The sequence below is a fragment of the Nicotiana sylvestris genome, chromosome 11 (genome assembly GCF_000393655.2).
Source record: "Nicotiana sylvestris chromosome 11, ASM39365v2, whole genome shotgun sequence".
NCBI classification, from domain to species: Eukaryota; Viridiplantae; Streptophyta; class Magnoliopsida; order Solanales; family Solanaceae; genus Nicotiana; species Nicotiana sylvestris.
Genome location: NC_091067.1, coordinates 43,895,559 through 43,967,647, shown reverse-complemented (window position 1 = coordinate 43,967,647; position 72,089 = coordinate 43,895,559). Strand labels below are relative to the sequence as shown.

At 39.3% G+C, this 72,089-nt stretch overlaps 2 protein-coding genes across 3 annotated transcripts; one reads left to right on the top strand and one right to left on the bottom strand.

Moving 5' to 3' along the window:
- The first annotated feature begins 25,767 nt into the window (after positions 1-25,767).
- Positions 25,768-33,015, top strand: LOC104214788 (auxin response factor 19-like). Its single transcript, XM_009764507.2, has 13 exons — positions 25,768-26,371; positions 26,885-26,997; positions 28,159-28,257; positions 28,359-28,415; positions 28,546-28,701; positions 28,786-28,870; positions 28,969-29,059; positions 29,267-29,431; positions 29,534-29,732; positions 29,819-29,960; positions 30,054-31,858; positions 31,944-32,134; positions 32,393-33,015. The coding sequence occupies exons 1-13, from the start codon at positions 26,308-26,310 to the stop codon at positions 32,523-32,525; spliced, it is 3,300 nt and encodes a 1,099-aa protein (XP_009762809.1). The 5' UTR covers positions 25,768-26,307; the 3' UTR covers positions 32,526-33,015.
- A 162-nt stretch (positions 33,016-33,177) lies between these two features.
- On the bottom strand, positions 33,178-64,754 carry LOC104219377 (L-arabinokinase-like). Of its 2 annotated transcripts, XM_070162626.1 has the most exons (29): positions 64,309-64,754; positions 62,865-62,972; positions 62,238-62,306; positions 62,033-62,116; positions 60,490-60,566; positions 59,379-59,445; positions 58,273-58,330; positions 58,003-58,070; positions 57,867-57,929; positions 57,392-57,445; positions 57,185-57,287; positions 56,990-57,099; positions 56,785-56,904; positions 52,368-52,424; positions 51,716-51,888; positions 46,423-46,585; positions 45,818-45,901; positions 45,323-45,442; positions 41,274-41,404; positions 41,114-41,195; positions 40,448-40,535; positions 35,710-35,753; positions 35,508-35,603; positions 35,346-35,422; positions 34,648-34,866; positions 34,399-34,564; positions 34,167-34,238; positions 33,849-34,052; positions 33,178-33,677 (listed from the first exon to the last, which is right to left on the bottom strand). In XM_070162626.1, the coding sequence occupies exons 1-29, from the start codon at positions 64,390-64,392 to the stop codon at positions 33,570-33,572; spliced, it is 2,949 nt and encodes a 982-aa protein (XP_070018727.1). In that variant the 5' UTR covers positions 64,393-64,754; the 3' UTR covers positions 33,178-33,569. The 2 variants fall into 2 exon arrangements, with proteins under 2 accessions (XP_070018727.1, XP_070018728.1); XM_070162627.1 differs by lacking the exon at positions 64,309-64,754 and having other exon boundaries at positions 62,238-62,555; positions 62,865-62,939.
- Positions 64,755-72,089: the final 7,335 nt, after the last annotated feature.

Here is a 72,089-nt window from a genome sequence, read left to right as displayed (position 1 = left end):
CGATGTTGGTTTTGGTGTGGGATTGAAGGAAGGCTAAAAAAATGAAAACAACTTGGAGGGTGATGTGCTACAACTTTTGGAATCAAACCTTTGTTGGAACTTAAAACATAACTTCTGCCCCAGTTTTCTTGCTTGGGGAATTTATTTATTTTTTACTTTTATGTTGTGCTACGTGCATTACGCACGCTGTGTCTATTATGCATACTATGTACATTATGCATCCTATATTTATTATGATGCATACTATGACCGAGCCGTGAGGCGCCTACGTATCCTCTTTGAGGAATCAGGTCAAACGTAGTTCCCACGGTTTTGTATTTCTTTATGATTTCATCTTCTTTTTCTTCTTCTTTTTCTTTTTTTTTTTTTTTTTTTTTTTCATGTCCTTTCCATTAGTGATTCCAAAAGAGGGGTATGAAAGGATTACTTAAGGCTCAAAGGGGGAAGCAAGGGTTAAACAGTGTTTGGATAGAAGAAAGAATTGCCTCCGTCATCTCATTATCCATCAAATGCCAAATACAAACAAATAAACCAAAAATTGCCATAATTAGAGAAATTACGCATAATATCTCTTGACTGCATCTGAATTGATAGCCATGTCGACACATCTACCTTCGATATCTGTCAAACACAGAGCGCCGTTGGACAATACTCTGGTCACGATATAAGGCCCTTGCCAATTTGGGGCGAATTTGCCTTTTGCTTCGACCTGATGTGGGAGGATCTTCTTCAACACCTGCTGCCCTACCTCAAACTTCCTGGGGCGCACCTTCTTGTTATATGCTCTTGCCATTCTCTTCTGATACAGTTGACCATGGCACACTGCTGCCAATCTTTTCTCATCTATCAGGCTCAACTGTTCCAATCGAGCTTTTACCCATTCATCATCATCAATCCCGGCTTCAGCGACAATTCGGAGGGATGGAATTTCGACCTCCGCTGGTATCACGGCCTCAGTTCCATACACCAACAAATAAGGAGTTGTGCCTATGGAGGTCCGGACGGTAGTGCGGTACCCTAACAAAGCAAAGGGTAATTTCTCGTGCCATTGTCTGGACCCTTCCACCATTTTTCGTAGTATCTTCTTGATATTCTTATTGGCTGCTTCGACTGCTCCATTCGCCTTGGGACGATATGGGGTGGAATTGCGGTGTGTAATCTTGAATTGTTGGCACACCTCTCTCATCAGGCTGCTATTAAGATTCGCACCGTTATCCGTAATGATCACTTTTGGGATCCCAAATCTGCAGATGATATGGGAGTGAACAAAGTCCACCACTGCTTTCTTAGTTACTGATTTGAAAGTTTTAGCCTCAACCCATTTGGTGAAGTAATCAATGGTCACTAGAATGAACCTGTGACCGTTGGACGCTGCTGGCTCGATAGGCCCAATGACATCCATGCCCCAGGCCACAAACGGCCAAGGTGCTGACATTGTATGTAACTCTGTTGGCGGAGAATGAATCAAATCTCCGTGTATCTGGCACTGATGGCATTTCCTCACGAAAGTGATACAGTCGTGTTCCATGGTTAGCCAATAACACCCTGTTCGAAGGATCTTTCTTGCCAACACATATCCGCTCATGTGTGGCCCACAAACTCCCGCATGTACCTCTTCCATGACCGTCATTGCTTGACTGGCATCTACGCATCTCAACAATCCCAAATCCGGGGTTCTTTTGTACAATACTCCTCCACTGAGGAAGAAACCATTCGACAAACGCCGAAGGGCTCTTTTTTGGTCTCCCGAGGCATGTTCTGGATATATCCCCATTCTGAGGTATTCCTTGATATCATGAAACCAGGGTTCGCCATCTGCTTCTTCTTCTACGGTATTGCAGTAGGCGTGCTGATCACGGACTTGGATATGCAGAGGATCAACATACATCTTGTCAGGGTGGTGCAACATTGATGCTAAGGTGGCTAAGGCATCTGCAACCTCATTGTGAACTCTCGGGATGTGTTTGAACTTCACCGATCGAAATTGCTTGCTCAGATCATGCAAGCATTGTCGGTATGGTATGAGCTTTAGATCTCGTGTTTCCCATTCACCCTGAATTTGATGTACCAAGAGGTCCGAGTCTCCCAAGACCAAGACGTCTTGGACATCCATGTCAGCAGCCAAGCGCAGACCCAGAATGCAAGCCTCATATTCGGCCATATTGTTAGTGCAATAGAAGCGCAGTTGGGCCGTAACAGGATAATGCCGTCCTGTTTCAGAAATGAGTACTGCCCCTATTCCAACCCCTTTTGCATTTGCCGCTCCATCAAAGAAAAGCTTCCAACCCGGTTCCTCGGGTAATTCCAACTCATTTGTATGCATCACCTCTTCGTCAGGAAAATACGTTCTTAAAGGCTCGTATTTTTCGTCAACGGGATTCTCTGCCAAATGGTCTGCCAGTGCCTGGGCTTTCATGGCCGTCCTTGTTACGTAGATGATATCAAACTCTGTGAGCAGAATTTGCCACTTTGCCAACCTTCCCGTGGGCATAGGTTTCTGAAAGATATACTTCAATGGGTCCAAGCGGGATATGAGATAAGTAGTATATGAGGACAGGTAGTGCTTCAACTTCTGAGCTACCCAAGTCAGGGCGCAGCATGTTTTCTCGAGTTGAGTGTACTTGACCTCATGCACTGTGAATTTCTTGCTAAGATAGTAGATGGCCTGCTCCTTCCTTCCTGTGTCATCATGTTGCCCCAGTACACAACCAAATGAATTTTCCAAGACTGTCAGGTAAAGGATTAGGGGTTTCCCGGGCTTAGGTGGGACCAACACGGGTGGATTAGACAGATACCCTTTGATTTGGTCGAAAGCCTCTTGACACTCTGTCGTCCAACCTTCTGCAGCATCCTTTCTCAGTAGCCGAAATATGGGCTCACAAGTTGCTGTGAGTTGAGCGATGAACCTGCTGATGTAATTGAGTCTACCCAGCAAACTCATTACCTCTGTTTTGTTCCTTGGCGGTGGCAAATCTCGGATGGATTCAATTTTGGACGGGTCTAACTCAATCCCCCGTCGACTGACGATGAATCCTAGCAACTTTCCTGATGGAACCCCGAATGCGCATTTGGCCGGGTTAAGCTTGATATCATACCTCCGGAGTCTTTGGAAAAATCTCCTTAGGTCTGCCACATGGTCCTCCTGACGCCAAGATTTGATGATCACATCATCGACGTACACCTCTATTTCTTTGTGTATCATGTCATGAAACACAGCAGTCATTGCTCGCATGTACGTTGCCCCAGCGTTCTTTAAACCGAACGGCATTACCCGATAGCAGTAGGTTCCCCATGGCGTAATAAATGCTGTCTTCTCAGCATCCTCTTCGTCCATTAGGATCTGATGATATCCCGCATAGCAATCCACAAAGGATCCGATCTCGCGCCCAGCGCAGTTATCGATCAAGATATGAATGTTGGGTAACGGGAAATTGTCCTTGGGACTCGCTTTGTTGAGGTTGCGGTAGTCGACGCACACCCTGATTTTTCCGTCCTTCTTTGGGACTGGTACCACATTGGCCAGCCACTCGGGATACCGAGTGACCCGAATGACCTTCGATTGCAACTGCTTAATCACTTCTTCTTTGATCTTTACACTCATTTCTGTTTTAAATTTCCTTAGTTTTTGCTTGACCGGAGGGTATGCCGGGTCAGTGGGCAATTTGTGAACCACTAAATTGGTGCTCAATCCAGGCATATCATCATATGACCATGCAAAAACATCTTTGAATTCCCTGAGAGTTTTGATCAATTCTGCTTTGACATTTGGCTCAATGTGGATGCTAATTTTGGTCTCTTGGATGATATCAGCGTCTCCTAGGTTCACAGCCTCAGTGTCATTTAGGTTAGGCTTGGGTTTCTCTTCAAATTGGCACAGTTCTCGATTTATTTCTTCGAAGGCTTCTCCTTCGTCACATTCGGATTCATTATCACAAACGACCTCTTGCATTGTTGAGTCAGATTCAGATTGATTTATTAGACTAGGTCGAAGATCCGCTGTGCATGCCATGTCATTAGGACCAGTAAAAAGAGAACTGTTCAGAAAGAAAAAGAACAAAACCAGAAATTAAAATGGGACAAAAGAAAAGAACTTTATTAAATTTGCAGGATAAAAAGGGTTCACACTTTTACAAAACGAAAGTAAAATTGGGATTACACCCTTGGATAATCCGATCAAACAAACAAACAAACAAAACATTAATCAAAGCCTACTACCAAGACTCCCCTCGGACAGGAAGAGGAGTAACCGTCCAATTGTTGGTCTTGGCCTCAGGCCCCACAAATTGTATCTCTGCTCTGCTGGAACCCTCTCCAGCTTCCACCATACTGACATCCGCAAATAGCCTTTCAAAACTCTGATTGAGGTCTTCATTTATTCCGATCAATGGTCCTCGAATCTTTGGGATTGCTGACCCCTTGGCACTAGCTTTAACAAAAGACCTCGAGAGGCGTGGTACTGGTTTAGGCAGAAACCAGACCCTCTTCTTCATTTTTCGCGCTTGCTTCCTGTCTGCTGGGGTTGGTTTGAACCCCAACCCGAAAGTTTCCAGATTCTTAGGAAGGGAGACAGGTTGGACTATCCCTTGAAGTTCAACTCCCAGGCCTTTTCCCGGCACAAACCCATTACCCAGCATCTCCGATACCATCATGACTGTTGCGGCAGCTACCCTAGGGTGCGGGATGATTTCTCCTTCAGAGATTTTGTTGGCCGACCCTGTATCGAGAATCTGGTAGACCCAAGGACCCTTGTCATCAGTGGTCTCTATGAAAGGCACAATGGTTCCGCCCATGGTGCATGTTGTATCCTCGCCGTGCAACACGACCTCTTGTCTTTCCCACTCGAACTTCACTGTCTGATGTAGGGTGGAAGGCACCGCTTTAGCTGCGTGAATCCAGGGTCGTCCTAACAGCAAGTTGTAAGATACCGTGGCGTCCAATACCTGGAATTCCATGGTAAACAGGACCGGGCCAATGGTTAGTTCAAGTACAACATCCCCCACAGTGGCTGTTCCGTTTCCGTCAAACCCTCGGACACAGATGCTATTCTCCCGGATTCTTCCACGGTCAATCTTTAACTGGTCCAGGGTGGACAATGGACAAATATTGGCGCTTGAGCCGTTATCCACCAATACTCGGGTTACCACCGAGTCTTCACATTTGACAGCTAAGTATAGAGCTTTGTTGTGCTCCGTACCTTCCACCGGCAGGTCATCATCTGAGAATGTCACTCTGTTCACCTCGAAAATCTTGCTAGCAATGGTTTCCAGGTGGTTTACAGAAATCTCACTGGGTACATGAGCCTCGTTCAATATCTTTAACAGGGCTCGGCGATGTTCCTCGGAATGGAGGAGTAATGACAATAGTGAGATCTGGGCAGGTGTTTTTCTCAGCTGCTCAACCACAGAATAGTCTTGCACTTTCATCTTCCTCAGGAAGTCTTCGGCCTCTTCTTCTGACACTGGCTTCTTGGTTGCCACTGGGTTGGTTTTCCTTAACTCCATCGGAGCAAAACATCGACCTGATCGAGTCAGCCCTTGCGCTTCACAACTGACTTCTTCCACCTGTTTTCCTTGGTACGTTACCACTGCTTTTTCATATTTCCAGGGGACAGCCCTGCTGTCAAGCATTGGCAGTTGGACCACCGGCTTTATGGTTACCCGTTCTCTACATACCCCTTCAACACGACCGCCGGTGTGGGCAGGATCCCTGGTACTACCAACTTGCTTGGCTCGGGTTTGCTTGCTATGACGGACGGGTTCTCCCCCCATATTACTACCGGCCTGACACCTTCTCTCTGCGACTGTACATTTGTTCCTCCCCCGGTTAAGACTTCTTTTGGGGCAGCTTGGATCATCATCACTGTTTGTGAGGGTTTTCTTAATTCACCTTCCTCGCACACCAACTCAATCATGTGAGCTTCGTGGTGCGCTGGCAGCGGGTTTTGGTTGATGTTAGGAGCCTCCGGTGTCTGGACCTCGATCTTATTGGTGTCAATAAGATCCTGTATGGCGTGCCTTAACTTCCAACACTTTTCGGTATCGTGCCCGAGCATCCCTGAACAGTATTCACAACTGATTGAACGATCCAAATTCTGAGGCGGGGGATTTGGTTCCCGAGTATGGACGGGACTAACCAAACCCAATTGCCGCAGCTTGTGGAACACAGCGGTGTAGGTTTCTCCCAGTTCGGTGAAGGTTCTTTGCTTCCGCAACCTGTCATTTCTGGCATCTGGATTTCCCCGGAAACCTGCCCCTGAAGGATTTCTATATGCCCTTGGTGGAGGGTAAGTGTTTTGTGGTGGTGCATATATGTTCTGGGGAGCCGGTGCGCGCCATTGCGGGCGAACCGGAGGCTGAGTGTATACCTGGGCTTGGTGTACGGAACAATGTGGTTCTCGAGGTGGATAGAAATTTTGTGGTGGGTTGTATGGGTAGTTTGACCTGTGAGGCCTGGGTTGGTTGTAGTGCGGCCTGCCAGCCCTGGACCAACTGCCTGCCTCGATCGTGGCAACCTCTTCTTTCTTTCTTCTTAGCGCACCTCCCGTGCCGCTTTGAATAGCCTGGGTTGTGGCCTTAAGTGCCGAATAGTTTAAGATCTTGTCCGACCTCAAACCTTCTTCTATCATGACCCCTATTTTGACCACCTCGTTGAAAGATTTTCCAACCGTTGTCACCAAGTGACCAAAGTAGGTTGGATCCAATGTCTGCAAAAAGTAGTCTACCATCTCTCCCTCTCTCATGGGAGGATCGACCCTAGCTGCTTGTTCTCTCCAGCGGAACCCGAACTCGCGAAAACTTTCCCCGGGTTTCTTCCCAGTTCTCAATAACGTGAGACGGTCAGGGACTATCTCTAGATTGTACTGGAAATGACCTGCAAAAGCCTGTGCCAGATCATCCCACGTGTACCACCTGCTGAAATCCTGCCTGGTATACCATTCCAGCGCAGATCCGCTCAGACTTTGGCCGAAGTAAGCTATCAAAAGCTCATCCTTGCCTCCTGCCCCTCTCATTTTGCTACAGAACCCCCGCAAATGTGCCATGGGATCACCGTGCCCTTCATATAAATCAAACTTGGGCATCTTGAACCCAGCCGGGAGTTGGACATCTGGGAAAGGGCACAGATCTTTGTATGCCACGCTGACTTGATTGCCCAGCCCGTGCAAGTTTCTGAAGGATTGCTCCAGGCTTTTGAACTTTCTTAACACTTCATCCTGTTCTGGGGCCTTAACAGGCTTCTCAACCTCTGCCGGTACTTCCAAATGGGGATTGTAAACCTGTGGTTCCGGTGCGTGGAATGTAGGCTCAGGGGGATAGTACTGTGTATCGTGAGCCTGAAACAATGGCTCACTGGTCGTTCGCTGCAAAGGGGCTGATGCAGGTCCCACAAAAATGGGAATATTGGATGTTGGGAGAGGTTGGTGGGGTGGTGGAGCTTGGGAATCATGAGGGCTTCTCTCTTGATGATAGAGGGGGTTTGGGCGGCTTGTGGAAGGGCCAGAGTGAGGGTACTCCGGTACGTGTCCCAGTGTCTCAGGGCTCTTTTGCGTTTTGGCCAGGGCTAGCTGCATGGCATGCATCTCCAGTCCCATCCTCTCAATCTTTTCCATTGCCTCTTTTAGCAACTGGCTCATCGGCCTTTCTTCCTCATTACTATTCTCAGAAGTGGTCATGCTTGTTGCTACCGGTCCTTTGGATCTGGTTTGGTATGAATGTGTTGCCAGAATTCTTTAACAACTAACTGTCTGGTATCAGACAACAACAAACTTTGTTAGTGTTAGAGCTTAACAGATTTGATCATAACACATAGAGGATGCAATGCACCTAGGCAATTAATCGTTTCTACATGCCTTGCCTCAAACAACATACGTCATCCCGGTTTGCTCATTCATCCATTTTTAAAGTACTTTGGGAAACCCTGTGTTTTATTTTGTATTTTTATTTTTATTTATTAAAAGCGGTCGAATCTTATGGGGATTGCCTACGTATCACGTTCCCGCGTGAATCAGACCAGGCGTAGTTCTGCCTTAAAGTAAAGAAACACAAAATTCTTGTGAAATCGTTAAATTCATTCTCAAAATTTTGCTATTACAAATTACTTCAAGCAAGGAATAGCAATAGTACAGGACTCCACAGTTCTTAAGCCGTTTTGACTAAAAGAAAAGAAAACAACATATGGAAAAACAACAAAACCAAATAAACAAAACTCAACCAAAGATTAATTTTCCAACTTAGGGGCCCGCGAGGCATCATTCGGCCTTTCCGCGGCCCTTGGTGTGAGGTCTCTCTGCAGACCTTTCAACTCATTCATGATTCGGTGGACGCAACCCATGATGGAAACAATGAGGGTCTTCCGGGGCATTTGCTCGCATGCCAGGCATCTCACGTAGATGTAATGCCCAATCTCGTCGATCCTTCCTCGAATGTTGTCCCTTTCTGCGAACAAATGCCTTATCTGTCGGTTCTTCAATCCCAGTGTTTGCGCGTTGTTGGCAAGCTGATCCTGGAATATCTCCATTTGTCGTTCCATTCTGTTCATTGCATCGTAACATTGCCTTCTGTCGGCTTGGGCATTTCGTGTTTGCTTGAGGATCCTTTCTCGAAGAGAGGCATTCGTTTCCTTTAAGGTCCCGATGCTCAATTCATACTCCCTTATGACTTGTTGCAGGTGCTGCCTCCGAGCCATCGCACCGTTTGCCCACTTGGTTCGCAATTTTGCCGTGCTGGCCCTGGCTTTTTCCAAATCTTTCTGGCATTTCGCAACCTGATCCTTTAACCCTGCTATCAATCTTTTATCTGCCCGGCTTCTCAGCTGGCTATTAGCCTCTTTTTTCATTCTCCGGATCTGAGCTTTGAGGACCTCGCCTTCTCTGATTAACTTGTTCCTTTCTCCCTCGTGGGCGGCAGACTGTAATTGGCACTCAAACCTCATATCCTGAACTTGTTGCTTCAGTTTGCCTGCTTTGACGAGATATTCCTGCTCTTTGGCCAACCAGCCCCACTGTTCTTGTGAAGATTTGACAAATTCTTGCAGGTGAGGTCTTTTGGTCGGTCTTCCAGATGATGTCTCCCCTTTGTACCAGGCCTGATACCCGGGCGAAACTTCCCCTTTTGCCTGATTCATTACACAAGTATTTGCTTCTAAGTATTGACATTGGCTCCAAATTTGACGAACCCTTGCTTCAGGAAACTGGCCGTCGGGACTGATCTCGATTACCTGGATGCTCAGATCCTCGTTTTTCGGCACTATCTGATACCTCCCAAGTTGCCTTAAAACCCGATGTGGTGCGTATGGTTGAATGCTCTTAAGTCCCATTAAAAGGAAATGGGGCCTAGCTGCTGGCATGTATATGACTTCGTCGATCGATAACCATCCTAGCGCCCATTGTATTTGACTGGCGTTGAGGGTATGGAAATATGAGGTCCATGCTGTGACTCCTTCTGGCAGGTAGGTTTCATTAACTCTGGTATAGAACTCCTCTATGCAGGTCTTTCCTGCGGATCCATGGCTCAGAAACGGGGCTCGGTGACATAGGTGTTCGGTCATCCACATTTGCAACAACAAATTGCAACCCTCGAAAAAGCTTCCTCCGGCTTTGCAAGAAGTGAGTGCCCGGAATATATCAGCTACTATCATGGGCGCCAACGTACTATCACTCTGTGTGAGCAACGTACTGACGACCCCTGCTATCTTTATGTCAATATTCCCATCTTTTCTTGGGAATACTAGTAGTCCTAAGAAAGTTATCATGAAAGCAATTCGTCTATGTTCTTCCCACTTCTGGCGATTACCTTTGCTGCACAACTGGTTTTCTGGCTTGTCGAATCCTCCTATGTGACCATATCTTTGATATATGAAACTCATGCTGCAAAAACCTTTTGCCAAGTCAGGGTTATGAATTGTTCTGACTATCTTTAAGGAGTCCAGGAACCGGTGTACTGCCACAGCTCTCGGAGCAATCAGATATTTGTGCCTCAAAGGAGTCTCAGCGCTGCCGATATACCCTGCTATTTCTTCTAAAGTTGGGGTAAGTTCGAAATCTGAGAAGCGGAAGACATTGTGCGCAGGATCCCAGTGGGGGACTAGTGCCCTTATGATATCTCCTCGTGGCCTGATATCCAACAAACTCGTGAGGCCTTTCAGATACTTCTTGATTTCGTCATGCCCCTCTTTGCCCAAATCATTCCACCAGAGCCGCAATTGGAGGGGAATTTTATTCATGATTGAAAATGGTTCATTCGGAATCGTGCTCATTCTGCACATTTATTAATAAGATTTTAACAAACGACACTTATCCTGCTAAAAGCAAAAACATATGCGATTTTTTGAATTTTGAATTTTCATGTATATATATATAAAACTTTCTAAAGAAGTCAATATATATTATTTTTATTGTTTATTTGTTTATTTATTTATTTATTTATTATTTTTTTTCGAAAAACTGGGAGCCTGAAAGGACTTTTCTAGACTTATAACAAGATAAATACTTTTACCATAAGTAAAGATATATACATTTGGAAATAAAGCAAAACTTTCGAATTTTTCATATATATATATACATATATTTGTAACAAATGATAAAAGTAAAGACAACACAAGACTTTTTTTTTTTTTTTTTTATTATTATAAAAAAACAATTTTAAAAATAAGATTTTTTTTGATTTTTATGATAAGACAACTCTATATTTCCATTGAAATAATTTTATTATGAAAGATAGAACAACGACTTTTCAAAATTTTGGCCGAGTTTTGACAGTATTTGTTTTTTTTTTTTTTTTTTTTTTTTTCAAAATCAATTCCCAACCGTTATTTCCCCCTTTTTTTTTTTTTTTTTTTCACAATATTCCAAATATCAAAACACCGGTCAGCATGCGGGTATGAGACAGATAAATGCACGGAGAACAGTGGGATGCACCAGAATGGTCTTTTCATATCAGGTTGCTAGTCCTAGACGGACCCAACCCCTGTGTTGAGTCCCCTAAGTCATATGCAACGTGATGCAAATAAGCGTTCCTACTAGGGATCCGGCATGAAGTCACGTTATTCTATGTTCAAAACCTGGGTCGGTGTTCTAGACAGTGTACCCGAGCGGACAACTCGAGTTGAGGAAGGAGCTCCTTTCCGGGAACCAAAAGGCCAGCCGGCTTAGAAACTTTCCGAACCTCTTTTATTTGGGGTATGACACTAACAGAATAGGGAGTCTCAACCAGTAAGCACATCCCCGGAGGTAAGAAGAGAAAGGTTTCGGCACAGTTTATATACAGTTCAAATAATATCAAAGCGGTAAAAGCAGCATTTAGCACATTAGGCTCAAAACATGTAATAATCAGATAATAAATAAAGCCAAATAATAACAATTATTTTAAGCTCGAATTCTTAACCCTGAACCAGTGGTTCTGGGTCATATCCCCAGCAGAGTCGCCAGAGCTGTCACACCTCCTTTTTCCGCGCCGCATGGGCGCAAAGGAGTTTTTTCCAAGTAAAGGACAATCGAAACGGGATTGGTTTAATTATTTCAGAGTCGCCACTTGGGAGATTTAGGGTGTCCCAAGTCACCAATTTTAATCCCGAGTCGAGGAAAAGAATGACTCCATATTACAGTCTGCGTACCAGAAATCCGGATAAGGAATTCTGTTAACCCGGGAGAAGGTGTTAGGCATTCCCGAGTTCCGTGGTTCTAGCACGGTCGCTCAACTGTTATATTCGGCTTGATTATCTGATTTCATACAAGTGTGAACTTATGTGCAAAATTTAACTTTTAACCGCTTTTATCATTTACTGTTTTTATCAAGAATTGCAACGTTGTGAAAATGTATCTCGAACCACGTCACAATCAATGTACCCGTGGTCGTCGACACACTTTGACTCCGTTGAGATTTGGATTTGGGTCACATCAATGTGCACCCGAGTTTAAGGAAATTAAATTATTAAAGGCGCGCCTAAAGCGACTAGCGTATTTATTTTGGGTAGGACCGTGGAATTTTACTAAACGGTCCATCCCGAAGTCTAAACAATTTTTAAAGCAAATATTTACTGAGGGCCCCGCAATTTGTATTTTTTATTTGGCGAGGCTCATCTCATTCCTTTTTTTTTTTTTTTTTGAAATGAATTTGCAACATCATGGACACGCACCTCGAACCACGTCACAATCAATGTACCCGTGATTAGAGACACATTTCGAATCCGTCGAGATTTGGATTTGGGTCACATAAATGTGCACCCAAGTTTAGGAAGGTAAGGTTTATTAAAGCGTGTCCTAAGAGACTAACGTGTTGTTATTTTAGGAGGGTTGTGAGATTTGCTAAACAACCCGTCCGGGAAACTAAATGCTTCAATGATTTACATTTAACAAGGGCCCCGCATCTGCGTGTTTTGTTTATTTTCATCGAGGCTCATCTCGTTCTTATTTTAAAAGGACATCCTATAGCAACTACGTTTCTTGTCGTGTTCGTCTCTATCAATTGAAAACGGTAGACAGTCCTAATTAATTACATGATTGCGAGTTTATCTATAACAGAATTCCGAGTGCTTGCGCAAAATCAGAAAACATGGCCATGCACGTGGGCAGCTAATCGGTCATTATGGGCCCAAACCCAGCCAACATAGTATCGGCTGGGCCTGGGCCGCTGCCTTTCTGATGAAAGCCTGCTGGGTTCGTTTGATTCGGGCTCGACCTTCGTGAGGTTGAGAAGTGCAGACTTGCGCTGTTTATTTTAAAGCAATGGTTCGCCAATTATAAGGAGGCAATTTATCAAAAGGAAATGAAGTTAACTAACATGGACGGTTTTATGCATTTAAAGACATGTTAAACGCAATTAGATAAAGCCTAGGTACAACCTATTGCACTGGGAATACTTTTATCTATCAACCCATATATACAAACTAACATTCTATCACCACACATTGATATCTACTAGGCATGCAGGCTAGCTTCAGTATCTAGACAAGAAAGTAAGCTATTATACATTACATGAAGTTTAATATAACAGTCTATGTATGAAATAAACATCTTCAGCTCTTCTCTTTTATATTCATGCTCAACTTTCAAGTTACATTGACACTATTAATCGTGTACCTGGTATAGCAAAGAAAAAGAAGAAGGAGAATGGTCAGCTGAGTAGTATGCAGCAAATACAGCAACAGCAGATAAACACCAACAACACAGCAACAACAACCAGCCACAATGATGGAGCTCACAAGTGGTCGAGCAACAAACAAACAGTCCCAGAGGCAGAATGATGAACCAACACTACTTCCCAGAACAAAGAGGAACAACCAATAGTCGAGTACCAAACCAATGAACCCAGAAAAGAAAGATGAAACAACAGCAAACAGAGTATTCAATGCAGCAACACTACCAATTCAATAACCAGAAACAGCTCAACCAATGCAAACCAAGAACTTGGCCAAGACAGCTTGACCAATATGCACTCTTATACAACTTTCAGGCAGTGTTTGGTTGCAGTGTTTATTGGAAACTAACTTATGTTTTTTCAGTTTTCTTTGAACTCACCAGACCTCTCTTTAGACTACAAATTTTTCAGCCCTTTGTTTTTCCCTCTCTGAAAGCTAAAAGTCCAGCCTAAGACCCTTAAACTTCAGCCCCTGTTTTAGTTATCAAATGGCCTATTTATAGGCCAAATGCACCATTACAGCTGGGCTGCCCTGCCTGCCAATTGGCAGAATGCCCATACTCTTTAAGCCCATGCTCAGCATGCTTGGTGTCAGCTCCCTTTATTCCCCACGCCTGGTTTTGTTTAATCCAGAATTATGGGCTCATTTGTTTATTCATTTTGAGCCCCCATACCCTTGTGTCTTGTTCCCCCATTGGTATTAGTTTAATCCTAAGTTAGTACCCTTTTTGTCAGCTCACTTAAACTAATTACTTCTGTTCTTTTTAAACACCCCAGAATACCCCCGTTAACCTTGATTATTACTGCCCCTGCCTATTGCAGCATTAGGGCATTTTTGCACTGATGAAAACTCGAACTCAGGACTGCCTAGACTGAACCCTTTTAGTCATTTTTATAATGCCAACAGACCATTTCAAACATTACTAGGTCATCCAGCCAGTGTCCGAGTTTAATTAGTTATGTGAAACTCCTAGCTCCTTCGATCCATTAGTTATAGAAAACTAATCGACGACATTTATCGAGTCGACTACACTAATTATAGCAGGTAATAATCGATCGCTCACATAAACAATACGTTTAGGGACCTAAAGGGCATCAGACAATTCTGTGTTAAATAACTGGGAACCTATATAAATTTATTCATTTGACGACCAATCTAATCGACCAGGTTCATCACAGAGTACATTCAGAATACTAACAGAAGACAAACGACCAAATAAAAGGTCTTTACAGAGATGAAAAAAATCTGGATGAAAAATAGCAAAAATAACAAACAAAACACAAAGAGATATGCTGACAACTTATTTGGAAATAAAACAAAAGAACGGAAAACTTACCAAAATGTTTAAACCAAACAGAACCAAATCAAACTCGACTTCGAACTTTTGAGGCCGAACAAACTTTAACCAGGGTGTTCTCACATGAGAACACCTTGGTTAAGGTCTATTAGACCTCAAACCTATGTCAAAACTGGCCGGGTTCCCAGGTGCATGTGTTTCAAAAGTCTGGATTTCCAGATCTGGATTTTTGGGAGTTGTGGGTAGATTCGGACCAAACCAAGTTTGGTTTGGTCACTAGGAAGGTCAGGAGAGTGTCTAGCATGAAGATGGGGTGGTTTGGCATAGGTCCAGGTTCGACTCAAATCTTCAAACGAAGATTCGAGACGAACGGAAGTGATTCGAGGCTTGTGGTTAGTGGATTCGTGTTCAGGATGGTCGGGTGCATCGGGGGTGTTATTTTGGTGGTCATCGGAACTGTGGTTGCCAGGCTTATGGTGGGAAACCTAGGCTGCTAGGGTTTGAGAGGAAAGGGAGCCTGGGGAAGATGGTGAATAGTGGCCGAGGGGGGGGTGTGGCTTGGGGCGTGGGGTAAGGGGGTTAGGTTTATATATGTATTGAGGGTTTAGATCCTGGCCATTGGATCAATTGAGATCAAGGGCCAGGATCTAACCATTGAGGAGGGACGACGTCGTTCGGGAGATGATAGTGGGTTATGACCGGGTAGGGGATTGGATCGGGTCATGTTGACGGGTTTAGAGGAAGGCCTGGATCCGTTGGATCAATGGGAATGAACGGCCCAGATTAACTTGCCTGAAACGACGTCGTTTCGACTTAGCAGGGGCTGTATTGGACCGTTTGATTGCCATGAATCAACGGCTCAGATTGAGGCGCTGATACGACGTCGTTTGGGACGTGTCCGGGCAGCCTGTGTTTGGACTGGATCTGTGTCCTGGTCTTGGGCCTATTTTGTTTCATTTCTTGGCCCAAACCGATTTTCCCTACTCTTTTGCTTTTGTTTTCTTTCTTATTATTTTTTCTTTTCTTTTAAACAAAATAAAAATAACAAATAATAAGGTAACGGAATTAAACAACAATGCAACATTTTAACACAATTATCACAAAAATATTTACGTAGGTTAGCTAAAAGCCTAGGGCGAACGGTGCACATATATATTTTTTGAATTTTCTTTTACTGACCGAATTATGGTTTAACCATCCTAATACATATATTTTGTATTTTGTTTGTTAATGATTAAATGCAAAAAAAAGAATGGACAGATCCACAAGTGACTAACAACACATGAAAACTCGAACAATTGTACAACGAAGCCATTTGTCACTATTTTTATTTTCTTTTGGAGCGAATGTCCGTAAAGCAAAAATCACGTGCTTACATTAACTATCACCACCCACCACCACCATCCTCAATCATAATCGCCACCACTACCAATCACTACTAGCTACTAGCATGAACTACCACCATCAACTAAAGCTACCACCAACCACCGCCTTTAGTCGACATTTACCCATTACCTACCACCACCACCAACTATCATATTTTTAAAAAACTGTATATTTTATTGATATATTAGAGTAGTTAGTATTTCATTTGAATTTTATGTTTATTAATTTTCAAATAAAGATAAATTTTATACATTCAGATGTTAAAAATCAAACAGTCTTAATTATTTGGTATTCATATCTTAATACACATCTTAATATATTCAGATGTGTATTCAGATTCAGATGCCTTAATCTTAATACACATCTTGATATTCAGATGTGTATTCAGATTTAGACGTCTTAATATTAAAAAAACAAATGAGGCATAAGTCTGAAGTGAAAAATTACACTTTAGATGCCTTTAAGGCCAAAAGGCTTGAAGTGCAACAAAAGTTTTCCTACACTTGAGGCCAAATAAATCTAAAGTGAAAATTGCACTTCAGATGCATTTAAGGCCAAATAGGTCTGAAGTGCAACCAATGGTTTCATGCACTGGCCAATACGTGTGAAGTAAAAAATTGCACTTCATATGCACTTAAGGCTAAAAGGTTTGAAGTGCAACAAACGTTTTCCTACACTTAAGGCCAATAAGTGTGAAGAAAAAAATTACATTTCAGATGCACTTAAGGCCAAAAGGTTTGACGTGCAACTAACGATTTCATGCACTTAAGGCCAAATAAACCTCAATTGCAAATTGCCCAGAACAGATATTTGTTCTTCGAATTCTAATAATCCATTATACGATTTAATATCTAAATCTACTTCAAATTAGCTCAAATTTAAAACATAACCTCCAAATATCGTCAAGAACAAACCTCAATCATCAATTTGTCAAAACAACAACAAATCTAACGAACCCATTTTCAATTAAGAAAATGAAAAAGAAGAATGTAACGACCCGATCGATTGTTTTGAGCCCTAGCATGTCGTTCGGTGGTTTGAGACCATAAGTAGATTCACTTCAGGTATTATAACTTGTGCGCGTGGTCGAAATTGAAATTCGGGAAGTTCATAGTTGATTTGGAAAGAAAATTCTCATTTCGGAATCATTAAGTTCGCAGAATTGACTAAGGTTGGATTTTTGAATAAACGACCTTGGAATCGGGATTTGAAGGTTCCATCAGGTTTGTATGATGATTTTGGACTTGGTAATATGTCCGGATCGGATTTGGGATGACCGGGAGCGTTTCGACGCCTATTGTGGAAAGTTGGCATTTTGGAAGAATTTCACAAATTTGGATTGAAGTTCATTTCAATGTTATCGATGTCTGTTTGGGATTCCGAGGCTGGGAATAGCCTTGTGTGGTGATTCTGGTATTAGGAGCGCGTCCGAATGTGGATATGGAGGTCCGTAGGTCATTTCAGAGTCATTTGGCGAAAGTTAGAAATTTGAAGGTTTGTGAGAAATTTGACCGGGAGTGTTTTGATATTGGGGTCGGATTCTAATTTCTAAAGTTGGAGTAGGTCCGCAATGTTGAATATGACTTGTGTGCAAAATTTGAGGTCCATCAGATGTGATTTGATTGGTCTCGGCATTGAATATAAAAGTTTGAAGTTCTAAAATTTATTAAGATTGAATTGGGTTGCGATTTGTGATTTCGATGTTGTTTGATGTGAATTGGAGACTCGACTAAGTTTGTAATGTGTTTTGGGGCGTGTTGGTATAATCGATTGAGGTCCTGAGGGCCTTGGGTGGATTCCGGATTGTAAGCGGATCGAGTTGGACTTGGAAGAAGTGCTGAAGCAACTGCCTTCTGGTGTAACCGCACCTGCGAGGTTTTGGTCGCAGAAGCGGCAAGGAGAGGCGCATATGCAATTTTTTTTGGGCAGTGTTGAGACCGCAGTTACGGTTATCTCGCCGAAGAAGCAAGTGTGGAAGGGAAAACGCAGAAGCGGAAGCGGGAACTTGGGGGCATCTTCGCAGAAGAGAAATATTGACGCACCTGCGGAACCGCAAAGGCGGTCAAGTGACTGTAAGTGCGAGAAGTTGCTGGGCAGAAGGGTTCTTTCAGAACGGGGATTTGGCCCATTTTCTTCCATTCTCTCTTGGTTGGGCGATTTTTGGAGAGCTTCAAGTGGGGGTTCTCATCATCTATGCCAAGGTAAGTTATTCATATCCATTGTAAGTTAAATACATGATTTTTATATGGATTCAAGCATGAAAATTTGTAGAAGTGAGAATTTTTGCTAGAAAACCTAAAAATTTGGTATTTTTGGAATTTGACCACGAATTTGAGCATGGAATGAGAATAAATTATATATTTGAGTTCGTAATGTTATGGGTAATGATTATCTTCGAATTTTTTTGGAATCCGGGCACGTGGGCCCGAGAGTGATTTTATCGACTTTTCGAGCAGAGTTAGATATTGTTATGAATTGATTTGTTATGAGTATTAGAGTATATTTTTATTTGTTTGCGTTGGCTAGTTTTGGAGAGATGGGCATCAGTTTGAGGTGTTAGAGCGGCGTTGCAGCCGATTATAGAACTTCGTAGCGAAGTAAGTCTCTTGTCTAACCCTGTGAGGGGGAAATTACCCCTAGATATTGTAATTGAAGTGTGCTACATGTTGTGGGGGCTACGTACGCGCGAGGTGACGATAACCCGTACGTAGCTACATTCATGTTATTGTCCGGGTCGACTTAGGCTCACATCATGCTACATGTCACGACCTGGATTTTTCACCCCTCGAGAGTCGTGATGGCGCCTACTAATGAAAGCTTGGCAAGCCAATTGTTCAAATTACTTAACATTTTCCATATATTTTAATCCTTTAATAATGGTTAACAAACATCGTATAAACAACAGAATTAAATAAGCGGAAGAGACGAAATGTAACAGTTTAATATTAATACCGATACAATTCCATAAACTAAAAAACTACCCAGATCTGGTGTTACAATTTACAGACTGTCTAAGAGTACTACGAATAAGGATCCGAAAGATAAATACAAGTTGTTTCAGAAATACATAGAAGAAACAAGATAGAAAGATAGGAGGAGACGCCAGGGCCTGCGGACGCCTGCAGGACTATCTTGGGTCGCCTGAATGGATTGAAGATAACACCCTTACTGTGGTCCAAAAGTTGCAGCACCGAGATCTGCACACAGTGCAGTGTGTAGTATCAGCACAACCGACCCCATGTACTGGTAAGTGTCTAGCCTAACCTCGGTGAAGTAGTGACGAGGCTAGGACCAGACTACCAAATAAACCTGTGCAGTTATATCATATACAGTGGAAAAATAAAAGCAGATATCTACAGTTAAAGATGGGAGAGGGAAAACATGTTGCGGGGAGTATCAGATAACAACAGAATACCAAAGAGGAATGTAAAGAAACCAAAATTCAATTGCTAACAAGAATAAGAAGAATAAACACAGTATTCACTTTCATCTCTTTCTTGTTGCAGGCGTGCAACCTGATCCCATTTCAAATATTACCGTGGCGGCATACACCCGATCCCATTTCATATATCTTGTTGCAGGCTGCAACTCGATCCCATTTCATATATCTCGTTGCAGGCGTGCAAACCGATCCCATTTCAAATATTTCCGTGGCGGCGTGCCACCCTCTCCCATTTCATATATCTTGTTGCAGGCGTGAAACCCGGTCCCATTTCAAATATCTCCGTGGCGGCGTGCCACCCGCTCCCATTTCATATATCTTGTTGCAGGCATACAACCCGATCCCATTTATAAATCAACATCAATCACAAAAGAATCCCGACAAGGGAACAAAAGTATAACAACATCCCGGCAAGGGAGACAATATCGTAAACATTAAGATCCCGGCAAGAGAGACAATGTCATAACAATAACATCCCGGCAAGGGAGACAATATCATAAACAGTAACATCCCGGCAAGGGAACCAACAATGATAATCAACACATTAAGCATGAATAAATCTCAATGGAGTCACAACAATTACAACACTAGACCCACGTGCATGCTTGACACCGACGTATAGATACTCGTCACTATGCCTATACATCTTACTCCACAATTAACACATAGCAAATAAGACACAACTCCTAATCCCTCAAGCTAAGATTAGACCAAACACTTACCTCGATGCCACGAACGCAATTCAAGCCTCAACTACCGCTTTACCTCTCGTTTCCACCACCAATTCGCTTGTATCTAAACACAAGTTACTTAACTATATCAATAATTGCTAAATGAATCAATTCTAATGCATGAAAATAGGTTTTATAAAGTTTTTCCCAAAAAGTCAAAATCGACCCCGGGCCCACATGGTCAAAACTCGAGGTTCGAACCAAAATCCGATTACCCATTCACTCACGAACCCAAATATATAATTTGTTTTGAAATCGGACCTCAAATAGAGGTCCAAATCCCTAAAATTTAAAAAACTTAAGTTCTACCCAAAACACTCAATTTCCCTTATGAAAACCCTTGATTTTGAGTTGAAATCATGTAAAAAGATGTTAAAGATTAAAGAAAACGAGTTAGAAATGACTTACATTCGATTTGGAAGATCAATTGTCTTTGAAAAATCACCCAAAGGTGTTTTAGGTTTGAAAGAGTTTGAAAAATGAGAACTTTTCGGCTAAGTTATGATTTTGTAGGTTGGAGATGTCGCAATTGCAAACCCCTTCAGGGACTGCTATCTTTGCAAATGCGAAAAATATGTCGCATTTGCGACCATGAAGCAATCCGGTCACCTTCGCATTTGCGAGGGACCTGTAGTATTTGCGAAAGAGGGGGCTTCGCAATTCCCACCAATGTTTCGCATTTGCAAAGCCTAGGTCGCCATTACCAAGCCTGAGAACTTCACAATTGCAAAGCTTGATCTCGCAATTGCGAGATCAGAGGCCTGGGCAAAAATACCAGATAACAACACTTGATCCTAAGTCCAATTTCACTATGTGGCCTATCCAAAACTCACCCGAGCCCTTTGGGCTTCAAACCAAACATGCACACTAACCTAAAAATATCATACGGACTTGCTCGTGCAATCAAATCATTAAAATAACATCAACAACTATGAAGTAAACCCCAAATTCATGAAATCATTCAAGAATTCCAAAATTTCCAATTTCTCAACTTTAAGTCCGTTTTATACCAAACCAATTCCGATCTTTACCAAATTTTACAGATTCAACCTGATTATTATTTCAAACTTGTACCGGGCTCTGAAATCATAATACGGTACCATCAATTTCAAACATCTTTCACTTCCAAAAACTCTTATATATTCTAGAAAATAATTTTTTTAAAAAATTCATTTCCCGGGCTTGGGACCTCAGAATTCTATTTCGGGCATATGCCTAAGTTCTAAATTTTATTACAGACCCTACGAGACCGTCGGATCATGGGTCCGGGTCCGTTTACCAAGAATATTGACTAAAGTCAACTTAAATTTAATTTAAAAGCAAAATTTATTATTTTTACAGATTTTCACATAATGACTTTCCGGATACACACCCAGACTGTGCACGCAAATCAAGGTGAGATAAAAAGGAAATTTTTAAGGCCTCGAAACACCGAATTTATTTCTAAAACAAGTGATGACCCAAAAGGTCATCACACTACAGCTATACTATTTGAGCAGTCTCTTGCCTATTAAATTCCTCTGTTTTACGTTACTACTTGAGACAAGACTTACTATTGTAGAGACTTCATGAGTTCATGATTAGTCACTGAATAATTGTACCCCTCTTATGAAATTATATATATGTTTCATTGAAAGGTTTTGTTAAAGATATTACAACTCACACGTCTATTCGTGAGTGGGTCAAGGACCCTTAAAGCTTCTTATTTTAATGGGATTAGGCCGTTCGCCTCGGCAGAATTTTGTACCATACTCTCATGGGAGCGGGTTGTTCGCCTCGGCAGTATAATAGATGAATCTATGGTTCGTGCCTTTCGACCCTCGACAGTGAACAAATTATGATGGGATCGGGCCGTACGCCTTGGCATTTCTATAAAATATTGTCGTATAAATCGTGCGTAATATTTGGCAAAAAGACAGTGTATCGGTGAGCCTTCTTCTTGATTTGAATTATAACGACCTATTTAGTGAGGTCCATTATGTGTGTGTATGTCTCTCTCTCTCTCTCTCTATATATATATATATATATATATATATATATACCGGTTGAGGAAGAATTTGCTAGTTGAGAGCTTGAGTTCATTGTAAAGAGGGGAATTGTACCACATATTTTATACTAGTTTATTTTATTTATTTACTTTGCCTTACATTTATTTACCTCTTTACTGTACCTGATATTATTGGACCATTAGTAAGTGTCGATGTCGACCCCTCGTCACTACTACTCCGGGGTTAGGCTAGATACTTACTGGGTACACACTGATTTACGTGCTCATACTACACTTGCTGCACATTTTTGTGCAGGTGCTTTTATATCTGGTGGTTCTTTCGGCGCGGATGATGCAGAGACTTACCGTGAGTTGCATTTCATGTTACGATCAATAGCCAGTAGAGTCTCCTTCTGAGCCATGTATATTTTTTCTGTCTAATTTGTATTTTCGGATAGATGCTGTATTTTATTTTATCTTCCTAATTGAGGTTCATGCACTTGTGACACCAGGTTTTGGGGGTACTTGTGAGTTGTTCAGTATTGTAGTTGGGAAAATATTATCAATTATCCGATAATTTTATTTCTTATTATTTAATTAAAGAAAAATTATGATTTCAAAAATACTAAAATGAGCAATCAAGTTAATCAATTATTGTGGCTTGCCTGACGACAATGTTAGGTGTCATCTCGACCTTTAATCGATTTTGGATCATGACAAAGAAACCTAAACAATAGTAAAAAATAAAGCCCCACAGCAGCTCACCACTGTAAACCATCATAAATTACCTTAAAATATGTTTACAAACACCATATGAAATCACTGTTACCCAAAGAAGAAGAAGAAGAAGAAAGAGGAAGAAAAAGTCTGAAATTTTTTAAACAGCGGGTACAAGTTAAAAAAAATAATTTAAAAGTAGGTATAGATTAAATGGGGACGACCAAATAGGGTGCTCCATGCAATTTTTATCTGAATTTGGTATACTAATTGGATGTAGTTTTATTATTTTTGAAAAAAAAAACTTCGTTTTAAATATTTTTTAGCAAATCTAACTTATCCAAACAAAATTACTTCAACATAGATATACTTGAAAGTGACAAATCCAAAGAAGTCATAAAAAGTAGTATATGCAAAGTTGAAGCGTAGATAGTACTCTGCATTAACTTTCATTTTCCCATTACAAGAGCAAAAGTAGCATCTCAATAAGAAGAGGACCACATTAACTAATGTTACAACCCTTTTATACAAAACCGGCAAATATCCTATCATAATTTCATTAAAAAGGTTTAAATATGCCTATGAACTACGCAAAATTGCTCGGATTTGCTCGTCGTTAATACTTTGGTACAAACATGTCCCCGTCGTCCATTATTTACTCTAAATATGCCCTTATTTTAAATGGCCACATAAGAAAGGAATATTTGGTACCAAATGCATACTTTGAGGGCATATGTGACCCACTAAAATGTCTAAAATTTTATGTTATTGAGTTATCTTATTTGGTTCATGACTATATAATAAAAGTTTGTAATAATAAACTTCCCTTCAAATCTAATGCTTTCCTTATGTAAATCTTAAGTATGAAAAATGAACAGCAAAATATAGAAAAACCTAAACCATTTTGTTGGAGTAGAATCCTACCATTGCTCTACATCGCCTTCGAGTGTATGGACTTATATTACAATTGTTGCATTGACTTTGCTCAAAATTGTTAGACTAAAAAAAAAGTGGGGCAATTTATTATGGCTATATTCAATGGAGAATTAAATAATTCGTATCTACAGTCATATTTTTTTTTCCTGTCATTATTAATCCCATGTTGTAGCTCAAATTATATCTTAGTGAATTTTTTTAAGCATATATGTCATAAATAGCACAAATTAATAATTGAACGAGTACTTTGTAATAACTGCTATGAGTTGCTACATAAAGGATCTTAAATAGCAAAAGCTGCAATGGACAAGTCAGAGTAACCAAATAAACTTAGTGATCGCTTTGTTACGGGATTAAGATATTAATTTCGGTATTCAATTTAAGATTGTATTATCCTTTTTTAGTTATTAGAAGTAATTGATATCGATATAAATTTTATATCCGAATTTTAATATTATCTATTTCATATAAGATGTAGGATTATAATTCCGTAATAACTTTGTTTCGAATCAAACCAAGCCCTTAATATACTTAACATGTCAATTGTCTCCGAAAACTGTTGCCTATCAAATGAACATCAATACAGATAATCTATAAAGTCAAAGAATGAAATTTAAATTCTTTTTATACAGAAAATTGCCAATAAATTTGTAAAAGAAATGAACTCCACATTTTTTATCTTGTGAGTTTGTGACATATCATTCTCTGATTTTCTTCTACTCAATAGTCATTGTCGTCATTAATGAGGGCAATAAGGTTAAAAAGATAGCAGTGATAGTGATGGTCTACAGTCCATGAAGGGTCAATCGCAGAAGAATTGCAATTCCCAAATTTATTCTCCTCTTTTTCACAATGTTAGTTTATGGGGTAAAATTGAGAGTTGAAGACTAATGCAATTAAGTAATTATTGCAGCCACCAACAATCTATTTCTTACATTATAGTAACCATTGACACTACTTTGAAGGCATAATATATTTTGGAGCAATATTTATTGGGATTTACGTTTGTAGTTTTTTGTAATATTAATATATTTTTCGGTCCTAATTTATATGACATTATTTGATTTAGTATGATTTTTTTTTTGAAACCAGTTGTCTAAATCAAGCCATATATATTTATGTGTATTATATATAAATAATCTCATTACGGGTCAGTTGGTTGGGAAACAAGTTATCCAAGATTAATAACATGTTTGACCAAGCTTCTCAAGAGGCCAAAAGTAGTATTTTTTCCCCCTAAAAACACTTTTTTTCCTTCCTAACTTGAGACGCTTGGCCAAGCTTTTTTGGGGAAAAAAATACTTTTGGGAAGAAGCAGTTTCTGAGAAGCATAAAAAAGTAGCTTCTTTCCAAAAGCAGAAGCAGAAGCAGTTTTGACTTTTCTTCTTACCTAAAATACCCTTAACAAAATATAGTATATACCAAAATAACCGTTAAACTTAATACTTAAAATATTAATGTATAAATATTTCTTCTTATTTTTAGGATAACTTTCTAATATACAATGACTTTAAAGGTGAATGCTTTTATATTTGTTGAATGAATTTTAATATATTTAACTTATATTAAAATAATTAAGTACTTTTTAATTTTATTTTTATATTTTACTTATTAAAATAATTTTCGAATCAATTATCCCTTATTCCTCGTGTCAAACGACGCCCAAGGTATAATAGAAACGATCCCTAAGGGTATCATTTGATCATATTAACAGTTTTTTTTGCTAATGAAATGAGAGTCTATTATATTAAAGGCATAAAAGTTTAGTTATTACATAATAATAAGGATAGATCACATTGCAATTTTTTCTGATTTGTCTTTAATAAAAACTTGTAAAAAAAAAATCGTAGGTATTTTCCAATACATAATGCTACCTTCCTCTGTTGATATTTGTTGCCTAGTGCTTTCATACTTTGCCGGAGCGTCTGCTACGGTTGCTAAGATAAACCCTTTTCCTGAGTAGCAGAAGAAGGTTAAAAAGAATAAAATAGTAGAAAAAAAGTTAATAAGTAGTATGTATTAATCATAAGTACATACTATTAAGTACCCATTTTAAGTTTCACCTCAATGGTCAACTTTGCTAGGCCATAGCCACAGACAGAGAATATAAAACCCAAGAAAAGGAAAAACACATTATATTTTATATACATAAAAAATATTTATCCAGCAAAGAGAGAGAAAAGGAACAAAACAAGCTAGAGAGAGAAACAAAAGGCCATTTCTGAAAAGGGTTATTTGTAAAGAGAGCTAAAAGAAAGAGCACATTAGAGTTGTTTACGTATAGATGTGTGTGTGTGTGTGTGTGTCTGGAAGGTGTAGTGTAGAAGAGGGGGCAATTTAAAGTAAAATTGCAGCATTTGGTCTCTCCCTTCCTTAACATCCCCCTCTTTTTCCAAAGCTTCCTTTGTCCCCCCAACTAAACCACCCCCACCCCCACCCCTTTTTTTCTCTTTCTTCGGCCACCCTTTTCGCCGGAAAACACACTCCCTTCTTCCCGCCGGCCACCACCACTCTTTTTCTTCTTAGCTCACCGAAGCATAGTACAGTGCAAAAAGATTCTGTTTTTGATCTATTTTTGTGTTGCCGGAGTTTGGTGAAGTGTAGCTCCGATGAATCTCCGGTGAGCATATCTGGGCACTCTTTTTGTTTTTAAGCTGAAGAGAATAAGCATAAAGGGAAAATGAAAACGCCGGGGAATATAGCCGGAGCTCAGCAGGCTGCTGCCAACGTTAATCCTGCCGAAGGTCTGTCACTATCTTTATTTATTATACATATTAATAAATATACGGAGTATTATTATATAGAGAGAGTGACATACAAATATACGTAGGTATATACTTTTCTCTAGTAGTAATAAGCAGATGCATTGTAAGAATCGTGGAATCAAAAAGACAAAGCTATTTCTCTTTCTGGGCTTTTGTCTATTCTTTTCTTCCATCCCAATGAAGTTTTCCTGGAAAATATTATTTTTCCTTTCGGTTTTATTATATGCTTTTTTCACATCCAAACTATGCATTACACGTATCTTGAAGTTGCTAAGCAAAGCAAATGGGATTTTCTTGGAAAAGTTTGATTCTGGGTGAGAAAGTGATAAAAATCTTTACTTTTTCAATCTAGCAAGAATATAAAAAAAGTTATTTTTTGAAAACCCATTTTCTTTTTGGGGTTGAATTTTTTGGAAAATTAAGGTGTATTAATTAATTAACAAGTGTTATAAATTGAATGGTGGGATGAATAATTTAAATTTTTTTTTGCAGGTGAAAAGAAGAGCATAAACCCAGAGCTATGGCAGGCCTGCGCCGGTCCTCTGGTGAACTTACCGGCAGCTGGGACCCACGTCGTCTATTTCCCTCAAGGCCATAGTGAACAGGTTATTTTCTTTAACAAAAAGAAAACCCTTTTGTGACTTAATAAGAAAATTTTAATGGCGTGGCCTAATGGTTGAATGAAGCTCATAAATATATGAGGTTAGTATAGGTAAAAAAAAAGTTTGGTAATTTATGATTATATAAAATAGTTGAGGTGTGCATAAAATAATCCGAATTTTTATAGGCTTGTATGCGGCTATTTGCTAACGTGAGCCGATATGGTGCACGTTATTACCCTTACACCTTGCTACTTATGTGAGGCTGCAGATGTGTATGGGTAAACATTATTGGTGTTATTGTTGATTTTGATAGTAGAATGCATTGTGTTTATTTATTTTTCTTGTCCATGTTGTAGTAGGAGTAATTTATTTAATTTTGTGGATCACATCTGATTTGTTTTGCACCTCTATTATGGTATCTCTGGAGTAACATGCATCTCGTGTCAGTATGTGTAATTGTGATCTTTATGAAGAATTTGTTATTTGTTGTTTGTTTTGTTGGCTTATGCATATGCTTACATGTGCACGTGTATATATATATATATATATATATATATATATATATATATATTTACCACACGGTTTTTAGAAAAAGAACAAAGATGAAAAGATTGGAAAGGCATCATCTTTAGTACCTTTGACTATCATTTTGCCTATTAACAGCTAGTGGGTTTGTTAAGAGGAAAAAAGGGAATAAAAAATGTAACCTTTATGGTTGGATTAAAGTGGCGCTTGCTTTTAAAAAGGTTTAAAGAAAAAATTTCCTATCTAAAAAATAATTTCATAAATTCTTTTTAGACCTTAATGATGAGGAAGAAAATGATCCAAGTTGTGGTCTAGTGGTAATGAAATGGAAAATAAAATCATGGGTGATCAAGATTTAAATTCCGGAGAGACAAAAAATGCTTGGATTTCTTCGTATCTGACTAAGTTTTGGTCAAAAAATTACGTGGAAGAGAACAAGAAGGAAAATTAGAAAATAGTAAGAAAGAAATAAAAAGTTAGCACTAATTGAAGTGCCTTTTCCTTTTATTCAAGTTTTAATTACTTTGAAGAAATTCGGAAGTGAAGTAGTTGCCATATTGTTAGCTAGTATGGTTATGTGGGTAAGATTAGAGTTAGTCATGGACCTAATTTGTTTTGCTCTTGCACTTCAATTTTCAGGTTGCAGCATCTATGAAGAAAGATGTAGATGCCCAAATACCAAACTACCCAAATCTTCCATCAAAGTTAGTTTGTCTCCTTCACAATGTTACCCTGCATGTATGTATTTTCAGGCTTCACTTGCCTTTATACAAATTGGTTTTTTCTTTAAAGTCTCTGCTGCTCAACAATAATGAATGCATTTTTTTTTTTGTCATTAGGCGGACCCAGAAACAGATGAAGTTTATGCACAAATGACACTGCAGCCAGTTCCTTCAGTATGTCCCTTCCTCGCTGTGATATTTTCGTATATTTCACATTTTCTTCTTTATTTGCGAATGAGGATCTCATTTACACCATATTTCAGTTGAATGTAACACTCATCTACTGAAAGTTTGGTTGGTGCAGTTTGACAAGGAGGCATTGTTGAGATCAGATTTGTCTATGAAAACAAATAAACCGCAAACAGAATTTTTCTGCAAGACCTTAACAGCCAGTGACACGAGCACACATGGAGGCTTTTCTGTGCCTCGGCGTGCTGCAGAGAAAATATTTCCGCCTCTGGTAACAACACATTGAAAATTTCTCATTTGATACTTTTTGGTTGTTTCTCTATCTTTTGTGATAGGCTTGCTTGTTCATTATCAGGATTACTCGATCCAACCACCTGCTCAAGAACTTGTGGCTAGAGACTTGCATGATAATGTGTGGACCTTCCGCCATATTTATCGTGGTAAGTTTGTTTATCTGCTATATATGGATATAGTACTCCAAGCATTGCCAGATAAAAATGGCTTGTTTCCTATCCCTTACCTATCTCTGGTGATCCAGGGCAACCCAAACGCCATTTGCTAACAACGGGGTGGAGCCTATTTGTCAGTGGGAAGAGGCTTTTCGCTGGTGATTCGGTCTTATTTATTAGGTAATGATACTGGCAATGTCATACCACCTTGAATGTTGTATCTTATTTTTCCGTGCATTTGAGCAAATAGTAATTTCAAGTATAAACTGACGACTGAAATAGAATGCTAAGTGAGATCCATAAAGGGAACCAACTCAGCTGTTGGATTCTCTTTGATTCGTTCATATGCTTCGGTCATCCTTAATGCTCTTCAATCTATGTCTACAGGGATGAAAAGCAGCAGCTTCTACTTGGTATTAGGCGAGCAAACAGACAGCCCACAAACTTATCATCATCTGTGTTGTCAAGTGATAGCATGCATATAGGTATCCTAGCAGCGGCAGCCCATGCAGCTGCAAACAATAGCCCTTTCACTGTGTTTTATAACCCAAGGTCAGTGAACTTACTTTCTCAATAGGCATATGCATTTCTTATAGCAATTTATCTATCCTTGATCTTGATGATTTTAAAAAATTTAAACCTCTATATGAACAGGGCAAGTCCTTCTGAGTTTGTCATCCCTTTAGCTAAGTATTACAAGTCAACTTATAGCAGTCAAGTATCTCTTGGCATGCGTTTCCGCATGATGTTTGAGACAGAAGAGTCAGGAACTAGAAGGTATATGGGAACAATTACCGGCATCAGTGATCTGGATCCGGTGAGGTGGAAGAACTCACAATGGCGTAACTTGCAGGTATAGTTTTCTAACTGGTAATTTGACTTTTGTTTTATCTTTACTTAAGGAATGTACTAACCTTCACGCTTGTGAATTGTGATTAGGTTGGTTGGGATGAGTCAACTGCTGGGGAGAGGCGCAACCGGGTCTCAATTTGGGAGATTGAACCAGTAACAGCACCTTTTTTCATCTGTCCTACTCCTCCATTCTTCAGGTCAAAGCGGCCAAGGCTACCTGGAATGCCAGGTATGAGGAATTCTACAACCAGAATATGTCTCTCAATTCTGATGATATCTTTTGACATTGTTGGATAACTGTAGAAGATATCACTTGTTGCAGATGACGACTGTTCTGATCTGGATGGCCTATTCAAGAGGACAATGCCATGGCTTGGTGATGACTTTGGGATGAAAGACCCGCAAGGTCTTCCAGGCCTGAGCTTAGTCCAATGGATGAACATGCAGCAGAACCCTTCTCTCGCTAACTCAATGCAGCAGCCAAACTACCTGCATTCTTTGTCTGGTCCCGTTCTACAGAATGTCGGAGGTGGAGCAGACCTCTCACGTCAGTTAGGTCTACCAGCAGCACCTCAGCTTCCTCAGCACAACACCTTACAGTTTGGTACCCAACGGCCAAACCAACAAGGTCAGATGCCAGCTGCCACATTGAGCCCAGTAGGATCCATTGTGCAGTCGCAGCAGCAACAGTTGTCGGATATCAGTCAGCAACCAAGACAGAATCTAATCAACCACTCCATGCCTACAAACCAAGTTCAGGCCCAACTTTTGCAAGCGCAGAGTCTTGTGCAATCTCAGAATGTCCTTCAGCAACAACAATCACTTCAAAACCAGCTGCAGAGGAACCTTCCTCAGCAGCAACAGATTATGAATCAGACTCAGCAGCAGAGTTTCATGCCATCTCAGCCTAGCGATCCACTTAACCAACAGATGCATTTCTCTGATAACCAATTACAGTTGCAGCTTTTGCAGAAGCTGCATCAGCAGCAGCAATCACTTCTAGCTCAACAATCTGTATTGCAACAACCCCAGCTTGGGCCAATCCAGGATCAGCAGAAGCAGCTGTTGGATGTATCGCAGAACTTTTCCAGGTCGCTTGCAACAAGCCAAATGCTGGATATGTCTCAAACCACATCCACCTCCACGTCTCTCTCCCAGTCGCAAGTTGTCCAGCAGCAAATGACTAGCCAGTCTCATTTTCGGTTTTCCCAGCCAAATCAGCAATCAAAACTTCACCAGCAACCTGGAATTCTACCAGAACTACCTGGACAAGTTGGTCAGAATCTACCACCGACTACTAATCAATTTTCCACAAACTGCAGTAGCTTATTAACAGGGGCTGCAGGTGGAGGCCAGTCGGTGGTTACGGATGACATCCCATCATGTTCCACCTCACCATCCACGAACAATTGTCAAAATGCGGTTCAGCCAAGTATGAATGGTAGGATGCATCGAGGCACAGCTGCAGGGGATGAAGCAACCCAGTCTTCTGTACCCCTTTTGAATTCCAGTGGATTCGAAGCTATGTCCACTAATAGCAATCTAGTTAAAGATTTGCAGCACAAATCTGATGTGAAGCCCTCGGTGAACATCTCCAAGAGCCCTAACCAAGGATTTTTGGCTCCTCAAACCTACCTTAACACTGCAGGGCCCCACATGGATTATCTAGATAGTTCATCTTCAGCAACCTCAGTCTGCTTTTCTCAAAATGATGCCCAGTTGCAGCAGACAACAAACCCATTGTCTTTCAATAATCAACCAGTCATATTCAGAGACAGTCAAGACGGAGAAGTTCAGGGTGACCCCAGGAACAGTGTTGCTTTTGGATCAAATATGGACAATCAGTTAGGACTGCCAATGATGCCAGATCCTTTGGTCACAAATAGCTTGATGGACTCAAGGAAAGATTTATCAAATAATATCTCATCAGGAGGAGGCATGCTTTCTAGCTATGAGAACCCCAAGGAAGCACAGCCCGAACTCTCATCATCAATGGTTTCCCAGTCATTTGGAGTTCCTGATATGGCTTTCAATTCAATTGATTCTACCATAAATGATGGCAGCTTCATGAATAGAGGTGCCTGGGCCCCACCACCTCAAGTACCTCGTTTGCGGACATATACCAAGGTTGGTTAACTTACCAAATCTGTGTCCTACCTCGTATCATGTTTGAGTTAAGAATACTAACTTTTTTGCCTCTATGCTCTCAAAGGTATACAAGCGTGGTGCTGTTGGAAGATCGATTGATATCGCACGTTACTCGGGCTACGAAGACCTTAAACAAGATTTAGCTCGTAGATTCGGTATAGAGGGACAACTGGAGGACAGACAAAGGATAGGATGGAAGCTTGTGTATGTGGATCATGAGAATGATGTTCTTCTGGTTGGTGATGACCCTTGGGAGTAAGTTCTTGAACTTTGCTTCTATCTAATTTTGTATTTGCATTTTCAATTCGAGCAAGCAGCATATGCCGTTCTCTTGGGAGCCAAGACTTCCAACTGAACTTCTTTATAACCATACAACCTTTTATCCCATTATGCATGCGTCCCGTGGAGACTTGATCAATGTAGCCTAAAGCTGTTTTTACAATCCTTCCCCATTCCTTTTTCCTTGTACATATTCGAGGCATACTGACTTACATGTGTCATATGATACTTCAGGGAATTCGTGAACTGCGTCCGCTGCATTAAGATTCTCTCTCCGCAAGAAGTCCAGCAAATGAGCTTGGATGGAGATTTTGGAAATAGTCTCCAAAATCAAGCTTGTAGCAGTTCAGATGGGGGAAATGTGTAAATTAGCAGTGGCTAAAGTTCCATTCTACTTGTATAACTTTAGGTGTTCATTGCTCAAGCTTGGTGAAAATCTGCCACAATTGGTTAATCTATCCTTTATACACGATAGAGCACGCAAAGCAGCTCTACCTAGGATCTTGGCATAAGGACCTTTCCTTGGTTGAACAGGAGCTGTCGCTAATCTCTGACAAGAACACAGCTCGGATTTGAGTGTGCTTGATCACCTTGTGTGATTGCACCTGTCCAAGTAGGGTTAGCTCATGTTGAAAGCGGGAACATGGTGTAGTCTAGGTAACCATAGAGCTGTACGATGCTTTTTGTCCAAATTTTCTTCGTGTTCTTTTGCACGAAAAGTTTCTTAGAGTATTTTCAATGTAAAATTGAAGTCCTTGAAATATGTGTGGTGTAGTGTTGGAATGTATAGTTGTTTAGAAGGCTCTCTAATTTTCCCCTCAATATCTTAATGGAAAATCTTGAAGTAAATTTCAGTAGCTGAGCTGAATTGTGTAAATTTTTGTTTCAGTTCATGTTATCCTTTTCTCCCTTTCTCATGTTTTTTGTTGTTCTTAAAGAGGCAAAATGGACAAGAATAAGGTGAAATTTTGATGAAAACTTGTGTGATGGTCCAAAATATCCAACGCTACAGATTATTGAAAGATATAATGCAAAAATAACCTAATCAACTATAAAAGACAAATTTTTACAATAGTAACAGACACAAAAGATAAGGAGTCCAGGCATTTACAAGTTCATTTACTTTCAGGGAAGAGTTGAACCAGGATGGAAAAAATACTAAAGAGATACTAAGAGGTAAAAGATAGCAGAATAAGATGAACTTGAATAAATATACTTTATGATCAATACTCAAAAACAATTATTGTTTCTAAAGGGTTAAAAAAGAAAGAAAATGTTCCCAGAATTATTGATGCCCAAGAATCTGCAAATGCTTTGTGATGCGGAAAAATTTCCAGTGTCAAAACTCCAGCAGTTTGCTGATATCTTTCTTTTTGTCTAGTTTCAACTACTACATCTGCTATTAATCACACTAGGATCGAAGCCGTATTTGAAGATGGCCAAATTTTGCTGCTCCAGGCGAAGAACCTTCAAACACGTATGGCAAGAATCCAGTAGCAGATTTGTATCTTTGCTGAATCTGCAGATAGAAAGACAACAGTTAAAGGTTTTTGTAACGCTAATGCCAAAAAAAAAAAAAAAAAAAAGATTTTGTAACTATAAAAGAGCAAAGAGGGATGCTATTCCTTGTATTGTGTACAAGAAGAGTATATATCTGTAATTGTATAACAATAAAGCTGTAGAAAGGTACCTCAATAAGTTGTTCATTGCTTCTTAAACAGTTCCTCCCGACAACACAAACTGTTCCACCAGAACCTCCACCAGTTATCTTTGCCCCATACAAAGTTCCACCTTCAGATTTTGATGATTTAGAGTGCTGCATTTCTTGTACCAAGCTAACCAGCCTATCTGTACCATTTGACCCAAGCCCACAAGCGCTGTAACTGAAATGACACTGCAGTAAGAAACACTTGGTCAGAAAATCTCTGTAGAGGTATTCCAATTGAGAGAACAATTTGCAAAGAATCCACTCCAAAACAATCAGAAAAACATGAAGCATAGCATATACCTGATACATTAACTCTCCAAGAGCAGATAATTGATCATTGGAAGGTGCAGCTGATAATAATGCTTTAAAAGCCTGATAGCATTTGACACATACACATGTCAATCAATTGTTCTCATGATGAATATGAACAATCTAATAACAACAGGAGATAAAAAAGCTAATCTGATGTAAAGAACCAGAAACCTTCTTATTCAGACGAAAATGATTTAAAAAGGAAATTCAAATTGTGGACCTTGACTCGGAAGTTCTCATAGATGGGATGCCTAGTTGGTGCTCTCACAGCATAATTGCGCTCCTTATCAATTTTCGTTACAGAATCATCATGATCGAGATACTTCTCCACAAATTCCTGGCCAGATAAAGATTCCGGAAGTCTAGTTGCATAAGACGCCTCATATCTGAAATTAGAATATATGTCAAACATAGTTAGTAAAAAAAGAGAGAATAAAAGCCAGAAATAAACTACATATGCATAACGAACCTATGAGGTGAGAGGTTGCACAGGTAATCCAGAGACGCTTCCATTTCAAGTAAATCCTTGCTATCCTCATCAGCTTCATCAGGGTTGAACCCATTGATTTGTTGGGCAGATGAAATGTTTGACAAGGAAGAGCGTAACTCCACCGACGCAGCGGACTTTATTATCTTCCTCCCCATAAAGGCACCAACTCTCACAGATTTGTAGTCTGAACCACCAACACTGCAGCAAACTCTCATAAGTACTGGAAGGAAAGAACTTAGAACATAAGGCCAAAACATACATCCTAATTTGGTAGAAAAAAGTTACTCATTAGGCGGAGAAACTGGACTGCGCTCCAGCTTAAGTGGTGGGAAAGCGTGATTTTAGTTTTAGACCTCCTGGCGGACACTGCAGTCGGCATTTTTCAATTTTGAAAGATACATGGTAAACTTGAAAAAACAGTTGGACCTATTGTGAACTGAACCAACATTTGGATATATTTTTGTTCTTGCTCCAAACTTGAGAAAAAGCAAAAGTATTCTCGATCAACTCAATGAAAAACATTCTTGAATTTGTCTATTTCAGAACTTTCTCCATTAAAAAAGTTCCACCAATTTTTTAAATATGGCATGAACTGACAGTAATCTTCATGTTAGATTGCAAACAAATTTGATGGAGATAAGAGACGGTTAAAGGAAATACTCAGTGGGAAGTTTTACCTGTGTCGTATTCCAGAATCAATTCCCCAAAATCGGACGGTGGGCGGTATGTCAACAAGTCCTAGCACCTCAGCGGGCTAAAAGAAAAAGTGAGTGCTAATTCTGATATCGCGGTTGGTCCCAGTAACTATGTAGTGCTTAGCATAAAAATTTGCTGCATACCTGACACACCATTGCGAGAAGCTTGTCGGCCTCCCCACATGTTGAAGCCATCTGATCCATCACGCCACAAGGAGCTCCAACAATATGATTCTCCACCTATTGAGGAGAATAAAGCTTGAGATAGGAAGGGAGGTTTTACCGATCCAATAATCAGAACGAATAATTTGGAAGAACAGAACGAGGTAAGTATAAAACAACGTGCCTTCTGGCAAAGGAGAGCCAGATGTCGGGGGTCAATGTTCAATCCTGCAAAATAGAAAGAAATTTTTACAATTCAATATTCATTTATGTGAGAAGGCACGGGAGAAAATATGATATATTAATATTGTGTGTTCAATACAATACAAGAGGTCCTTATTTATAGCTATACTATACAAGGACATACTACTCGTATTCCAATGTGGGACAAGACTACATTATGTACTTATCTAACACTCCTCCTCAAGCCGGTGCATACACATCATATGTACCGAGCTTGTTACACATGTAACTAATACGAGAACCAGTAAGAGACTTAGTGAAAATATCTGCTAGTTGATCATTCGACTTTACAAACTTTGTAACAATATCTCCTGAAAGTATTTTTTCTCTGACAAAGTGACAGTCGATCTCAATGTGTTTAGTCCTCTCATGGAACACCGGATTTGACGCAATATGAAGAACAACTTGATTATCACACACTAGTTCCATCCTGCTGATTTCTCCGAACTTTAACTCCTTGAGCAACTGCTTGACCCAAAGTAACTCACATGTTGCCATACCTATGGCCCGATATTTGGCTTCGACGCTAGATCAACTACATTATGTTTCTTGCTCTTCCACGAGACAAAATTACCTCCTACTAGGACACAATATCCAGATGTAGATCGTCTATCAAAAGGTGATCCTGCCCAATTAGCATCTGTGTACCCAACAATCTGCCCGTGGCCTCGATCTTCGAATAGTAATCCTTTGCCTGGAGCTGAATTTATATACCGAAGAATACGAATAACTGCATCCCAGTGACTATTACAGGGAAAATTCATAAATTGACTTATAACACTCACCGGAAAAGAAATGTCAGGTCTAGTCACTGTGAGGTATTTCAATTTTCCAACCAACCTTCTATATCTCGTAGGGTCTCTAAGAGGCTCCCCCTGTCCAGGGGAAAGCTTAGCATTCGGATCCATAGGAGAGTCAATAGGTCTGCAACCCATCATTCCAGTCTCCTCAAGAATGTCTAAAGCATACTTCCGCACTGAGCGACCTCAATACCTAGAAAATACTTCAGACTACCCAGATCCTTAGTTTGAAAGTGCTCAAAGAGATGTGTCTTCAGATTAGTAATACCATCCTGATCGTTGCTAGTAATAACAATATCATCAACATAAACCACCAGATAAATACACAGATTCAGAGCAGAATACCGATAAAACACAGAGTGATCAGCCTCACTACGAGTCATGCCGAACTCCTGAATAATTGTGCTGAACTTAACAAATCAGGCTCGAGGGGACTGTTTCAAACCATATAGTGACTTGCGCAATCTGCATACACAACCACTAAACTCTCCTTGAGCAACAAAACCAGGTGGTTGCTCCACATAAACTTCTTCGTCAAGATCACCGTGGAGAAAAACATTCTTAATGTCTAACTGATAAAGAGGCCAATGACGTACAACCATGGACAAAAAAAGACGAACATATGCTACTTTAGCCACGAGAGAGAAAGTATCACTATAATCAAGCCCAAAAATTTGAGTATATCCTTTTGCAACAAGACGAGCCTTAAGCCGATCAACCTGGCCATCCGAACCGACTTTGACTGCATAAACCCAACAACAACCAACAGTAGACTTACTTACAGGAAGAGGAACAAGCTCCCAAGTGCCACTCGCATGTAAAGCAGACATCTCGTCAATCATAGCATGTCGCCATCCAGGATGAGATAGTGCCTCACTTGTAGACTTAGGAATAGAAACAGTGGACAAAGAAGATATAAAAGCATAATAAGGTGACGACAGACGATGATAACTTAGACCAACATAGTGGGGATTAGGATTAAGTGTGGACCGTACACTTATGCGGAGTGCAATTGGTTGACTAAGAAGAGACAAGTCCGTAATAGGTGCAGAACCTGATGCAGGACGTGAATCACTTGGCCTGATGTTGGATGTGGACGACGATGATAAGTCAAGAGTGGCAGAGCTGCAGAAGGTTGAACTGGATTATGTGGAGGAACTGGACCTATAGGTGATGGAATTGGAGCTATAGATGGTGGAACGGGAGCTATAGATGGTGGAGCTGGAGATGTAGAGGAAGATGGATGGGAGATAATGACTGAATCTCCAAAAGAAGAGACTGGTAGTACAACAGAAATATCTAAGTGATTACCTGGACCTGTGAAGTATGATTGGGTTTCAAAAATGGTAACATCAGCGAACATAAGGTACCGCTAGAGGTCAGGAGAATAGCATCGATACCCCTTTTGCGTTCTCGAGAAACCAAGAAATACGCACTTAAGAGCACGGAGAGCTAACTTATCTGTTCCTGGAGTAAGTTATGGACAAAACAAGAGCTTCCAAAGACACGGGGTGGAAGAGAGAACAAAGGTAAGTGGGGAAACATGACAGAGAATGGAACTTGGTTCTGGATAGCTGAAGATGACATACGATTAATAAGATAGCAAGATGTAAGAACTGCATCCCCCAAAAACGCAACGGAGCATGAGATTGTATGAGTAGGGTACGAGTAGTTTCAATAAGATGTCTATTCTTTCTTTCAGCTACCCCATTTTGTTGAGATGTGTACGGACAAGATGTTTGATGAATAATCCCATGAGATTTCATAAACTGCTGAAATGAGGAAGACAAATACTCTCGGGCATTATCACTACGAAATGTGCGAATAGAAACCCCAAATTGATTTTGAATTTCAACGTGAAAGGTCTGAAAAATAGAAAACAACTCAGATCGATTTCTTATCAAAGATATCCAGGTGCACCTAGAATAGTCATCAATGAAACTGACAAAGTAGCGGAATCCTAATGTAGAACTGACCCAACTAGGACGCCAAACATCTGAATGGACTAAAGTAAAAGGTGACTCTGCTCGATTATCAATACGTCGAGGGAAATGAAAGCGAGTATGCTTATCGAGCTGACATGACTCACACTTTAGAGCTGACAAGTGAGATAAACCAGGTACCATTTCTGAAGTTTTGACAAACTGGGATGTCCCAACCGTTTATGTAATAAAAGTGGTGAATCAGTAACAGGACAAGTTGGTGATGGAAAACAAGATGCGAGTCCATGTGATTTAGCAAGGATAAGGTAATAAAGTCCATTTGATTCACGCCCGGTACCAATGATCCTCCCTGTACTGCGTTCCTGTATAAAAACATGATCATCAAGAAATAAAACGGCACATTTAAGTGATTTGGCTAGGCGACTAACAACTATGAGATTAAAAGGACTATTAGGGACATAAAGAATTGAATCTAAAGGTAAGGAAGGAATTGGGCTTGCTTGACCTATTGCAGTTGCCATGGTTTGAGACCCATTGGCCATTGTGACTCTTGGAAGAGATTGAGAATACGAAATAATAGTGAAAACAAATTTGTTACCAGAAATATGATCCGATGCACCTGAACCAATGACCCAAGACTCAGAGGATGAAGATTGAGAGACACAAGTCACGCTATTACCAGTTTGAACAACGGAAGCTATCTCAGAAGATGTCTGCTTACCTGCTTTGTACTGAAAAAACTCAAAATAATCCGCTAAAGAAACCATCCGACTATTCGAAGTATCGGTTGCCATGCCGCTACAATTAATAGTAGTAGGGTTAACTTGAAATAGTGAAAATTAGTAACTCCTTTGGGAAAACTAAAGAAATCGCTAAGAAAACACTGTTTCTGCAGCCGGAAAAAATTCAAAGTGATCGGAATGAAATAAAAACAGTAGAGGTAGGATTGAAATTACCAGACGACCCAACTGTTCTGAAGAAACTTTTTCAAAAAATGGCCGGCAGTCCACTTCTGAAATCACCGTTCACATCGGAAAAATATAAAAATGGTCGGAATTTGGTGTAACCTGGATGGGAAGGCTCGGAATTGTAATGGGAACAATCTGTCCTGAAGAGTCGTCGCCAAAAAATGGCCGCAAGGTGGCCCACGCGACGTCGGAACTTCGCCGGAAAAGTTTCTTCCGACAGCTACAGTACCGCCGGAGATTTTCGCTGGGGTTTGGTCGCTGGACAGTAACTACTCTTGTGGTAGTGTTGGATTTTGCATAACACTGGCCGAGACAAAGCAGACGCAAAACAACTTTGAAAAATCGTCGGAAAAAAGGGTTCCGGTGACTGATTTCACTTCCCGGAATCGCTGGAATTTATGCACAACGATAAATCTCTCACGATAGCTCTGATACCATGTGAGAAGACACGGGAGAAAATATGATATATTGATATTGTGTGTTCGATACAATACAAGAGGTCCTTATTTATAGCTATACTATACAAGGACATGCTACTCCTATTCCAATGTGGGACAAGACTACATTATGTACTCATCTAACAATTTAACATAGAAAGGAAAACCAGAAAGTGTCAACTTCTTCCAACTTAGATCAGCTAGATCTTTCAAAGTTGGGATCTTTTACACAAATTTGGGAAGCAGAATAATGGACTGCAAGAATTTTGATAACTGCCCGCGCATTGTTCAAATTTAGCATCAATCTAAACAACTTTGCAATATAGGCATGTGAAACAAAATGGATAAAAGTTGTAGGAGACAGAGATCATCAAATTCCCAAAGTGAGTACTGAAAAATCATAAAGGATGTGACAGACAATTAAGTGTATTTGAGATAATGGTGTAGTTTGTGGATACAAATTCAGAATCATTATAAAGGAAAAATTTGTTGTTGTGGTGGAGCAGGGTATTCTGCAGATAAATGTAGTACCATGAGCAGCAGCAACAGCAGTCATACTGGCAACTTCTACAGCAGCAGAAGATGATACACCTTTGCCCTCCGGAACACCAGAACTTACCTGCGTTAACAGTTAATTGATATTTCAAAAAACTTATTTAGTTAGATGAACCAGAAAAGACAGGAAAGAGGCTAGTAAAGCTGTATGAAAAGACCTTATTAATTTATGTCTGACATGAATGGAAGCGTTAAGATAAACCACAGAAGCCTAATGAAATGTTAAAACAGAAAAGGTAATTTTTACATCCATTTAACTTGTGACTGGAACAGAAAATGGCCCGATCCAGAAAGTTTGTTAATGCTGATGGAATGAAGTATCATGTCTGTAAACTGATTACAGTAACTTTAATTTGGAAAGTAATTTTGCTCCGTACATAATAGTCACCCTATTTAGATGTAAGGAATTAGCTTCACATTTGGCCATTCTTATTTTATTTGCAAATCCTAGTGGCCTACATCATACAATGAATTTCTAAAAACAGCTCATCAGAAGACAGTAACCATTCCTTTTTCATCACCAGAAACATGCTTCATAGAACAACTACTGCACCTTCTTAGTTTCATCCAAATAGATCACTGCAATCTGTAGGAGACTTAAAATAAAAATTTGCAGAAGCTATGAACCCCTGAAAGGCTTACCAGAATGCTAATACTATCCTCAAAACGGATGCCTAATTCAGTCATCAGTACCAGAATCGTCCCAGCAACATATGCTGCCCACCTACATGGATGCTTCATATTTACAAACTGGTAGCAACTAATTAAAAGCGAAAGAATGAAAATACAAGAGTTCACTTGCTTCTGGGCTGGGTCTCGGGCAAAATAATTGTATGCTTTCTCATATGTAATTGGCTGCCCATCCTCCACAAAATCAGAAAGATCCATATCAAAAGTTGGTCCACGATTACCTAATTCTGAGCCAAATGATACCTGGATTTGGATTTATCAACACTAAGTCACAAACTTTCATGAGCTAAATAGACAATTAGATGTTGTAGCAGGCAAATGGTGTCAAAAGTACCACAAAAGAGGTTAAAATGCTAGCAAGCTAAGAAAATTTGTTTGCTCGAGTTTTCGTCGCAGATAGTTTTTTTTTATAAGGTAATATTTTATTAATAAAGGTACCAAGATGGTACAAATACAACGGGCCAGCTACTAACACAAACAGATCTCCTTCCTACATATCACCCGACTCCTCTAGAAAATCCATAGAGTGTTCCAAATTTTCCATAACATTTCTTGTGTACCAGAAATACAGGTTCCAGTTTCACATTTGGGAGCATTACCCTTCGAACTCCATACATATTTAGAAAGAGCTCCTACCATTGACTTGCCACTTGCAATGAAACAAGAGATGATCAACAGTTTCTAAATCTTCTTCACATATATAGCATCTGTTACTTAGAATAATTCCTCTCTTTTGCAGGTTTTCCTGAGTTAAACAAGCTTCCCTTGCTTCCCGGATATGTACATTAATGAACAGAAACCTTTTGACTTCCCAAATGCGTATTTAAGTTACGCCCATTCATATACCTCCTCATTTTCGCTCAGAGCATCAAAAAATGACAAAAGGAAAGAAAAAAGAACAAAAGAGTGATAATTTCAAGTTATCAAATGAAAAGAAACTGGATAGATAATGCTTCTTGCACGAGTAATAGTAAGGGTGTATTGTGGGCCGGGTCCAGCCGGGACCGCTAGCAAACGGGCCGGGCCCTACCGGTCCTAAAAGCCCACTGTGGGTCGGTCCTCACCAAATAGCCCACGAGCCCGGGACCACCAGGCGGGCCTGGGCCGGTTCAACCGGGACCAACGGCTATTTTTAAAAAAAAACTTTTTAAAAAAAAAGGCCAACGGTCTGAAATTTAAAAAGTAGCCGTTGGCCTGCAATTTTAGCCGTTTGGCTTTTTAAAAAATAGTCATTTGGCCCCCAAACTTTATTTTAACCCCAAACTTTTTATAATTACACTTTTTCCCTATTCTCAACTATAAATACCCCTCATTCTTTCATTTTTACTCACAAATTCATCAATCTCTCTCATTTCTCAAACTCAAATTGAAGTATTCAAGTCTTCACTCATCTCTCATTTCTCAAACTCAAATTCTTAATTCAAGTTAAATCATGCCCGGTGATTCTAGATTGCACCCATTTGTTTTGGAGCACTTTAATGTGATAGAAGAAAATGAAGAAGTTTACATAATAAAGTGCAAGAACTGTGGTCGAGTCTACACTCGTCGTCCAAAGGAGGGCACAGACAGTTTAAGGAGGCATATAAAGAGTTGTCTTGCGCGTTCTCCAGACATTCGTATTTAAGATTTTAGGTTGATTTGAGACAATTTGTGTTATTTTAAAATTATTAGACGTATTATGCTTAATGTTTTAGTTTGTTAGATTAATTTGAAGTATTAAATGTAAACTTTAATTTGCAGCTTTGATACCGAGTTCATCTTAATATATATATATATATATATATATACACACACACATATATATATACCTTAATATAGCTAATGTATACAATCTTATATAAGGCAATATATAAGATACGACAATATACTAACTACTAAGTGTATAGTATATAAGCTATATTCGAATTTCGACATAATATTAGCTATATTAAGACGTATATATATGTGTATATATATATATATATATATACACACACCAAACTTTGTTTTAACCCCAAACCTTTTATAATTACACTTTTTCTCTATTCTCAACTATAAATACCCCCTCATTATTTCATTTTTACTCACAATCATCAATCTCTCTCATTTCTCAAACTCAAATTGAAGTATTCAAGTCTTCACTCATCACTCATTTCTTAATTCTTAAGTCTTTAAGTTTTTCTTTACGCTTTAACAAATGTCTGGACCCTTTTATGTGCCAAGGTGCGAGTGCGGCAAAAAATGCATGATGCAAGGCTGTTGGGATGATGGTGAAGCTGGACGCCGTACTGGGCATGTATGGACAAGTTTATAGGGTTCCCGACGAACCTGTTTGCAATTTTGAAGTATGGATTGATGAACCCTGTCAGCAGGAATACTACAAAGAAAAGTTGCAGTATCTTCATTGTTTGTGTTCGAAGCAGTGGGAAAGAAAGCGACAATCCAAACCAGAAGTTGCGGAGTTGAAGGAGAAACTCAAAGAGGTGGAAGAAAAAAATAAGCTGGAAGACAAATTTAAGTGGTTGGAGCAGAGAATACTAGGCAATCGTGATTAAACAATGACATGTATGTGTTGAGCCTAGTAGTGTATCTTTATGTTTATAGTGTCATGTGTTTTCATTAGTTGTACTGAATTTAAGTTATGTTAAGTTTCTATGTTTGTTTGTGTTGTACTGTTAAAATAAAGAAGAAACGGGCCTTGACTATTTTTTTTAAATTTTTTTTTATCTAAGACAATTTCTTGTAAATTATATAGCTTATACATATATATATATATATATAATTTACAAGAAATTGCTTTAGATAAAAAAAATAAAAAAAATAGCCCGGAACACTTAGGCCCGTTTAGCCTAGGACCATGTGGGCTTAGGCCCGTAGTGGGCCAGTTCCACCCTCCAGGACCGCTAAGCCCGGGACTGTTTGGCCCGGGACCGCCAGAGCCCGGGACCGTTTGGCCCGTTTAGCCCATTTAGGCCCGGGCCTGGCCCACAATACATCCTTAAGTAATAGAGACACTTACAGTTGGTTTGAGGATATTCATGAATTAATGTTACATGGATTAACATCCGAAATTTGTACGTTATTGTACTAAAGAGAAACATAATGTTGGGGCAAACAGGTAAGTAGCTCAACACCAGCAATGTGGAAACCACACATAACTCTAATACGGAGATTTCGACAAACTTCATACAATGTTGGTGAAGAAATGTTATGCAGATATCAGACTATCAATATGGGTAGTTCTCCTTTGGCGAGGGGGCAAAAATGTTAAAAGCACAGCACCAATACTACTTCTTTAACCTTAACAATTGAAGTGCCTAAAAGACATGAAACAGTGTCTGTTAAACTAAAATGACTTTGAAGAGAATGTATGCATAAATCTTTCCCAACGTGAAGACAGCTAACTGTCACCATAAGACATGAATGCGCTGGAAACCATGGATCATGTGAAATTCACATTTGATCACATGTAGTGTTTGACCATTGAAAGTCACATTTCAGAATAATTTCTGGTTGCAAGATTCTATGTTTTCCTGGCATGTCAGGTGACTCGGGTTAAAAAACATGAGTTTAGTCTCAAGTTTGATGAACAAAACAATAGATAGAAGGACAAACAACCCCTAATCCTAGTGACGTGCCTAGATAAATGTAAAATTCATATCTCTGTCATATGTTACCATCCTCTTTATTTTCCTTGATACAAACTTGTCTTACCTGTGTTGGAACGTGCCAAAAACTGAAAGCAGTCAATGTAATAGTCTATGCCAGAGCTACTTAGAACATATCTTCAAATATATGTGAGAAGCATATGGCATTACTCCAAAATATTTACACCAATTTCCAACTGATGAACATTTGTGAACACTGGCCTTACACTCATAGGGTGTCAAGAGATTGGCGGGCATAAAGCATAGAAATTACCAATTTAATATCATGCATAAACGAAAAGTATCTCATCATGGCCGAAACATGAAAGCTATTTTCCAACTTAAACCTGAGAAAAACAAATTGCTGCCTCCTGATGGCAGAGCTATGTTTTTGCAATTATTTAATAGACCATTGTCTAGCAGTCGCAGCCACAGCATTTAAAACAATCAATTAAGGAATTCGGATGGTTATATTTTCCTAATAATGCAATATATCTCATGCAGTGCAAATATCGAAAGAGTCGATGATTCATACAATTTGAAGAACAGCAGTACACCCGTCCTTGGGCTGCCTAGCCTGAGCATGTTTCCACAATTTTTGCTTGCTTGGATGATTTCTCTGGATTGCGACATGGCATGCCTCCCGGGTGGGCATCTATGGAAGAAAATGTTGACAACATATCGTTAATAGACAGCAATGATCTAACATGATGATGATGCCTAAAAAATACTTCCTATATTGAGACACAGTTTATATGAGGAAAAGTGGAAAACACACTTTAACAGTGTGGAAAGGAACCAGAATGTTCTAGCTCAGGCAAACATCAATTATTTGAATATTTGACCACATTGAGCAAGAAAATACAACGCAGCTCACTAGTGAGGAAGTAGGTGAAGATATTAAAGTATGAACGGGTAAAAGAGTTTGAGCTTTTATAGGAGGCAAGGCATGCATTCAACAAGTCACAACATAAGACCAGCACAAATACTCCCCAAGCATAAACATGTAACAAGGAAAAAGGAACTTTACCTGTAGAACTAAACTACCAGAATAGTCAGCAATTCCTCCCATTACGTCCAATCTTCCCGGTGCTCTTGAAAGAAAAATCTCTTCCTACATTACCGGAAATATTGTCATATTTCCCGTTCTCAAGATATGCAACAGCAAGAGAATCTAGAGGCTAGGCTCTCAATTCAAAATAACATGGTGATGCAGACCTCCATTAACAAACAAAAAAACGATGCTATCTCCCGTTCAAGGTTCTAACACATGTATAAGCTGGGCACATTTCCCAATAGACTAGCCTGAAATCTGGTAATTCTGTAAGTCTTCTCGAGTTTGATTGCACCTTTACACATAAGTACCGTTACAAGATAAATGATTACTCCGGTAAATGAATCAATATCACAAGTTGTGAAGACCTGCAATTCATATGGATGAACACTTGGAAAAAATTTCCTTCAGCAGTTTTTCTCCCTTTCTCGTTGACTTATTTCAAAATGTTAATCATGTGAAGATTTCCTTCTTATTAATCTTATATATTATTATCAGATTTATAAACCACATACTGCGGAGAAACCTGTGAATCCATGAAGGAAAAAAGATTCTACACTGAATGAGCGAAAGAGATATACCTCCCAGTTGAACATTGCAGCAGCAGCCAGATGTTCGCGTGTTTGGAACTTGTTATTATTTTGAGGACTACATGAGGACTGTATTTCAGCCAAGCTCTTCAAGAAACCAAGTGTATCTGGGAGTCCTTGATGATCTCCATGAAGAATTGCAAAGTAATCATTTCTGCAAAGTAATTTAGGTGAATATTTGATAAGAAACATGCCTAAAAGTGGCTGTAGGACATAATAGATTATATATTGTGAGAATGCACGGGAGAAAATATTATTGATATTATTCTCTTATGTTAAACACAATACAATGAGCCCTATATATATATATATATATAAATACAATGAGCCCTATATATATATATATACACATAACATGTCCTACTCCTAATACATATGGGATTAGGGTTATTTACTCCTATTTACATAACTATTCTAACACTCCCCCTCAAGCTAGTGCATATAAATCATATGTACCAAGCTTGTTACATATGTAGTTAATACGAGGACCAGTGAGGGACTTGATGAAAATATCTGCAAGCTGATCATTCGACTTCACAAACTTTGTAGCAATATCTCCCGAGAGTATCTTTTTTCTGACAAAGTGACAGTCAATCTCAATGTGTTTAGTTCTCTCATGGAACACTGGATTTGACGCAATATGAAGAGCAACTTAATTATCACACACAAGTCTCATCTGACTAATCTCACCAAATTTCAACTCCTTGAGCAACTGTTTGATCCAAATTAGCTCACATGTCGCCATAGCCATCGCTCGATATTCTGCTTTTGCACTAGACCGAGCAACCACATTCTGTTTCTTGCTCTTCCAGGACACCAAATTTCCTCTTACTAAGACACAATATCCAGACGTAGAACGCCTATCAGAAGGTGATCCTGCCCAATCAACATTTGAGTATTCAACGATCTGCTCATGGCCTCGATCCTCAAACAATAAACCTTTGCCTGGAGCTGATTTTATATACTGAAGAATGCGAACAACTGCATCCCAATGACTATCACACGGAGAATCCATAAACTGACTAACAACACTCACAGAAAAGGAAATGTCAGGTCTTGTCACTGTAAGGTAATTTAATTTACCAACCAACCGTCTATATCTTGCAGGATCGCTAAGAGGCTCCTCCTGTCCTGACAGAAGTTTAGAATTCGGATCCATCGGAGTGTCAACAGGTCTACAACCTGTCATTTCTGTCTCCTAAAGAATATCTAAGGCATACTTTCGTTGTGAGATCACAATACCTGAGCTACACTGAGCGACCTCAATACCCAGAAAATACTTTAGTTTGCCCAGATCCTTAGTCTGAAAGTGTTGAAAGAGATGTTGCTTCAATTTAGTAATACCATCCTGGTCATTGCTGGTAATAACAATGTCGTCAACATAGACCACCAGATAAATACAGAGACTCGAAGCAGAATGCCGATGGAATATAGAGTGATCAGCTTCACTCCGAATCATGCCAAATTCCTGGATAACTGTGCTGAATTTACCAAACCAGGCTCGAGGAGACTGTTTTAGACTATAAAATGACCGGCGCAAGTGACATACAAGGCCACGAGACTCCGCCTGAGCAACAAACCCAGGTGGTTGCTCCATATAAACTTCATCCACAAGGTCAACGTGTAAAAAAACATTCTTAATGTCCAGCTAATAGAGGGGCCAATGGCGAACAACAGCCATGGATAGAAAAAATTGATGCTATCTTAGCCACGGGAGAGAAGGTATCACTATAATCGAGCCCAAATATCTGAGTATATCCTTTGGAAACAAGACGAGCCTTAAGACGATCAACCTTACCATCCGGACCAACCTTGACTGCATACACCCAACGACAACCAACAGTAGATTTACCTGAAGGAAGAGGGACGAGCTCCCAAGTACCACTCGTACGTAAAGCAGACATCTCGTCAATCATAGCCTGTCGCCATCCTGGATGAGACAATGCTTCACTTGTAGACTTAGGGATGGAAACAGAGGACAAAAAAGATAGAAAAGCATAATAGGGTGATGACAAACGATGATAACTCAAACCGACATAATAAGGATTAGGATTAAGGGTGGTCCGTATACCTTTCCGAAGTGCAGTCGGTGTACTAGGAAGAGACAAGTCCGTAGGAGAAGCAAGGCCAGGACGTGAATCAGCTGGGCCTGATGCTGGGTGCGGAAGACGATGATATGTCAAGTGTGGTGTTCCTGTGGCAGGGAGTCTAGGAGGAGCCACACTAGACTCCCCAACGGTTGGAATGGGTAAGACTTCTGTAGCAGAAGGTGAAGGAGGAGCTATAGTAGACTCGAGTAAGACTTCTGTGGCGGAAGGTGAAGGAGGAGCTATAGTAGACGCCTTAAAGGTCGGTATAAGTAAGACCTCAGATATATCAAGGTGGTCAGAATGGTCAGAAGAGGTAAAGAAAGGTTTAGACTCAAAAAATGTGACGTCAGAGGACATAAAGTACCTACGAAGATCAGGTGAGTAACAAGGATATCCCTTATGAACACAAAAATAACCAAGGAAGACACACTTGAGAGTACGAGGAGCTAACTTATCTTTCCCAGGGGCTAAGTTATGAACGAAACAAGTGCTCCCAAAAACACGAGGTGGAACAGAGTATAAGGGTGATTGGGGAAACAATACTGCATACGGTATCTGATTCTGGATGGGAGATGAAGGCATCCGATTAACTAAATAACAAGCTGTGAGAACTGCATCGCCCCCAAAACGCAACGGAACATGAGATTCAATGAGAAGTGTGCGAGCAGTCTCAATGATGTGCCTATTCTTTCTCTCTGCAACCCCATTTTGCTGAGGGACAAGAGGTCTGATGAATAATTCCTTGAGAAGTCATAAACTGCTGAAATTGAGAGGATAAATATTCTAAGGCATTATCACTGCGAAAAGTGCGAATAGAAACACCAAATTGATTTTTAATTTCAGCACAAAAATTCTGGAATATAGAAAACAACTCAGAACGATCTTTCATTATGAAAATCCAAGTACATCTTGAATGATCATCAATGAAACTAACAAAATAACGAAATCCTAAGGTTGAACTGACTCTACTAGGACCCCATATATCAGAATGAACTAAAGAAAAAACAGACTCTGCATGACTCTCAATACTACGAGGAAAGGAGGCTCGGGTATGTTTCCCGAGCTGACATGACTCACACTCTAATGTAGATAAACTAGACAAACTAGGCACCATCTTCTGAAGCTTGGATAAGCTTGGATGTCCTAAACGTCTGTGAATTAGGTTCGGAGTATCTGTAACTAGACATGCCTTGGAGGAATTGAGTGAGTTAAGGTAGTAAAGGCCTTCTGATTCATGTCATGTTCCAATCGCCTGCCCCGTACTGCAGTCCTGCATAATAAAGGAATCATCAATAAAATATATACTACAATGGAGGGCACGAGTCAAACGACTAATAGATGCAAGATTAAAAGGACAGTCAGGGACATAGAGAACGGAATCTAGAGTGACAGAGGGTAGGGGATTCGCTTGTCCAACTCCTTTTGCTTTGGTTTGAGACCCATTGGCTAAAGTAACAGTGGGAAGCGACTGTGAATACGTAATATTTGACAAAAGTGATTTATTACCAGAGATATGATCAGAAGCAACCGAGTCCACAACCCATTGTCCAAGAGTACTAGACTGGGAAACACAAGCAAAAGAATTACCAGCAACAGAAGTATCAGTCTGAGCAACAAAGGCTATTTGTGGAGATGTCTGCTTACTTGCTCGATACTGAAGGAACTCATTATACTCCCCTTCAGATAAAGAAAAACCCTGGTTACCTGTAGTCTCAGTCTGAGCAACATATGCATTTTTGGGTGGGCGACCATGTAAAGAATAGCACACGTCACGAGTGTGTCCAAGATTATGACAATAAGAGCACTTGGGTCTAGATCTTCCAAAACGACCTCCTCCTCGTCTATTCTCCATAGTATGAGATGCCCGATTGTCCACTGACTGGGATACGAGGACAAATGAGTCAAGTGTCTGTGATGAGCTCACTGGGTGACTTGGTGCTGCAGCAAGGCGAAGTAATCGAGAGAATAATTCATCAACAATGGGGACAGTCGGACTAGCCAAAATCTGGTCACATACTGAATCAAGGTCATTAGGGAGTCCACCGAGTGTAAAAATTAGAAACATCTTCTGTCGTTGCTCTTGTTGCTTTTCAATACTAGCAGAAACTGGCATCAATGTCTCAAATTCTTCCATGACTGCCTGTACTTGTCCCAAGTACACATATCCAATTCCTGTTTCTTCAAGCTTGTCATTCGCGATATTACATCATAGAAAAGAGATATGTCATTAGCGTATAAATTACGAGCCTTTTCCCAAACTAAATAACATATCTGGAATGAACGGAACAAGGGCATCAACTTGGAATCAATAGATCGCCATAGGATACTATATAACTGAGCATCGACCTTCTCCCACAGTATTTTGGCCTTTTCATCACCTTCGCTAGCCTTTTTTGTTAAATGATCTTGAACTACTTGACCTTTACACCACAACTCGACAGACGAAGCCCAAGCTAAGTAGTTTGAACCTCCCATTAAAGGTTCTGAGGTAATCATAACACCGGAACTGCCAGAGCCCGGGTTTTTAGACCCGAAAGCATCGACTCCCAAAGACATCCTGAAAACTTGCTGGAATAGATGAAGGAAACACTGTTTTTGCCGGAAATTACTGTAGCTGCCGAAAAAAACTCAAAGTGGTCGGAATCAAACGAAAACAGGATGGGTAGGGTTGGAATTAGTAGCCGACCCAACTGTTCTGAAGATCTGTCATCAAAAAATGGCCGGAAAGGGCTCCACGCGCCGGCGCGTGAAGCAGATCTCGCCGGAAAAAAAATTCTCCGGACGGCGCATGAGAGGTTGTCTGCCGGAGGTGTTTGATGGGGTTTGGTTGCCGGGGGTTGGGGGATGTTGTGGTGGTGTTGGTTTTTGCACAATACCGATGGAAATTGATTTTTTTTTTCGAAAAACAGCCCTAAAAGGTCGCCGGAATTGATGCACGGCGACTGTTTTGGGTGGGTTTTCTTTCCCGGATTTTTCTCACTGCTGCTCTGATACCATGTGAGAATGCACGGGAGAAAATATTATTGATATTATTCTCTTATGTTAAACACAACACAATGAGCCCTATATATATATATATATATATACATAACATGTCCTACTCCTAATACACATGAGATTAGGGTTATTTACTCCTATTTAAATAACTATTCTAACATATATAAAGACAAGAAGGTAGGAATTAAAGAATTTACTCTTTTGTAAGACTGCTATTATCAACAACTTCCTTATTTGGCAATTGAGTACGTGAACTAAGTTCATTTTGTGCAAGCGAATACCATGCAGGGATAGCTATATCTTTCCCTATAATCCTTTGAAGCTGATAGCCAAGGACTATAGCGTCTCGCAGCCTCCGTGCTCCACTAAGCTGAAATGAAAGTTACATATACAAGTTATCAGTAAAGCAAATGATATTGTTATGCAGATTTCATGGAGTATCCTGTTTATATCCAATAAGAAGACCTAGCATCAATTCACTGTTATGCATTTTCCAATCTCAATATTTTTTCATATGTACTCCAAGTTGCTAAATATCATATCATAGAGTCGATTTTACTTAGTAACATTAACATAATTCTTTAAAGTTCAATAAATTATTACACAGCTACAGAAGTTCATATACGCCAGAACAAGATACCCAACATCATCTTTTGATTTGGTAAAACCCCACGCGCAAACCCCCCTACTGGGGACCCAATAGTGGCTCTTTACCGCCTTTGCTCGTTTGGTGCATCGAACCCAAACCTTATGGTCCGCTCGAACAAAAATTGATAGCGTGGTGGTGCCCAAAAGTTGAGCACGTCTTAAGATAAAGATAGAAGAAGATGAATTTCGATGAATCTTTACCCCATGTGAAGCGTGATATTGTCCCAAAGCTGTATCTTGTAGTAGTCTGGCAGCCACCTAAGATCCATGAGGCAATAGATGAAGAAGAATCAAATAACAAGATAATATTATTTCTTTAGAACCACAAAGATGAACAACTCCATTAGGAAAAAGGAAACTTTACTGGATAAGAATATTCTCCGAGCTCGAAGAAATATGCCTTCTTTTTATTTTTTTAATCTTTTTTTGAAAAGTATGTTATTTTACTCATTCAATAGAATTCAGGTATAATCTATGCTTATGCAACTTCTAGGGACAATGCAAAAAGGCTACTATCCAGCTGTCTGCTCTATATGTGGCTTCCGAGAGACGTCAAGTGGAGATTTTCGAGCATTTTCCTGGGGACTTAGAAATCTTAGAGATGAAAACTGTGCAATGAACTAAGAGATCATAGCTGGTGACCCTTTAACAGCTATTAGGGTTTAAGACATGACACAAAAGAAGTAAAAGTTTTCTCAGAGAATATCTCTGCAAAGGGCTGCAATGTGAAACTTTTGCCTAACATCTTTTAAGTAACTTGATGGTGCCCAATGTATCTCCTGAACTACAAAGACTATGTTCTGCTGATCAAGAAACTAGCTTCTACATTACATGCATATTCGAGCATAATCTGTCATTTAATATGTACAGTGCTTATTCCAATATGCCATTCATAATGTACAGTGCTTAAATAAACAAATAGACATGCATATTCGAGCATAATCTGTATCTTTCAGGAAGTACATAATAATTCAACTTAATATACAAACATGGATGCCAGGTGCAGTGGTAATACTTTCTGTATAGTTAGTTCCCTTATATTCATCAGAAAACATATTGGAAAAACAAATTGAAAAAAACCAACAGAACGATGCGAGGTTATTTTCACACTTGACACATCAGCTTTGATTTTTAGGTATCTCTTGTGAACTTGCCTTTGGATTTTAAAGAGCGCTATCAAGCATATAGATAAATGTTTTCTTTTTTTAATATGGTAAATCTCAGCTCCCCAAACCCCTACCCAGGAGCTCTACAATGATTGTTTCTAGCTTTGCTACTCGAGTCCCAGCTTACTTGGAGGTGGAGAATCCTTACCACTAGGCTATCTCTCTCTTGTTATTAAGTATAAAAGAATGTAGAATTTATGAATCATCATCAACATTTGATTAAAGTATCCAAGTAATGTTTTATGATTTATTTGACAATGATTTTAAATATGGCACCTATCTGTTTTAGTGGTTATAAAGCTTAACCATGAAATGGACAGAAATAAATTGTAACGACCCGGCCGGTCGTTTTGAGAGTTGTAGCCCCGTTCCCCCATTTACTGCTCAGTTTGTGCTTTATAGCTATTATGTGACTTGCCGGGTTAGTAGGTTCGGGTCCGGAGGGATTTCGGAATGAATTGAGACACTTGGTCTCAAGGTTGAAAGCTTAAGTTGAAATGGTTGACCAGATTTTGACTTATGTGTAAACGACTCCGGAATGGAGTTTTGATGGTTCCGTTAGCTCCGTTGGGTGATTTTGGGCTTAGGAGCGTGTCCGGATTGTGATTTGGAGGTCCGTAGTTGAATTAGGTTTGAAATGACGAAAGTTGGATTTTTGAAAAGTTTGACAGGAAGTGGACTTTTTGATATCGGGGTCGGATTGGAGTTTCCGAAGTTAAAGTAGGTCCGTGGTGTCATTTGCGACCTGTGTGCAAAATTTGAGGCCAATCGGATGTGATTTGATAGGTTTCGGCGTCGTTTGTAGAAGTTGGAATTCCTTAATTTCAATAGGCTTGAATTGGGGTGTGATTCGTCTTTTTGATGTTGTTTGAGGTGATTTGAGGGCTCGACTAAGTTCATATCCTGTTTTAGGACTTGTTGGCATGTTTGGTTGAGGTCCTGAGGGCCTCGGGTTGATTTCGGATGGTTAACGGATCAAAAATGGGACTTGGTGCATTGCTGAAGCTGGGACTCTTCTAGTGTGATCGCACCTGCGAGGGGTTGGCCGCAAGTTCGATGTCGTAAATACGGCTAGAATTATGCAGGTGGAGCTGGGTTGGCCTGGGGCAAGGTGCAGGTGCGAGAGGGTAACCGTATCTGCGAGCCCGCAGGTGCGAGTGAGGCTCCGTAGATGCAGAGTTGAGGGAGAGGCCTGTTTCTGCAGAAGCGGATGGAGGGCCGCAGAAGCGCCTCTACAGATGCGGAACCTGGAGCGCAGATGCAGGCCTAGGGATTTAAGTGATTTCTGCAAAAGCGGAGAATTTTATCGCAAAAGCGGTTCCTCAGGTGCGAAAAGCCTGGGCAGCGTCTTATAAACGAGGGTTCCGAGATTTTTCACCAATTTAAACATTTCAAGCTTGGGTTTTGGCGATTCTTAAGAGGATTTTCGAGGGATTTCTTAAGGTAAGTGTCTTGTGCTCATTTTTAATCAATAATCTTGTTTCCCCATAGAATTTCTCACCTAGTTTGTGGGCGTTTAAGGTGAAATTTGGGTATTTGAGGCTAGGGATTTGGAGAGTTTGATTTGGGGATTTGGGTGGCGATTTGGTGTTGGATTTTGGCAAATTTGGTATGGTTGGATTCGTGGTTGAATGGGCTTTCGGGTTTTGTGACTTTTATCGGACTTCGAGACGTGGGGCCGGAGGCCAGCTTTTGAATTGATTTTTGACTTTAACTTCGTACTTTCTTATGGAATTGATTCCTTTAGCCCGTGTTGACTATATCGAATTGTTTATGGCTAGATTGGAGGTGTTTGGAGGCTGATTTGCGAGGCAAAGATGTGTTGGAGTAGAAATTTGCTCGGATTGAGATACATAACAGTTCTAAATTTGGCTCTGAGGGTATGAAACCCCGTATTATATGTCATGTGTTTGGTTTTGGAGATGGCGCACATGCTAGGTGACGGGCATGTGGGCGTGCACCGTAGGAATTGTGACTTAATCCATTCCATGGAACTGTATAGTTGGACAATCTGTTGTTATCCATATATTCTCCATGTGGTATAGAAGTTGAGCTGCAAATCATGTTAGAAATCATGTTTAGGCCATGTGTTGGTACTGTGAGGACCCTCAAAAGTCGTGTGCATGTTAAATTATCTGCTAAATTGTTATTTGTACTCAGTCTCAGTTTTACTTGCATATCATATCTCAGTCTCTATTGTTCTTTGTTGATACACCATATCAGTGCTCTTTGGGCTGATTTTCATGATCACTGAGAGCCCGAGAGACTGAAGAGGTTGATGACTGAGTGAGGCCGAGGGCCTGATTGTGAGGATATTTATGGGATCGGGTTGCACGCCGCATCATGTTTCATTGATTTATGCCATGATTGGCTTGTTACAGCGCTTGGGCTAAAGAAGCCCCTTCGGAGTCTGTACACACCCCAGTGAGCACAGGTACCTACTGAGTGCGAGTGCCGAGCGACTGAGAGGAATGAGTGACTGTGAGGAATGAGTGATTGTGAGGTTGGAGTGAATGGGAGGACGGAGTGACTGGTGCTCTTGGAAGATGTATTTGACTTCATTACTGTTGCACTTAGCTGTCATATATTACTGTCTTGAAATTTCTGACAGAAATTATATTCTGTTTCACTTGAACTTGACATGAATTACCTGATTTGACCTAAATTGTCGAACTTGAAAGTATGCCTAAATTCCTATGTTGAAATTACAGTAATTAAACTATAACTGTGAAGCTCGTCACTACTTTTAGTCCTTTATTTAGTCTTGTTATTTACTGAGTTGGTTGTACTCACGCTACACCCTGCTCTTCGTGTGCAGATCCAGATGTTTCCGGACACGGTGGATATTGATTCCTTTGAACAATTGATCGTTTGGAGATTTCGAGGTAGTTGCCCGGCGTTTCGCAAACCTTGTCTCTCCTTCCCTATTTCAGACTATTATACACAGTGCTCCCAGACTTGTGTTGTATAGACGCTCATGCACTCTGTGTGACACCCTGATTTTTTGGGAACTTCTGTGTTGTGTTTTGGGTTTCTATCCTGATTATGTGAGAATTTTTATTATTTAAACTGCTCTAGCTCATTTTATGTTAAAAGTGTTGGAAATATTTTTGAAATGTCGGCTTGCCTAGTACCACGTTAGGCGCCATCATGACGGGTTAGGATTTTGGGTCGTGACATAAATACTCCCCGGTTTAAGTTCATAGCAAGAACAATCAGATGCTTTTAGGGTACTGACATCCATCGTTGAAGAGTATGCTGGCACTGGTTTCTTCTAATAAAGTTTGTTTTTATTATATCCAGCATTTATGGAAGCTCGTTTGGTTGGTTTTTTTATAACATGGGTTACTCAAGTGTTTTTCTATCAATATTTACTAACTATAGTCCAAAAAGAGCTGTTTTCATCACATGCCCTTGTGTTTTGAGAATAATCATTCAGAAAGCAAAGGTACCTCGCCGCCATTGACTCCTCCATCATAGGATGGTTTCAGTGCAACAGCGCGTTGAATATAGGGAGCCCAGTGTCCAATGAGCAAATCCCTCCTAATCATCTCTACACCAGCTTGGTAATGCTGTGTTGCATATTCACACATGAGCTTTATTTTATGAGTAAATCAGAGGTATATCAATAACAAAGAAATAGCCAATGCCACATACCTCAATCATATTCCTCAAAAATGGTTCCTCATTAAAATAATCTCTGCGTACAAAGACAAGCGGCACCTTGTATGCCAAGGCTTCACTTGTTGTGCCATATCCTATTTTACCTGAAAAAAGTACGTGCTTGATTTTAAGTGTAGTCATACGCTGAGAATAATGTTTTCAATCTTATATAGCTTTAAGATGCCATACCAAGCATGACGTCTGAAGCTGCAATAGCATCAGGAGTGTAAAAGTCTTTAGGGAGTTTTACAAAGTTGGAAGGCACCTCATGATCTTCAGAAGCACCACAGACCTTTACCAGCAACAAAGGCCATATTTTTGCGTGAAGCGCTAGCAGATGTCAAATGCAACTAGAATGAGCAAAGTAGAAATTGAACAGAAGATTATAAAACTAACCAAGCATATCCATCCTTCAGGTAGATATTCCTTTTTCAGCTTCCATCCAGCAGGCTGCAAGTTAAATGTATATAAAGTTGTTATTAAGTGCACAAAAAAAATCATGTGACATCTACTAAAAATATCTTTATATGTTACTGAACCTCCAGGTGCATTTTTCTCAATAGAAACACCTTCTATTCCACTCACTTATTCCCATAATCAAATGCTAGATATATTAATTAGACTAGACCACCACCACTTGATCATGAAATGACAGCACGACCTAATGTGAAATCTATAATTCAAAGGTCTCAAAACCAATCTTCCAAGTATTCACTGATAGAAAAATAGAACTTGAGTTGTTACTCACAAAAAAAAAAAAAAATTAAAAATAAAGCTTGAGTTGCTAGGATGAGAAATTGAGAAGAGTAGTCTCTGGCAAGAAAATATATCAAACGAAATTTAGCATTACATCATGAAATGTGGCATCTACCTGTCCACCAAAGTTATAAATAAGGACTTTTTGGCTGTCTAGAATTCCAAGCTCTTTCCGAACCTGTATCACAATAAATATTAATCACTTGAAAAATCAGAACATGTCAAGAGGATGACTTAGGGTTGTCAGTCACCTGTTCTCGAGTTTTGTGTAACCTTCTCACGACAAGGGGAACATCAATTACATCACGGAAAGCAGGCACTGCAAGGAATGTAGTTTTTTTGTAAACAACCAAAATAGCTCTATGAGAAATGGAAAATACAAACCCAAAATTAGTATGTTGAGAACAGCACATCTATTTAAAATGTTGAATATTGACTCTAAAACCAAGGCAAAGCTGAAATGAGAAAAGAAACATGGTAAACTCAAGCTGAATCAAATATGAGACATGGAAATTACATACTTGGGCAATATCCTGGCAGACGAATTACAAACTCACAGTGAGAATAATCCTCTGCTATCTGGATTATAATCATTGATCGGATCACATTGATGTTTGGATTTCCATATGGCAATCAGATCAAAGAAAGAGTTAGAAGTAAGACATGAGAATATGTACCACTATGAATATCACCCACAGCAAGGTACAACAACAACAACAACAACCCAGTATAATCCCACTAGTGGGGTCTGGGGAGGGTAGTGTGTACGTAGACCTTACCCCTACCATGGGTAGAGAGGCTGTTTCCAAATAGACCCTTGGCATCCTTCCCACCAAGAACTCTCCACCTTGCTCTTGAGGTGACTCGAACTCACAACCTCTTGGTTGGAAGTGGGAGTTGCTTACCATCATAGCAACCCCTCTTGCCACCCAAGCAAGGTACACTCACAGAAATAGAAGAATGATTGGCTTCTTTCGAGCAGGATATTAAGGCAGGGAATATTTAAATATGATAAACTCAAAGTGAGTACAGTTCCATAGAATAAAAGGTTTGGGGCATCTCAAACAAACCAAACTCAACTCCTTAGTAAAATTCCATCATTAGCAGTTGCAGTCCATAGCAGGTCTTGATAAAATTTAACAAGTATTCCCTCCATCCCAGTTTATATGATTGTCTTCCACTTTTGGGCTTCACACCATTCCAAAAACAATAGTATATACAACCTTCATAATTCTTAGTTCACACCTATTTCTCCCTTGTCAGACGCCTAAAACATGGCATACCATGGATGTAAAGACAATGTAAACATCAAATCAATTTGAAATGAGCAAAGAAGTGGAACATACAATTCTAAGATGTCAGAGAGATCAATGTGAGAATGAGAAATGATACATTAGAAAGAAATCTACAATTTTGAATAAAACCATCACAAGATGTTACTAAATGCATGACCCCTTAAATGGATACATATATAGCTTCATCTCCTACATGACTGTTTTGGTGGAATTTTTGAAATTAACTTTTGGAGTATTTTGGGTGGAAATGAAAAGGACGAACCAATTTGTGGAATATATATATGTATGTATGTGTACATACATACATACATATATTGAAGGTTAGTAATCACCTGCCAAATTATTGAACGGTTGTGATATCCAGCAGCCATGACATAATCTGCATAGATGAAATCCCAACTGCCAAATTTTGAACAATGGAGAGCTAAGCAAATTAACATCTTCCCATCTGTTTATATGGTGGCAATTTTGCATTTTCAAACAAATATGATAATCTCATGTATCCTAGACGATAAAGGGAATTCTAAAGGACGATGAAACAGTATTCTTTTTTTCACCTTTCAAAATAACAGACAACAAAATGCAGAAGACCCTATAATATGTGGTACTCCAATTTCCTAAAGTAATGACCGATGAGCTCATAAAAGGAGAAAGTAGATTCAGTTACCCATTTTACAGAGAGGTCCTGGTGTTGATTACTTAACTATTGGAATTTATCACAACCACACTATAAAGTCACCTAACATTTTAATCCAAAGATAAAACTGGAGAGTTGAAAGACAAGAAAATACGGGCCAATAATGAACTGGTCGTCAAAAAAGAAGGAATCACTTAAAGTTTCTTAAGTCGGTGACACTAAAATAATCGTCAGTGAAAAAGAAGATAATGTGATATCAGAATCTTAATGCATCATTCTTCAAGACGCTACTAAAAGCACATTTAGTCATCAGTGTTCCTATCCAAACATCAATTGCAAAAGAGTAACATGCTCGTACTCCTGTTCTCTCTCTCAGAGTTACACATGCTAAGTAGCAGATGCACTCATAGCAGGAACGAGAATTCTAAAATTTTGGCAGACATGAGTATGAGCTGGACAATAATTTATTGCATATATTACATATACAACCTTTTATGTCTCAATTGATGAACAAGGTAAAAAATTGAAAATATTCATAAATGTCTATAGACGAAACAAGTGACTGCTACTTAAAAAGTCCCAAAATCACCTCTTTTGGCCTCAACCTAACATAGTTTAACTTCTGTGAAGTCTATTTGATAAAAATGTATTTATTAACCACAAATACTCTATCCTTGATGCACAACATTAAGCAAAGACATCCGCACAGTCCCACCATCCATGTGATAGTTAAGTATATAACACAAGGGATAAAATCATAAAACCTAAACTCAACATCATGAGTGAACATCAATTTTCTGTGTTACCTGAAGTTTGTGCAACAAACTGCACGAATTCCAGCATCAGCGGCTGCTCGGCATGCAACAGGAACTACATCTGAGACCTACTAGTGAAAAATAATAACTTTAGGCACTTCAGTAGAATTATATCTAGCAAGAACCTATAGCCTTATTAACTGGACAACACATAAATGCAAAGCAGTTGTTTTCTTTATTTATTTATTTAGGAAGCATAAGTCTTGTAGAAGGCCTTCTACTCATGTTGGAAGTAGTATCCAAATAGCCACATGTTCGGCTAGGAAAAGATGTCTAATGCATATTTGAAATTCATTCAGCTTTAACCACCGGAATCTTGTCCTCTGCATCCTGGGCACTCAAAGATGCCCACATATTTAGCATTTTTATAAGGTTACAAACTTACAATTGATAAGAAGAAGAAGAAGAGGAAACAAAAGAAGCAAAGGAAAAAGAACAAGGGAAGAAGTGAATCACATATGATTCCATAAATACACCATACGTATTACAATTGAAAATATTAAAGATACTGTATATAATGCACGTGTTTATGCTCTTACAATTGAATTTAAGTCGTTACATAATTGACAGAAAATATATACAGCAGAAATGTCATCCTTAGTGTCCTGATAACTTTCCATCCCACATATTTGGGAACAGCCAACAAAATGAATTGTGTACAAGACACTATCTCGTCAGAGTGCACATGCTGTGTAATGAAGCAAAATATATTTAACCCTTTAGCTATAGACAGACAATTTCCTCTTCAGTTTACAATTCTTGAAGTCAAAGGAACTTTGCTGCCTATGTTGGTTTCACTTCTCAAGATTACGTTTATGGGATATATCCACTCAGATGAAATAATATTAAGGTTTCTAAAATGTTTTACATCTTTTGATAGACAAAAGAGAGCTTCATAATTCACCAACTATGTTTAGTAACTCTAAAGATCCCACTTTATTAGATTTCCCCTCAAATCAGAATCTAGACTTTTCTTATTATGCAAGTTCAGCCCCTACCGGTGCTGCTTTCTCTCTGTTCGTGATTTATCTGCATTTTCCAATCCTACTTACAGTTCAAACAATGATATCTCCGCTCAAAATTATCTAGCTTTCAGATTAATGAAAAATGGATATACTTTTGATTAAGAAACAATGCCATTTTAAATTAGACAAAATTCTTTTCGTTTGGGAAATTTTACTTTTATCTAAAATTTATTTCTCTTTTAAGGTAGAAACATGTTTTTGGATTTTCATAATGATGTTTTCACGTTTCTGTTTAATCCAACTGGTCAGTGTATGTACTTTAAGATTTATCAGATTTTAACAATTTGCTTTTTATCAGACATCTAAAATGCATTTTTCTCCCTTCAGAAAACTTCACCAGCATGAAATGCCATATGCTTTCACTCTTTAAGACACTCCAATACCAAGTAGTACTTCTGGATAAAGGAGAAATAGATCTTAGCTAGCTTGTACTAATAATACAGCGGTGATTGGGTTTTAAAACTAGCAGTACAAAAGAAGAGCAGATGCTGCCAGTAGGATCATATTACCACTAAGTCAGCCTTGATAGATTTCAACCATTCAACTTCCGTGGCCAAGATCGAATCCCTGGGCAGTACGGCTGTCTGGATATACTGGATAAAAATAAGCACAAGTGGCACTTTCAATCAAAATGACTGATATGAATAGAAATCGGATAGTTAAGTAATTGCTGCAATAGAACATTTTGCCCTCATCATAGACTATGTGGCCCACCTTTTCCAGTGAAGCAAGACGGTCAACTGTCAAAGCATCCGCTTGAACTGCTCCACAGTCCAACAGAACCTGAAACACTAACATCTCATCCTTAGAAAAACTAGGGGACCTGTACTAAGATTTGACGAAATGTCAAAAGTGTTAGTGCTCAAACTTTGTAGTGAGACGGAAAATGTTAAAGCACATTCTTTCCCTTGCCAGCGGAGATTGAGATCAATCAAGTAACAGAACAAAAATATTCCAGCTTCCACTCCTTGACACCATTTGCTGAATAACTATGCATCCATTTGTCCTTTTTCGTCCAGAAAACTTGAAAAACTGAGATCATCAAGCTTAAACTAATTCATCCTTTCACATAATGTAATTGGAAAGGAAATTGTGTTCTGCTTCTCCACAGGATTAAAACACCAATAGTCCCTACTCACTGCAGCTTTATGTTGATTATTTCAAATCAGACAGCAAAGGATGGAATCATGCATTACTAGCATACCAATAAAGTTGATTGCATAGAGATCAAGCAGTTCTAATCTCCCAATTCGCAAGAACCAAAAACATCCAGTTGCCACATGCAACACTCAGTATCTTAACCTGACTAACCTTTACAGAAAATTATCAAAAAGGACTAACCTTACGGATAAAAAGTCGAGGCAATTGTATCTCAGTAGTATAAACATAGTCAGGAGCACCAGTAACCACGTGAACTTCATGTCCTGCTTGAATTAGATGACGGACAACCTTGCATTACAAAATTTGAGATTAGGGAGTATTGGTAAACAAAACAAGTTAGTGCTAACAAATTAATGATCATTGTGGGCAAGCTTCCAGAGTTCCACAAAATAAACCTAAAGGAGGTGGGTTTTTTTCCATAACCTAAATGTGATGGTATAACAAAGCAAAGAAAATAGCAGAAGTGGCCGCTCCTTCTTATGTCATCTAGTCCTATCACGTTATGCAGGTACCTTTTTGTCCTTAGGGCATCAAAATGATCTCAAATTAGTTAACTAAATTACATAAGTAAAAAGAAAGAAACTTTCCTGAAGCTGAGACATTAACTAGCAAGCAGGAAATAGACCTATTCAATCATGACACAAGCTCTCTTTGGTGGCGGTTTGCAAAGTCAGTTCTATCAGAGTGGCATAACATGGTGAAACTTTTCAATAGTGCTTTTAGTAATGTTACTTAAAAAGATCTAACTGCGTGGGGCAGATAAACTATCAGCAACAAACGAACACAATCCATAATGATCTATTGCACTGTTGCATTGTTCAATGTTGGCACTAATGGATTAACATACAAGATGATATCAGAGGATTGGGGAGTGCTAGCCCAAATAAAGAGGCCCCTGGCAAAATTATGCTTGAGGAAGAAGAGCCTGTACAAGATGATACGAAGAGTTGAAGCTAAATCCTTCATGGTAAAATCCTACTGCGTGGGGTTGTCCGAAGGAACAGTTAAAAAGAGGCATACAAAATGGTCTATAGCACCAAGTCACTAAGGAATGAAGGTTACATTGCTTAGTGTATGGTGCAAGATGCCATCTTAACATTTAGGCCAAATACTTGTACCAAGATTCCCTGAAAATAAAGGAAGGAACTTTGTCTTCAATTACTTTTGAGAAGATCATCCAACTTCACATACATGATCTGACTTTGCAGTACCATAGTGTACATTTAGTCCTAAAATTGGATTTGATCACATTACGCACGTAAACCCAACTTGCTTGGAATTGAGGCGTAATAGTTGTTTTCATTGTATCCAAATAATCGTCCTCAACACATTCAGTTTATTCACATTTCTCATACTCTATCGCTCCAATTACCTTACCAGATACCAATGGGTTTTCTTTTTAAGCATGCTACCCATATACAATGTTCACAAATCGCAAACGCAATGTATAAACTCATGCCAGCACATTGAACAAATTAAAACAAATTAAGGGAACAAAACTGGATCGATCAATTAGAACACACTTTCAATTGTTGCTAATTCCTGCATTACTAAATATAGTACAAAAGTTTCAATGCAGTTCAAACGTAAATGTAACAAATTGAACAACAGAAAAAGAACGTACCTCAACAACACGGGTGGCATGGCCAAATCCATGACCAGTAACATAATAAGCAAAAACAAGTGACTTCTTCTCTGATCCCACCATTCTTGAACAAAATCCCTTTTTTTTCTTCAATAATTACCAAAAAAATTAATGTTCCCAAGTAGATTAAATTGGATCAAATGAATGCAAACTTAAAAACCTAGAAAAAATCGTGAAGAACAAAATCAGATCGAACGAGATTTTAGGGCCAAATGTTTATCTGATCTCAATAATTATATACATAGTATACAACTGAATGCTGATGTATGTGTAATGTAAATGTATTTTGGATTATTAGATAATAGGGTAACAAAATCTGGATAAATCCAAATATCTGTTATAGTAGGTATTTAATGTGAATTAGTTAGGAGAAATATTTATATGATGAACATAAATAGTACATCGAAAATAGTGAGGGCGGGAGAGTGTGGGACTCGTCTGATTTTGGTTGTTGGAACTACTACAAACTACTGACTTTTCCATGTGTATTTTTATGTTTTTTTTTTCTTCAAATTTTGCCCTTAAATTCATTTTTTATTCCTTTTGAGTCCTTTAAGTCAATGCTGGATTTTGTTTTTTTGGTCAACCTTTTTAGTTTTTAAATGACAAAATACATAAGTACCCACCTAACCTAAGACCCAAATCCCCCTTACACACTTTCTGTGGACGATAATAATATTACACACGTAACCTTTCTAAAGTGTAGCTAATACACACCACTTTTTTTCTTGACCAGCTTTTCAAAATATGTGTGAGGTCACGCGCCAATAAGGTCATGACACGTGTCTAACTCAAGAAAAAAAGAAAATACTAAATTTACACCAATTGATAATATTTAAAATAAAACAAACAAAAAAGAAACAAAGCCCCCCCCCCCCCACGTTTCTCATCTTCTTCACCAAAAATTAAAATAATTTTTCCTTCCTCCATTATCACCACCTTATCACTGTTGTTACTGCCATAGCTGTCACCAACGTCGTAGCTACCACCATCACCATTAATGTTCAAAACAAATCAACAAATACCACAGTCCCCCTTCTCCACACCTATTTAAAAAAAGAAACCTTTTGTTTTAAAACGAGAAATCCAGCAGCAATTGATGAGGAAAATACTTTAAATGTTTGTTATGATTCTTTTTATACATGGGAAGAAACATAATATCAAGCTGGATTATAACTTCAAATGCAAAACCCACTTTAAATTGGCTTTAATTGTTGTAGTGAGAGTTTGCCAGAAGGTGATTTGGGGAAGAAATGTAAAATAATTTTTTTGTGTGTGTAGGGGAGGGTGGGAAGTGGGAGGATGGATCTAAGCTGGGATGACAAGGAACAAAAAAGAAAGCCAGGTCTGGTTTCCCTTTTTCTAGTTTCTTTTTACTATCATATTAAGAAAAGGTATAAGGAAAATAATTATGACATGTGGCATTTAATTAAGGATCTGAATAAAATTTTAGAGGTTATACGCGCACAATATTTTAGTTAAACACGCACATGCCATCTGGAAAAAATGGTGTGTACTAGCTACACTTTAGAAAGGTTGCGTGTGTAATATTATTATCGTCCACGGAAAGTGTGTAAGAGGGATTTGGTCTATAGTTCAGGCGGTAACATATGTATTTTGCCTTTTTAAATTTTAAGCTTTATCCAGAAATATCCACCAGAGTATGTGAAGAATGCAACTAGGAGCATATGGCATGTGAAAGCTTGTGTACAAGCAACTAACGGCCCGTTTGGCCGTTAAAAAAAGGACTACCAACTATGTTCATTTATAAGCAGCTTATTACAAAAATTGGTCAATTCATAAAATATTATTAATATTATCAATATTAGCCAATTAGCTCTTTGCAGCCAAAAAGATCAAATTTTTACTTTCTTTTGAGTGAGTGTTATTAGAATGGATTGGGTACATCTTAAGGAGATTGAATCTCAGTTTTAGGATGATTTAGTGGAGTTTTGAGATGGTTTGCATTGAAAATTCGAAGTAGAAGATGAACATGAACATGAACATGAAAAAAAATCATAATATGTGTATTATACTATGTAATTATACTATGTATCATTTGTGTATCACATACGTATCATATTTGTATCAAATATGTATCACATGTATATCCATATGTACTTGTGTGTGAGATACATGTGTGATAAAATGTTTGATATATGTGTCGCAGAAGAATTCTTTGAACTCGATTTTGAATATGAATTTTGATACCAAATCACCTTCAATCTTCCTCAATTTTGTATATTGACTCGTCTATATGTTTTGAATGAATTTCAACCATACCTATTGAAAAAGTCTTTTTCGGCTTAGATTTTTGGAATCATGTATATATAATTTGTTTGTATTTCATCACCTTATTTTCTACCTCATCCATAAAATTTCCTTTCTGTCTTGCATATAATATTGTTGATCACACTAAAAAATATAGAAGAAAATCTCTGCGTGTGATTCTTGGAGAGAAAGAACCTTATTTATTTAGATTTTCAATTTATATATGAGTTTAGCTAATTTTGATAAGTCTATGATTAATGGCTGGATGTTGGTAAGTTGGAACTTATTCGGGACATTTCTATAAGATTTCCTTAAAAAATATTTTTTTATTTTATACCCATTAATCTCAAACTATTTACCCGTTAATACCCAAGTCCAAAAGATTTACTTTTCCTACATATACGGTCTAAATTATTTACCGGCCTGCCCGATCCCCTTTCCCTTTCAATTTGTCTAAACAAGTAGAGTTCCGCATCCCAAATGTCCATTTCCCCTTCCAAAAAATACTCATAGTTTAATCCTTTTAGTGGATGATGAAAATCAGATCAGACCCATGCATTTACCCAGTTTTTTAAAAAGAATTTTCTATCTAAATTTTAAAGACAAGTTTTCATATTATTGTACATGAGTTTCACTCCAAAATCCTCTTTCTATATTAGTTTTTTTTGTGTGCATATTTATTTGTATTTCTGAACCCATATCTTGTTGTGGTTATATATTAAGTTTTCCAGATTTGATTTTTGTGTGTGTATGAAGACCCGCCATTATTTAGCTTGAAGCTGCTGAATTTGAAATTTTATTTTGAAGATTTATTGTTTCAGTCGATGTGGGTGCTATAAAATATTGCTTATAGTACCTTCAAGTAATCTTTCCGAAATTGAATTTTTATGTGTATTTGTATATCCATCATTGTTGGGCTTGAAGCTCTTGAATTTAAAATTTTTATTTTGAAGATTTCTTGTTTGCTTCAAAATGGGTGTTATTAAATATTATTTATAGTATCTTTTGGAAGTTCATACTGAAATTTGATCGCATTTGGAGTTGATTTCAGGTGATTGAGATCGAATTTTTCAGCTGAATATCGAAGAACACAATTACCCAATAGTATACTGCTACGGTATACAATATGATATAGGAGTATTGTCACGACCCCAAACCACCCCGGCCGTGATGACACCTATTATAGTACTAGGCAAACCTATTCAACACTAATAATATAAAGGTCTTTTGTAAATTCATTCCCAAACCAAATACGATCACAAATCTTTCATTTTAATATAACAAAATACACGAAAAACAAATATGCAAATACATCCACACTGCCCGATCCTAGTGTCACTAATCATGAGCCATTACACTACAGTCTGATATTGTCTACTTAATACAAAATAAGACTGAAATATGTAATACTGAAAATAGGAAGGAGAAAGGCAGGGCTCCGGACACTATGCAGCTACCTCGCAATATCCGAAATGCTCTGAAGGCAAGAGACAACTCTCGCTCAGATGCTCTGGCACCTGGATCTGCACACAAGGTGCAGGGAGAAATGTGAGTACGCCAACTCAGTAAGTAACCAAAGTAAATAAAGGCTGAGTGCAGTGACGAGCATTTAAAATCATATACATACTATAACATAGAATCTCAATAGAAATATCAAATTCAAATCTGTAATTCAATTTCCAAACATCTCGTAAAAACTCCAGTTTTAATGAAAGTTATTTAAAACATTTGTTCAACATTTTTCAATAAAGGCTCAGTATAAAAGAAGAGTGAAAACAATAATTTTATAAACAAGCCCGCAAAGTATCACTCATATATATGGACCCTCGGGCAAGCCTCTTAGTCACTCATGACTCAACCCTCATCAATCAGCACTCCCACTCAATAGATAACTCAATAATAATAACTGTTGCGGCGTGCAATCCGATTCGTAAATACACATAGTCGACTGCGCTCACTGGGAGTGTGCAAACTCCGGAGGGGCTCCTACAGCCCAAGCGCTATATCACTATGGCGTGCATATATATAAAACTGCGACGTGCAACCCGATTCGTAAATACACATAGTCGACTGCGCTCACTGGGAGTGTGCAGACCCCGGAGGGGCTCCTACAGCCCAAGCACTATATCGCTGTGTCGTGCATATATATATATATATATATATATATATATATATATATATATATATATATATATATATATGTCGGTTGTGGCGTGCAGCCCGATCCATAAATATATATAATCCTCACCATTAGGTCCTCGACCTCTCTCAGTCATTAACCTCACAACCATTTGGGCATTTCAGTAAAAAAATCAGGGAACTTACCCCAAACAGTTTCCATATATTTGAAAGTAGAGTAATGAAACTGAATCAAACAATAAACAGATAAAAATCATGACCGAGGATATGCTTTCAAATCAAAACAGTGTGAGGATAGTAGTAAAATACCTCTGAGGGTCCAAACAGTTCCGCACAAGGCCCCAAACATGGCATTCGGCCCAATTTAACAAATTCACTTCAAAAACACGTAGATATAATATAGATTTTATCAAAATATGCAACTCTACAGTTTCCACGGGACGGACCAAGTCACAATCCATACTGGTGCACGCCCACATTGTGACGACCCAGCTGGTCATTTTAAGAATTTAAGCCCCGATCCCCTATTAATTGCTTTTCCCATGTTTATTTCTGCTATTTTAATTTGCCGGGACGTTCGGTTTTGAGTTTCAGAGAGTTTTGGGACACTTAGTCCCTAAATGAGATCTCAAGTATTGGAAAGTTGATCGTAGTCGGACTAGTGTGAAGACGTCCTCAGAATGGAAGTCTGATGGTTTCGTTAGCTCCGTTGGATGATTTCGGGCTTAGGGGCGTGTTCGGATGGTGTTTTGGAAGCTGTAGCTAATTTAGGCTTGAAATGCCGAAAGGACGAATTTTGAAGTTTTCGGTTCGATAGTGAGATTTTGATCCGAGGGTCGGAATGGAATTCCGGAAATTGGAGTAGCTCCGTAGTATTGAATGTGACGTGTGTGCAAAATTTCAGGTCATTCGGACATTGATATACTTTTTGATCGAAAGTGTATTTTTAGAGTTTTTGAAATTCTTAGGCTTGAATCCGATGAAAAATAGGTGTTTTGATGTTTTGAGCATTCCGAAAGTTGGAGCAAGTTTGAATGAAGTTATGGGATATGCTGGTAGGTTTGGTTGAGGTCCCGGGAGCCTCAGGATGATTTCAGATGGTTGACGGAAATTTTTTTGGGACTTTGGAGTTACAATTTCAGTTGTTCTTCTGTCATAACCGCACCTGCGAGTGTGGGGCCGCAAGTGCGGAGCCACAGAAGCGGCGGACCAGTCGCAGAAGTGGAATTTGGAGAGTTCAGCAGGAATCGCAGAAGCGGTAGAAATTTTGCAGGAGTGGTACTGCATCTGCGGATGGGGAATCGCAGATGCGGAATCTAGGCCTTAAGTGAAAAGTCGCAGAAGCGACCGTTGTTCCGCAAATGCGGTACTGCAGATGCGAAAACAGTTGGGGGCAGAAATATGAAATTTCGAGGGTTTAATTTCAAAAGTTGGAAATTCGATTTGGAGCTCGGGAGAGGGCGATTTTGAGAGGAAATTGAAGAGGAGATCATTGGGTAACGATTCTTTAACCATTCCTAGTTATATTCCATTAATATATAGTTAGTTTCATCATTTAATTTCGGATTGGAGATGAAAATTGGGGAAAAGTTGGAAGAAAGTTCTTAGACCTAGAATTCGACTTTTGATTGGGAATTTGACTTTAGATTTGGATAATTTTGGTATGCATGAACTCATGAGAGTGTGAGAATTCTGAAAATATAAATTTTATCCGATTCCGAAACGTGGGCCCAAGGAGCATTTTGGTCATTTTACCTAATTTCGCGTATTAGCTTAGAATTTCTTTGTAGAATCAGTTACTTGAAGTGTTATTTACATTATGCAATTGAATTGAATAGATTTGGGTCATTTAGAGCCGAGTACTCGTGGCAAGAACGTGGTCTTGGGTTGATTATTGAGCCGGTTCGAGGTAAGTGGCTTGTCTAACCTTGTGTGGGAGACCTTTCCCCTTAGGATTTGGTATATTTGGTAATTGAAATGCCTTGTACGTGAGGTGACGAGTGCGTACTTGTGCTAAATATTGAAAATCCGATTTTCATTAAGTAATTACTAGTATGTTTCCTTTCCTGTTTTTATTACTCGCACTAATAAGCCTGTTGTAGCTTAGGAAAGCATGTCTAAGTGATTTAATTGCTTTATTTACTCAAACTGCCTTACTTGAATTCTGTGTAGCATGCTAGGCTAGAATTACTTGTTGCCTTAATATGAAATTTGTCATTTCTGAATATTTTCCTGTTGCTGTTGTGTATTTACATTGGGACTACAGATTTGGGATTCCGGTAGATCCCCTTTGTCTGTTTATTTGGGACTACGAATATGGGATTTCGGTAGACCCCCTTGTCTGTTTATTTGGGACTACGGATGTGGAATTCCGATGATCCCCCTGCACAGTTATATGAAACTATGGGATTGCACCCGGTAGATTCTCCAGTACTGGGTATTTATATTTGGGACTATAGATCAGGATTTCGGTAGATCCCCGCGCACTGATAGTTGGACTACGGGACGGGATCCCAGCAAATCCTTCAGCTATATATGATGGACTACAGGACGGTATCCCAGGAGATCCACTGGATAGATGTAATTGGGACTACAAGATGGTATCCTGGAAGGTACCTCGGTTGTTATCTCAGTGTTGAGTTGTATTTCTTTTCTGTGATTATTTTGCTTCTGTTCTAGTTGTTGTTGCTCTTTCTATCATATGTTATCTCTTACTGTTGCACTTTATTATATTGTCTTGTTCTACACTGTTATACTTCGTATTTTATTTAACCTTAGTAGGGCCCTGACCTTCCTTGTCACTACCCGACCGAGGTTAGGCTTGACACTTACTAAGTACCACTGTGGTGTACTCATGCCCTTTCTGCGCATGTTTTTTCATGTGCAGATCCAGGTACTGTGACTCAGTCCTATCACCCTTGAGGCGAGGCGACTGCTCCAACGACTTCGAGGTATATCTGTCGCGTCTGCAGACCAAGGAGTCTCTTTCTATTCTAGCTTTTAAACATTTGCCCTTCTGTATTTCATTTCCTTGTTAGATATTCTAGAGTTAGAGTACTGTGTAGTGATCTTAGCTTGTGATTCATGGGTTTCCGGGTCTTGGAGTTATGTATTGGTTCCTGAGAGTTAAATATTGTGTATGTCGAGCGACACTTTTAAATACTATCTTATTACTCTAATTCTTCTTTAAATTGTTTTACTTCCGCAAATTGGTTTATTTTCCGTAATTTAGGCTTACCTAGTCGTAGGGACTAGGTACCGTCATAATGGTTCACAGAGGGCGAACCGGGGTTGTGACAAGTTGGTGTCACACATCCTTTTTTTTACACACCCGAAGGTATACAAGAGAG

What these genes read in the sequence shown, in the direction of transcription:
- LOC104219377 (XM_070162626.1), bottom strand. Translation starts at nt 64,392, where the DNA reads ATGGTGGGATCAGAGAAGAAGTCACTTGTTTTTGCTTATTATGTTACT. An exon ending in ATGCCACCCGTGTTGTTGAG is followed by an intron (nt 62,973 to 64,308) that starts GTACGTTCTTTT and finishes TTGTAATGCAAG; the next exon opens with GTTGTCCGTCATCTAATTCA. An exon ending in CTGAAGGATGGATATGCTTG is followed by an intron (nt 57,288 to 57,391) that starts GTTAGTTTTATA and finishes TTGCTGGTAAAG; the next exon opens with GTCTGTGGTGCTTCTGAAGA.
- LOC104214788 (XM_009764507.2), top strand. Translation starts at nt 26,308, where the DNA reads ATGAAAACGCCGGGGAATATAGCCGGAGCTCAGCAGGCTGCTGCCAAC. An exon ending in CTTCCGCCATATTTATCGTG is followed by an intron (nt 28,871 to 28,968) that starts GTAAGTTTGTTT and finishes CTGGTGATCCAG; the next exon opens with GGCAACCCAAACGCCATTTG. An exon ending in GTTGGTGATGACCCTTGGGA is followed by an intron (nt 32,135 to 32,392) that starts GTAAGTTCTTGA and finishes ATGATACTTCAG; the next exon opens with GGAATTCGTGAACTGCGTCC.